The 66,959-nt window shown below is 39.8% G+C and overlaps 1 protein-coding gene across 1 annotated transcript; it reads right to left on the bottom strand.

The window, feature by feature from the left end:
• Positions 1 to 11,246: 11,246 nt before the first annotated feature.
• serpinh2 (serine (or cysteine) peptidase inhibitor, clade H, member 2) lies at positions 11,247 to 51,742 on the bottom strand. The gene is made up of 5 exons (XM_065248624.1): positions 51,371 to 51,742; positions 48,028 to 48,653; positions 30,511 to 30,603; positions 22,927 to 23,159; positions 11,247 to 12,937 (listed from the first exon to the last, which is right to left on the bottom strand). Exons 2-5 carry the CDS (start codon positions 48,644 to 48,646, stop codon positions 12,641 to 12,643), a joined length of 1,242 nt encoding a protein of 413 aa, XP_065104696.1. The 5' UTR covers positions 48,647 to 48,653; positions 51,371 to 51,742; the 3' UTR covers positions 11,247 to 12,640.
• Between the last annotated feature and the right edge of the window lie 15,217 nt (positions 51,743 to 66,959).

Here is a 66,959-nt window from a genome sequence, read left to right as displayed (position 1 = left end):
AGAGGATACCTGATGTGTCTTTTAGTGTCTGATAATATCACTCACACAGTCAACCTTCACTATCCATTCTCACTTTTTGATTATAGGCACACAGAGACACACTCCCCACATCTCTCTCTATCTCTCATCCACACTCCACCGAGATATGCGGCATGACAGAGCTCCTCTCAGAAACTAAAAGGTAAGTCCAACAAATATTTTCATTTGGGACCTAAAACACACCTCATAATACCTTACCAAACAACTTTGCATAGCTTAAAAGATTGTCTACTGCAGTATATTAAATTATAAGCTAATGCACCTTTAATCCACTTAAGAGGTGAAAAAATAGGGTAAGAATAAAAAATGGGAGGGAAAAATATAATTTAAGAATTAACATATCAGTGACAGTTCTCATTTTCCATTACAGACAACCGATAACAGAAATATACATTTATATATAAATAAATAAATAAATATATAGCCGAGTAGGTCTTGGCAGAGAGAGAACAAAATATAATGGATTTGAGTTGAAAAGAATGGGAGAATCAGCAGCGAAGCTAATGGAAGCCTGAGCTGAAATAATGTGCTCTTATTGCACAGCCTCAGGCCCCATGCAGTTCTTCAGCATAGCACGTTGTATGTTCACACAAACGCACATGATATATGAAGACAATCCATTAAAACAGACGATCACGCTCGCACACGTGTGCAGAAACAAGCTCACACGGAGGGTTGGATTTCACACACACTTATAAAAGTCAAAAGGGTTATGAGAGCCCTATGTCATACAACATCTGGGTCCTTCTAAAACTTTCAGAAGTTGCAAATGAATAATGACATTCTTCTGGTGGTTTTTGAGAAGTATAATTACGTAACTCATTTTTTTTAAAACATCATCATCAAGCACAGACGCACATATTGTGTTCATCATTTAGGGGGCACTGTGAGACTCTAAGAAACAGTAGCGGTAGGCAGTGCCGTTCACGTCCTGACATTGCGCATTCATCAAGAACAGGCTCGTCTCTGGGCCAAACATCTGATGTTGTTCATGTGGACAAATGTACAATGCATTTACACTTTCCATCTAAAAGAATCCATTTCTGGCCCCCTTTTACCCGCAAACACAGTAAGTTTGCAAAAATAATACGGTCCTCTAAAAATGTGTGTATCCAGTGCGGAGAACCGAAGCATTTTGAAGTAATCAAATAAAACCCTCAAAGCTTTTAATAAAACATGGACGTGCAGGGACACTCTTTTTGCAAGATTAATGGCGGAGCAGGGATCCTCTTTTTTCCACTCGTTCATTTTATTTTTCAATAATTAATTTGTGGTGGGAAGAAAGTAACAGTTTGTGTTTCTCGGTGCTGTATTGGCGGAAAGAAGCTCTGCTGAGAGGATGAGGGATCAGTCGGGCCAACGCGCTGGCCCTTAATTAGCATCAGTGCTTAGAAGACCTCACGCTTTCAATATCACAGCTACTTATAACATCTCCGGCCCAGTCGCTCATGTAATTGTTGGACAGAGGTTAGATAAGGATACAGCAGTTCGCCCATTTCTGTAACAGTTATTCTGTTTCATTTTATCTGTTTTTCTGAGAGGTTTCCACTCTGGCGAATTTAAATGAATAAAGTGCTCCGTAAAATGGAAGCTGATTAATACGCTCATTGAAACATTAAAAGCCTTATAGCCTTGTAAACCAGGCTTGTAAACAGCTTTATTGGCTTAAGATATTACTTTCTTTTTTGTTTTATTTATTTATTCATTTTTGGGTGCACTCTGTATATTGAATACAGCATTAAATTCATGACACAATCGTCTTGGTTACGACTGTAACCTCCGTTCCCCTGAGGGAGGGAACGAGATGTTGTGTCGATGAAGTGACACTAGGAGTTCGACCTTGGAAGACCAATCGCTCTGATTCTCAATGTAAAGCCGATATAGGACCAGCTGGTCAGCGGGTCGTTCCCTCCTTAAGGGAATGGAGGTTACAGTCGTAACCAAGACATAATCCTTCTGTCACTCACTTGATGTTGTGTCGATGAAGTGACACTAGGCGTTCCCTATGTAACACGCTGCAACGCTAAGCAAGTCATCACCTATACCAAAGAGAATCTAAAAAGCAATGCGTGCCAGGGAACTTTGCATAGGTCAATAACCATCCAGTGCACAGGGGAAGTGTAACCGTACCAAAGGGACAGAAAAAAGGTTTCCACAAAAGCATGGCATAGGATTCCAGCCCGACACTGGGAGGTCTCGGAGAGACATGCGGAGAACACAACCTACCAACGGGAGGTATAATTGTAAAAGCATTTCCAAAAATAATGTAAACAAACTCAGAGCCACAGCTACAGCGTGGAGCTACCATGGCACAGGGCAAAGAGAGGCACCATAAGGCAGTGCCAAAGGGTAAGCTACGTTCGTAATAGAATAAGCCCATACCCCCAGCTAACAGGGCAAATTCTGGGAACGATATGGCAAGGAGATGGCATCAATGATCCTGTGAGCACACATACCAGACCAAATAGAGCAAGAGTTGGGTCATCACTAGGAAGGGCTTGGAGGTTAACTACCTGATCTCAAAAGGGAGTGGTAGGGACCTTGAGCACATGGCCAGACCGGGGTCTCAAGAAAGCCAGAGAGAGCCGGCCCCAGTTCGAGGCACCCATTGGCGGCAGAGAAAGCTTGCAGATCCCCAAACCTCTTGAGCGTGATCAGGAGGGCTGTCTTTTCAGAGAGGGCACTAAGCTCGACTTATACCAAGGCTCAAAAGGCAGGCTTTTGAAGTCCTAAAGGACATCAGAAAGGTCCAAAAGGATGGCTAAGCCTCCTAGCGCCTCTGAGAAATCTCACAACCAGGTCGTGCTTCCCTATTCACCTTATTTTCCACGACAACAAGGGCGGCGCCATTGCGCTCATTTTGTCAACGTACTTCCGGGTGCATATGATGAGCAGCTGAGGCAGTGGCTGAAGGCGACGCGTTAAACTTAAAAAGCTCACTCAAGCGCTTTTATGTTTGTTTCTTACCAATTTTAATGGACGGGGAGCCGACTGAGGAACACCCTAATCCCAAGTAATGGTTCGACTACGATGTTCCGGTAACTTTAAACCACGCCGGGTGTTGAAAAGGTGGTCAGTTTCAGGTAAGCTATCTTAGCTTAATGTGCTCTTTCGCCTAACGTTAGATTTGTGATGTCCGTTCTACGAATAAACTTAAGATCAGTAACGTTAGTTTATAAAATGCAATTATTTTGAATGATTTTCATTGCCCACCTGTATTTTTATATTTAAGATAAGACAGCAATATATTATATAGTACATTACATTCTTACAGTAGCTCACGTGATTCATACAAGTTACGTAGACTTCAGATGCTAGGAGGTCAGTTAATTTCTCATTCAGATATTGATGAAAATGAGCTATTAAACGACATATTATTTAACACTGAAGTTAGAGGTTGTGTGTATAATGTTACTGTCTCTTTTTAATGCATCTCTCTCTCACACACTGTTCTGTTTAAGTATGGATGTCATTTATAAATTAATTCTCATGATGCAAGTTTCTTTTAAATACTAACATAAAAATGTTTATGGTTAAATTATTTTCACAGATGCATTGATGTTTAGTGATGCAATGGACAACTGTGAGGATGATACAATCAACATGTTCCTAAACTGTAATGCAGAAACACAATGGGAGGATCAATCCGTCTCTGAACACAACTACACTTTAAAATCACAACTCAACCTGAAGCAACCCACATTTGATATGGGAAAACAACCTTGCGGTTTCCCGGACAGGGCTTATGCTGGTCCCAGGCTAAAATGCTTATTTGAGCTACAATAATTTAAAAACACCTTGTACTGACATACCTCAACATATATGAGTGCCATTGTTTTGTCACAAGATGTGGTTTGTTTGTAAAAACTAAAATGTCCTAATATAATTAAGGCCTAGTCCTGTAAACCCTGTCTGAGAAACTGCTTCAATGCTTCTGCTTCATGTGTTGAGCTGTCACAAGAGTACATATCTCTGCTGAGAAACAACCATCTTTGTCAGCTTTACACAGGGTTGATATTGCATGCATTACATTCAGTCGCTAAGCACGTCACCAGTACATACAACAACAGCTTCCAGATAAACACTTGGGATCAGCTCCTGATGACTCTGATAAAGCTGTGTCTTAATTCATTGCAGGGTGGTCTTGCTGAAAAGTTAGTTGTTTCTTAGTCCATAGTTATTTTTATAAACCTTTACAATTTGACCTGATTTTACCTGTTGTAAAGTTACATTAAACCTTCATACAGTTTGTTATCAGATGTCATGCAGTGATAGTAAACATTTACAATGTGATCTGTTGTGCATTTATATTAAACCTTTATAATGTGATCAGATATTACCTGCCATGCAGTTATATTAAACCTTTACAATGTGATCAGATGTTGTGCATTTATATTAAACCTTTACAATGTGATCAGATGTTGTGCATTTATATTAAACCTTTACAATGTGATCAGATATTGTGCAGTTATATTAAATCTTTACAATGTGATCAGATGTTACCTGTCATGCAGTTATATAAACCTTTACAGTGTGATCAGATTTTATCTGTAAGGAATTTCTTAAACCATATGTGAGCTTTGTAGATTCCACTTAAAAGGATTTAAGTCTCCTGATTTGAAGGAATAAGTGTTGGCAAGTTTGCAAATGAATTCTATCATGGTACATTACCACATAAAAACGAAATAGATATTGGACTGGCTAAGGTGCACATTTGCTTTAAAAAAGACGAAATCACTGTGTAAATTGGTAAGCATAATTACTTTAATAATGCTGCTCCATCAACTCCTTCTGACACGACGAGGTAATAAAATATGTCCAATAGGTTACTTGCCGCGGCCGCTTCATATCATCTAAACACGAGACGATTGATGGGACATTATAAGACTATCCGAGCGTCGTATCAAGTTTTCTCCGTGCTCCTAATTCAAAACATTTACAGCAGTTGCGATATTTGTCATTTAGCTAAAGTTATAGTGAACTACAAACAATCTTTTAACCACCAAACTAGCTCCCGAATGCACTGTGCCATATTAGCAGCGGAAGTCGGTTGACAAAATGCGGAAGAGCGAAGAATTGAAAAGGGGCGTGGCGGAATAAGGTGAATACATTACCCGTCCAGTAAGACGTGGTTAGCCAAAATGGCAGCCACTTACACCTTTGGGGTAGAGGGAGACAAATGACTGTCCACCCTTTTTAAGAGAAAGGAAAGCACAAATACACTGGACATCTCTGTGGGTCCTCAACATGGGAGGAACACCAGGTCACAAAAAGACATAAGGCAAGCCTCAGACAAAGAATACCACAGTGAACATAGGAATTCTAGGAAGCCCTTGAACCTTATAGAACCAAACCCATATCAACTGAACCACCTGGGGGTGGAACCATCAATCCCCAAACCATGTAACCTGCCATGAAGCAGATCTGCTGCATGTTTAGAGGTCACAAAATGTGAGAAAAACACAATGACCTGAATCTCAGTTGGTTCCAGAAAGAAGAAGGTGACGGGCGAGCTGCAGCATGCGGCAAGAGTGCAAAGCGCATTACGGTTAACATACCCTATCATCGTCATGCTGTTGGGATGAAACCATTGCTGAAGCGATGTCATATGCATCAACTCGAGAACTACAACCGTCACCGAGGATGTCATATGACCCAGGAGGTCTACGAAGATTCAGCAGATTCAACAGCTTGCCTTCAAAAAGTCAAAAGGTAGCCGAGTATGGCATGGGCACACTGCTCCGACAAGCGTGTCATAGGACGACCGAAACCAACTACATCCCAGGAAAAAAATACTCCAAATAGAGAGCTAGCTCTTTTCCCAGTTGACCCCAAACCCCAAGCGGTGAATGTGCTTAGGCACTAAGTCCCAGTGAACACACAACTGTTCTCAAGAATGGCCTAAATAGCTGGTTGTTAAGATAGCTGGGTATACGAATACTGTCCTCCCTCAAAGTGGGAAGGCCATCTTCCATACCATCGTGAGGGCACGAGGTGACCGGGACAAACTGAAGGGGAGGATAAAGTATGTGTCCTTCAGGTCTAATGCCACAGACCAGCCCTGGTATGGAATACATTAAAATGTATTTCTGAAAGAGCATTCTGAAATCCAGGAACAGCCATAACCCCCACTTATAGCCATCACGAAGTATGGGTTGAAAACCCAAACCCCATGCTGACTTTGGACAGGCTATATCGCGCTCTTCCAGAGAAGGGCACCAAACTCCACTCGCAGAACCGGGGCTCTTTCTCCAAAGGGGAGAAAAGAATGCAGTTGAAACGGGCGGTGCCTGGCATGGCCAAGCTGAATGGTCCCAACGAGCCTCTGAGACTGGTTAGGTAGTGAAAATCACTCCATAACCATGCCTAGGGGTCAAGGGAAATGGAGTTCGGGGCACTAAGGGGGGGTCAGAATGTTGGACCATACTCAATAGGCTATGTGACCACCCTCAGCATCACAAGAGCAGAGAAAGTCTCCGCCATGTAACACATAAGTGAGAGCGGAGGTGTGTAGGACAGAATATATTGTGTCTGTACACAGAAAAAAATTTGACCCAGGAGAGGGCCACTCTAACTGTCAACTCGGTGCAAACTGTGGTAGCACACCTAGTTACACCCACCATCCTGGCGGGGGGAGGATAGTAACAGCAGGGCCGACTTCTGGGACCTTCGCCTAAGGTGGGGAGCAGGCAGAGGTGAGCTTTAATTCAATTCAATTTTATTTATATAGCGCTTTCACAATTAGTAATTGCTTCAAAGCAGCTTTACATGAATAGAAGCAGGGGAAACACAGAAAAATCAATAGACAACATAAGTAGCAAAATACAGCGGCTAAGATTAAACTGAACAAGCGAGCTTAGTAATTTTAACGTATAGAAGGGGGTGCTATGTTAAGCCAAAGTCGGCTGACTCCCAGGGGTGGAAAAAATCCTAGGAGAAAAGCCCAATGAGAAAAGTCCTTGGAGAAAAAAAACCCATCGGAAGATATGTATATGTATATGTAAACGGATAAGGAGATTAGATGCGTTCAGCTGGTGGTCGTTTGGCAGGCAGCACGTATGAAGTTTGGCCAGTAGATCAGGCGTGTTGACCTATACGGTAGACGGAACTAGGTCTGTTAGTCTTATTGTCCTTGGGATCGAGGATGAGACAGGGAGAGAGAGAGAGACAAAATCCTATTAGTGTAGGCGAAAATCCTTTTCGCATGTTATTTAAAGGGACACAAGGCAGCATTTTTATGTTAATAAATCATCTTCGTAAGTCGGTATATGGTTAAATGACTCATTACATGACGAATGAAGACTCTCTCGCCCGCCCCTACCGTCTGTAGGAAGAATACCCCACTTGCAAGTTCGCTGTATCCGACCCGGTGTCCTTCAGTCTCGTATAGTCTTAGATATAGAACGCATTTACTCCCAGACACTAGGGGGAGCTAGTAGACAAATAATACTCAGACTTGCCTTGTGTGCCTTTAAGTGTCACACAGTGTTGTTGTTTTATATCTGCTCGGTTCCAGACAGGTTAGTTATTGCGGCATTAGTAAATTACCCAGACAAGTTATGTGAATGCTTTGTTTCATACAAGCTAGCTATAAGTATATTTTCTAGACAATTATGTATGCGGCCGCTGCAGTGCTTCCAGCTGCCTCCAACTGCAAGAGAAACCCAAAAAAATGGCTTATCACAATGGGCAGCATAAACCAAAAATGGCACTGCTGGGCCCCCATAATGAGCCGAAATCAGAAAAAGGCTTTGCCAAACCGCCATAATAGGCAAGAAAACCCAAAAAAGGCATAAATGGACTACTATAATGAGCATCGCATGACCCTGAGTCGTGACCACCCTCGGAGGTGGAGCTAGCCTGACCGGCCGCAATACTGCACTCTGCCGTAGCAAGAAACCCCAGCATGCTCCGGACAAGAGCTTCGGACCAATCCCCTTGGAGATGGTGTGCAAAAGCAGGGAGGGAACTCTGAATGCCCATGGCTGCCCCCCGAGGAGGGTACTGAGGGCCGACAGGATAAAGAAATGAGAATCAATGGTGATCATATCATGCGCATCCGAAAAAACCCGAAGCCGGGCATACCCGAGTCACACACGACTACAAAGTACCAATCAGCCGGCTCAGAGCGCTGAGGTCAGGTGGAGGGTCCAACCAACCCGACGTTCTGAGTGACCCGAGAAAGCACAGCTACCATCTGGGCGATCTCTTGGACAGCACCACCACACTCGAGGGGGGGGGGCAAGCGAGTTATTAGCCACTAAATAGAAAAAACTCACCCTGCGATGCTGCAATTGATAACTTCACTCTTATATAAGTTCCCAAAAATTACCAACATACAGCTATGGGGTGTTAATGCCCCAAGAAACTTCACAGATTGCAACAGTCACACTGGGCAATGAGAAACCGGTAGGAAAGAAAACTCAGATTCAGATTGCAACATTAAAAAGCCCATTGCCCTCGAAGCTCACCACAGCATTTACATGCGCCGAAGCAGCAGGGGGAGCAGGTGAGGGAGCGGTCAAGGAGGTCTCACTCTGTAGACACATAGGAAGACTGCGACACTGCAGTAAGCATGTCCCAACAAAACACGCTCTCTGTGAACGCAGTCCGAGCGTGGGAAAAACCCGAGCATCAGATGCGACACTTACGGCTGTGAGAGTGAAAGGTATCAACCGCACACAGTAGAGTTTACACGAACAGCATTGTGTATGCAGGAAATTCACTCTTTTAGTGTCTGCTGAAACGCCCAGGGGGCTCTTCAAGCACTTATCTATGCACTGGACCAGAAAGAAGAGACCGTTGATCGCGTCTTTACACCAACAGCCACAAAGCAGGAGAATCTTCAGGCGATATATGAGACGCACTCATCAGGATCGGCTCTGAAGAACAAAAACTGAATGAATCGCCTACCGGAGTCCGTTTTATACCTGGATCTCCAGGCGGAGTCATGGTATGTAAATTCCATTCACCAATTTTCATTGGCCCTTTACATTGAGAATCAGAGCGTTTGGTCTCCCAAGGTCCACCCCTAGTGTCACTTCATCGACACAAAGTCAAATGAGTGACAGAAGGGGAACCAAAGTTTTTCTATTAAACAATACATTACAAAACAGAAAACGCTGTCATCTTAACCAGTCATGCACAGCTTTTCCATCAGCAATAATAAGTCAACATGTAAAGTCCCGTGGTTCACAATCAACATGTAATTTTCTTGATTTATGGAAAAGTGCTACAATATTTAACTGGCATGGTGGAGCGGTGTGGCCATGGCCTCCATTGATTGTGACAAGCATTAAAAGATTAAAAGGTTCATCATCTGTCTACGTTGTTGACAGCAGTCTCGAGTCATTAGCAGCATTAGCATTAAGCATGCCCCATCAATAACAGCCCGTGTGAGTGATCTTGCTCCCCGAGAGAGTGATCCCGGGGCGGGAGCAGCGCTGCCAGCTTAGCCTCTGCTTGTCTGGAGTCCCTGATCTGCTTCAGTAAGTTTGTCTGAGTGGATGAGTCAGCTAGAGAGAGAGAGAGAGAAAGAGAGGGGACCTTCCTGTGTCATAGCCAAGGCTGGATGATGCCTAAAGGACATCAAAAACATCAGTGCATATAAAAATGTCTGTTTTAGATATATGAGCATGTTAACATGTTGACAATGCTTGTAATGGTAAGAGTCATTTTACTTTACAGTTCAAGAGTGTGTGTGATGTGTCTGTACCAGTATCTCAACATCAGCATTTGTCTACTTGGCACTTGTCACAGTGGTTGTTTTCCAGTACAGTAACAGGAGAGAATGAGTTGTGTCAGTGTGTCGGTATGAGTGTAGCTGACACCCAACATGCTGGCTCCAGAGTATTCGCCTGACGATCCCATCGCAGTGCACGTCCATCACTCTGAGTGTTGCTGTCAGTCAGTGTCTCTGCTATGAATGGATTGCAGACATAGAAACACATGTACTAGTCTTTTCACTAGCATTTTATACTGGCCCATCATACATAACCAGATGGGCATCTGTAGGCCCAAATGCAATTTTTGCACTGATTGCAAGGGGAAATCTGCAAAATAAGGAAAAATGTGTCCTGACACTGTGTCCTAACTGGGCGCTCGGAAAAAACTGTTTTAAGTGAGCCCCATTCTCTCTTGGGTCAATGATAAGGCTATACTATAGAGTGCCACGAAATCACAGAACCTGGTGCGGTACTGGATATTTTGGATATTTCATAGATGTGCAGGGCATGTACTGTATAAAACTTTCTGAATAAATGACATTCAAATCCGTCTATAGAACTCTGTGGATGCAGTTTCTGTACAGTAAAATGAATCTGTTAATGTATTACTCCACTTTTATAAAAAAAACATCCAGATAATTTACTCACCCCCATGTCATCCAAGATGTTTATTGCTTTCTTTCTTTTAAAGGAAAACACTCCATATAGTGAACCTCAACAGTTTCAATGCATCTTCAAAGGGTTCTAAATGATCCCAACCGAGGCAAAAGGGTCTTGTCTAGTGAAACAATCGTCATTTTGACAAAAATAAATAAAAAATGTTTTTTTAAACCACAACTTCTTGTCTTGCACTAGCAGTGTGACGCACCAGCGCGGCCTTACGTATTACGTAATCACGTCAAAAGGTCATGTAATACAAATGTGAAACGCACACTTGCGTACCATTTTAAACTGACATTAATTAGTAGGGATGTGCCCGAATACGTTATTCGGAAGAGCATGGATAATAGCTTCAAAACGAATAACGAATTCATCCGAATAACAGAAATTATTCGGCCAGACATAATCACGTGTTAACTGGAACAGCTCTAAATTATAAACCCCTTAAAGCACGAATAATGTGTGAAGTAAATGAGTGCAATCTATAAAATGACATAAATGACATTTTCGGCGCAACCCTTATTTAGAAACGCTGTTTTGGAATTAGTTTAAAATCTTAAAAACTGCTAATATCAAACTTCTTTAAACCCAGCTGTTAAAAATTACCCTTTTATTTTTTTTTTTTTCGTTTTATTTAATTACACAAGACCAAAAAACCTTGATAAAATGCTGCACTCTGATAATAAAATATTCGTTAATAACTTCGTGTCTCTGGTGACTCCGGTAGATGATCTTTTAATTACTTCTAATCGAAACAAGCTTTATGGTCAATCTAGGTGAATATTAAATAAATATGCAAATAGATAAAAATATGAAAATGTAACATTTAAAAGCTAAATTTAAACTGAAGATTACTACGACATGGATTGCAATTAACATAAAAATAAAGTAAGCAAATACAACTGAAACATTTGAATTAAATCTTTCTAATTACCTTTTTGTTTCAAATCATGTTGCTTGTTTTGAACTAAGTCAAAACTGAATTTTAATAGAGCATACTGTTATTAAAAAGTTTAAACGAATATCTGATTATTTATTTATTATAAGATGAAGATTAATGAGAGAGTTTTTTTTTTAACAATTTGTTATGTTCGCGCAAACGCTGTATGGACATAGATAAAAATGAGCTCCGCAAGTTTGTTGTAATGCTTATTATGCTTTTGTTTTTGAACTATTCTGTGTATAGTGTGCGCACTTGCGTGTCTCTGCGTTGCATTTCGGATCTGTCAGTCAGCGCGAGTTTGTCGATCTTAATAACTTTTTAACATAAATCAGTTCCCGAACTTTATCTCCCTTAATAACTCTTTAAACATCAAGCAAGTCATGCATTTTATTTTCAATTCCCTGCATGTTTTTAAACCGAAACCAAGATGTCAGACATGTGGATGTATGAGTAGTAGTAGGGTATATTTCATTCTCAGAAAACTTGCAAATAACAATCATTTTAGATGTTTAATTACTATATTTGAATTAATGTAGGCTACTTATTTTTTTCTGAAAACATCCCACTCATTTAGAAAGAATGGGTCTCATAGAACTGTTCTGACAGGGACAATAAAGGTTTAAAGGTGATGTAGCCTACAGTTTTGTCAACGTGCTTTCAAGTTTGTTATTTTAATGCTACAATACAATGATGCATAGCACATAGGCACAAGCTGTATGAGGCTTTAAAAATGAGATGTTTGCTTTCCATGCGTACTTTCCAAATGCCTTTCAGGAAAATTTTCTTCTAAAAATATAAACATACAAAAATACAAACAGACCCTCTGCTTTCAAACAAACAAAACAGGAAAAAAGTTTAATCCTGTCTTCATCCTTTGTTTGTAAAAATACAACATTTTGAGAAAATAGCTGAAATAATTGCATTTTTGTGAAGGAATTTTGTTCAGAGATCAGATTCAGAATGACTATCAAAACATAAGAAGTGTAAAATTAATAAAAATTAAAATTTACTATGTTTTGCTTAAAGAGTCTAGTGGATAATCGCAGTATTACAGATTACCATAAAAACTCATCAGAAACACGTTTTTTTCAGGCAAATGTTTTCTATTAATTGACGAGATAACTCGTCAATGGCGGGGAATTAGTTAATATCACCCATCCTATATTTCATATCTGTTAAAAGAAAATGCTACATGTCAACATATACAGCATACAATAGGTTATTAAAAGACATTTGCAGTAAACAACTACTTTATTGTTTAGTCATTTTGGCTCTACAGCTCGTCGTGAATTGCAGCGCCCTCAGTGTGGTCCAGAGCACCGATCATGAGCAATGCCCCAGTACTGTTGTCTCTTACTAATATTATGAAGGAATGATCAGCATAGAAGAGTTTTGGCTTTTCCACATGCTCGTCCTCATGCACGCCATCCTTGCTGCCGGACTCATGATCCAGTTCAAGTGATGTCCACTGCAGCACAGCTGCCAAATGGAGCTTCCCCTTTCCCAGGCTTGAGAAATCAGCCGATGTCTCGTTCCACACACCTTCCAGACCGAGAGAGCCTAGCTGTTTCTGTATAGAATGAGACAGGTTAAAATAAATAAATAAATATAAATAAAACATATAAAACAGATAAAACAACAAATGCAGAAGCCAAGTCAGCACCAGACCAAAAAGTCCTCCTCCACTCCATTCTAAAACCACCCAAGATGTTGAAAATCAATTATGCAAACTAAATAAAAGCGCAGCTCAAACATGAGCCAACAGGGAACTGGAAAAATTAAACATTAATGCCCATTTATAATTCCTAAAGGAAAAAATAAACAAGGAATCCTTTCCAGACAGTACAAATGAAGGCAAAACATAAAGAATGTCACCGTAAATCAATAATATTTCAAAATTCCAGTGCTCGTCCTTCTTCATTGTCTACCTTTTATTTTAAAGCCATGACAGATGCCCTTGTTGGCGGCGCGGGCGGTACAATGCAGGCGACAGCAGCTGAAGACGACGGCCGAGGGAGAGTCGCTTATGAATAATTTAAAAAAGATCTCTCTGACCTCGGCCCGCTTTTGTTTTCCTTTCAGATATGAATTTGGCAGAAAGACGCTCACTGACAGGTAGTTTATATTCCCCCTGGATGAGATTCTGGATAAACGACAGTTACCCACATGGAGAGAGAGAGAGAGAGAGAGAGAGAGAGAGAGAGAGTGATGGCAAAATAAGAGAGAGGAGATAATAAGTGAACTGTTGTTGGAAGATAGAGAGACGCCCAGCGTGTTTGTGAAAGCCGAGACCGAATGGCAAGTGCTCGAACTGTGAAAGATTAAGCACTCTTACCTAAATGACTTTTGTAATTAAAAAAGAATGGTTGCACGCTCTGTCTTGCTGCAAAAATAATGCAAGCTCACAGGGAGCGGGCACAGCGATTTAAATCAGAGGAGGTTGTTAGAGGAGAAAAAGAGATTTGGAGGAAGAGTTTGATAATGAGGTATGAGCTGGAGGAGGCTGTCACCTACACCTAACACTGTTCGACCCTCTGCTGCGGTTCTCTCTCGCTCTCGACACACCTGCACTAATGCACTTATATTGTCCTCATCCATTATTCGCCTTCTCCTCCCTCCTTCCTCCATCACTTCATCACTGCCTCATCCTGTCTGCTGCTCAGCCACCTTTGTGGCATCCTCATCCCTCATCTGACCATCCGCCGCTTGTTTAATTCCCTTTCCTTGCTCCCTCTGATCTGCTCTCTCCATTACTTCCTGTCTTTTTCTCACTCCGATCTAAATGTCCAGGCTTGTACCCAAGCTTGTAGTTGTGTGATAAAGAGAAAGCCTCAAGAGACATAGGCAGACTCTCACTCTCTTTTATGTAGCGTATGTCCTTGCTACACAGGCTGATGCAGCATTTGCCACATTTACTTTCCATTAATTAACACCCCGTGTTTTCACAAAAAGCCTCTCCAGCTTTCCTTTGATGTTTTCCGGCGCTTTAGACGTTCTCCTCGTGCAGCTCCAGAGCCGCGTAGCCTTGACCCGAAGCAGCTTGTTGCTCACAGCAGTGACATGGCGCCGTGTGTTACTACGACAACGCTGCTGTCTCCGGCAATTACAGTCACTTGCTGGCATCTCCCAGCCAGCATTGTGACGGGCTCTATAAATAGCGCGGCTCTCTCTGTGTCTCTCGCTCTCTTTCTCCTTGGTATGGCGACACCCCTCGAGATTGAAGGGTGTGCTGAGGTCACTTCATTTTTAAAAACAATCAGCGTTTAAATATTCAATGCCGTGTGGCACGGCGCAAGGGCTCACCTGAAACCCCCCGGGGCTGATGGTCCTGCTGATTCAGTCGCTCCAGGACACCGAGCGAGAAATGCACACATTCGCTCCAGATCTCATCTAAAAGTTCCAGGATGCTATGCAGCTATTAGCTTTGAGTCATTTGAAGCTAGTGAAGCTTGGCCTCGCTCCTACAAAATCCAACATAGCTCATGGGACCCCAGAGGAGTAGCAGGTAAACCCTCCCCAGACGCAGCGAGCCCCAAATGAATTAATGGCACGTTCACGAAGAGGAGACGTGCTCAGCAGGCAGCAGAATTGAATGATGTGTGTACAGATGAGTACAGTCATTTCAGCACTGGAAGTAGATGAAAGAAGTCTAATAAATATCATGTAATAATGTGGTGCGCAGATTTCCAACTAATGCAGTCAATGTGATGGGCAGATGAGAGAAGTGGAGTGGAGAGAGGGTTGTTTAAACAGGGTTCGGCTCAAATGCAACTCATTGGGCGGAAATGGAGTGTCAATAATTTATAGTCTCTCCATCTCTTTCTAAAACTTAAAGCTTTTACCTAAAAGTTTCCAAAACTGGCACATTCTTACCATTTTTTATCCATTTTCTGTTATCAGCAAACTCTGCGCCTCAGATTCACATTACACTTCAGCATTATACGGTACGATGATTCAAGCGCCTACATCAATAAACACAACTACAAAAACATACAGCTCATGAATAACGCACGAGAAACAACGGCCCTGGAGTTGGTTGCTCCGTTTTTGATACAACAGGAAGACACGGTGGCTCGTGAGAATGTGAAGATGGCCCACCAGCTACATGCACAGCTTTCCCAGACATTGTGTGGCAGCCACTTCGCATTGCAGAAAAACGTCTTGGGCATTATTCAGTGGCAGAGTTCTTTATCACTGTCTAATGTCTAATTTACATTCTCTGTCTCCTTTACTTTTTCCTCCACTCACGCTCAATATACTTCTTTTTGTTTATCCTTCAGATCAAATTTCGTCACAAAGGACTTCGCTTATCAGCTTCTAAAAAATTCACAGGATCTTAGTGAGAAACACAGGCCTGCTGGTTCATAAATTATGCTGAGAGTACTGTTCGAGCTGTATCAAGGAGAGCATTAATGCATGTGAAAATGCACGCATTAAATTGCAAGAGCTGTAATAAAAATCCTGACATAAGTGATGTGAGTGCTTCGAAATGAAATCTTGCTCTGCTAAAGATGTTGTGCATCATCCAACACACAATCTCGTTGAAAAATTTCCCATCATCTAGTTTATCTTTCGTTTCACACAGAGCAGCTATCTTCAAAATTGTCAGACCAAGGATCCCCTGGAGGACAAGAGAGATTCAGGAAATCTTAGTTAAATACTGCTTATAACGAAGACTTGCATTTTAAACCTGGCAGATTGGGGAGAACCGGAGCGAAAATAACACGGGACTCAAGGATTTAAAACTATGACAGCATGTTCAGCACGCAACCCTTAACGGAGCTGCCAAATATTGCTGTTTCCCGCGGGTAGGTCTGGAAAGCTTTTTTCGAGCATGAAAGGTAAATTACCGAAGCTGTATTTTTTTCTAATGACAAGTTGTGTTTCTCTTTTCACATGTTACAGTACTGATCAATCTACAGGTTATTTAGTGCTGTAACATCCTAAAGTTTTTTTTGTTTAAAAGTAAATCGGGTTTAAATGTCAGTAGGGATGCACCGATACCGATACTGGTATCGGCCTCGATACCACATTTTCTAAAGTACTCATACTCGTTAAAAGTCCCCCGATACTGGGGATCGATACCATGGTCTGAGAAATGTCTACAGAATGTTTGAGCGGCGTGTAAGGGGTCAATGCCTCTTGTGTTGTCCAAAGAGAGTTTACAACAAACTGAAAAAAATTGTTGAGTTGCACTGTGACAATTTTTTGTATAATTATTTATTCTGTAATATGTTGCATACAACATGCTTTTCATTTAAAAAAAATGTTCTTATTCCAAACGAGTCCCTGTTTTTTTTTGTTTGTTAAATTATATGACTAAAGCTGTTACTTGTAAATTTTAAGCATGTTTTTTATTAAGTACTTGGTATCGGTATCGGCAAGTACTGAAATGCAAGTACTCGTACTCGTATTCCAAAAAAGTGGTATCGGTGCATCCCTAAATGTCAGGAGTTCCTGTCAGGACGAAAGTTATTTTTGTTCCACTGCTAATACTGTTGCAATTATATTACAGAAATTATATTATGTTAATTTAATTGGTAACACTTTACTTGAAGAGGTGTGCATAAGACTGACATAATCATCTTCATAATCATGACATGACACGTTTCATGAACATAAAGGAGATTTTATGCACGTTTATGACAACTGTCATTAAGTGTAATGTGCAGATGCAAAACCCTCTTAATGTGTCTGACAAGTTTTCTTGCAAATTTGCATTTTTTTATTCAGACTCTTAACGGCCAACCAACCAGTAATTTTGAATGGCTTGAGGCCAGGATTAAGGGGATTTTAAGCAAAAGTATTTGATGAATGGGTAATACATGTCTAGAGGATTCGGTTAATATCATCATCACATTTTTGATGGGGGCGTTTAGCAGCGTTTGCATCTAATCTCTTAATTTCTTTATTTATTTACTATAAAGTGCTGGGATTTTTATAAAAAGGTCTATGTTGCTTGTGTCATAAAACTTAAAGTGACAGTTTACTAACTTAAAAACAACCATTACAAATAATAAAATAAGTATGTCAATATTTCTGTATGACTGTAAATAAGTATTTTAACATACAGTACTGTAGCATGGTATAGTTCACAAAAATTATTGTCTAAATACAACCGTCTTTTCCCAAATCTTGATACGCAAACTAAAACCACTTTATGACTCCTTCAATGAGTGCATGTTTGTTAGCTTGACGTCTTCTATCTCTTTGGCACACACAGACAACTGTGCAATCCAATTACAGCCACACTGGCATTCATAGACCTTGGCACAATAGGAGGTTTCGGCATGTGTGTGTGTATTTTCTGTGTATCCCTAAATCAGACTCTTTAAGGTCAGCATGTTTGGCTGTGTGTGTTTGCCAGACATCAGGCAGACGGTGACCCCTCAACCCCTCATGCTTGTTATAGAGTCCAGACTCAATCCCTCTTAAGCCCCTATTGCCTGGCACTAACCATTCCTGAGCATCCGCCTGCTGCTTCACCAACAGGGCAGATATTTTTATCTGACTTACTCGCTCCCCTGCCCTTTCCATCCCTTTCTCCACCACTCAACCCTATTCCACCTTCCCTCATGACCACTCACCTCTCCAGCTGCACGTCAGTCCAATTTGGGTCACCCTGCCCCATGCCAGGCCCCTATAGTCATTGTACGGCTACATTAGCGTGTAAGCGAGAACTGGCAGGCAACTCACACAGGATGGAAATCAAGATAATGGCAGCTCCTCCCGAGACCAAAGACGTCCACATGAGAGCGTGACAGAAGGGCTAGAGCGAACCGAGCTGGAGTGACAGTGTGTCTGGCAGCCATGTTGGAGACTGAAGCTCTCGGTCGAGATGACAGATAAAAGGTTGAAATGCTATTAAAGCCCTGAGATGGAGGCTGTGTTTGCTCAGCTCGAGCCAATCTGTTGGGGAGGCAAGAAGCGGAACTCAACGCAGCTTTTCTGTCACTGTCCGTATAGAAGAGGAAGAATTAAGTGTCTGTGACCTACGGTGATTTTCCTCAGATACTACAAGACAGAGGCATGTTGTGTGTGTGTGTGGTATGATGAAAAGCCAGTGGAGGGCATGAAAGAGCAGAGACAGACAGCAAGACCAAAAAGACGTGGAGGGGGACAGCAGGAGATCTTGTCAGAGCGGTAATACAGCTTTATTCACATTATGCAGTCAAGGCAGGACTTTCAGGCTCTTTCTGTACACCGGGGCACCACTTATGTGAACACTGCATTCCTGTGTGCATGTCTAGTCCAAAACGGGCCATGTCTGGGCTGTCTGTGGCTTTCTTATAAAGCAAGCTTGTGGATCCCTTGTGGGCATCCTTACCGCTCATGTTAATGTCAAAGTCTTGTTCTTCTGAGCAGGACACGGCCAGCAGGAGTCTGTAGATCCTTAAATTTCTTTACAAGACTTGAACAAAATGCTGTCCCACATGATAGCAACCGGTCAAGCGCATTCAGTATTTTAGGCACCTTGGAAATCATTGTTCCCAAGGCTTGACCTGTATAGGTAATTTTTGTTTTACTCTACTACACATTTTTTTACCTCTGCTGTCCCATAATTTTAAAACGTTCTGACTTGAAACTGAAACATTTAACTTTTTCTTTGTATTTTGGACCCATTTTCCCATGCAGAATTACCAGGGGTGCCCAAACTTGATCCTGAAGGGCTGATGTCCTGCAAAGTTTAACTCCAACCTTAATCAAACACATACTAGGAGCATACTAGAAACTTCCAGGCAGGTCTGCAGAGACAAGTTGAAGCTAAACTCTTTAGGACACCGGCCCTCCAGGGCCGAGTTTTGGCACCCCTTATCACTTAAGGCGCTTTCCATTGAATATTACCCCACTGTTTGGGTTGGGTCAGCTTACTTTTGGGGCTTTTCCAATGGGTGCAGTACGTAGTACCCTTCGGGTAGGGGTTCCAAGCTGATACCAAAACGTGACGCGAAAACACTGTAGATCACTGATTGGTCTGAGAGAATCATCACACCCAGCGTTATCACTATAATGTTAAAGATTAACTTTACCTTCGTGCTAGTTGTGCTGTCTCGGATAAACCTGTTGTTATCTGTGTTTTGGTGTAAGTTCCCAAACTCCCTTATAGCGATGAAAAACATCCACAGGTTGAGAATCAGGAACATCATACCAGTTTTTTCTAGGCTTGCAGTTTGTGGCGGCACATTCGCGACGCACACATCCGCATTTATGCTTAAATGCAACTTAAATGAGGTTCAGTGGAGCGCGTTGACGGACGCCACGGGTGTTTGTACAGAAACTGTCATGTGAGACAGAGGTAGTGATAAACATGATGTGCAAACATTTATTTGTTGTGGTCAATTTTTATTTTGTGGCGGACTGAGAAATAAATGAATGAATGGGGATGTACAACGACGCTCAAACTTGTATGATGTCACAGCAGTAGGTAGCGCAAATGTAACAACACGCCTATAAACCCTCCCACTCCTCCGAAATGTTACTAAACTTGATGGAAAAGCTAACCAAGCCAAAGTGAGGTGAGATGACCCGACCTAAACCGTGGGGTACTAAGCAATGGAAAAGCGCCATTTAGTGATTTAAGAGTGTCCCTGTAAACCTCTTGATCCAGGGTTGTGTAAACTTATTTGGCATATTTCTTACCAAAATGCAAATAAAGTGTAATTAACATATAACTACCTACTTATCAGTATTATTACCAATAGTTCAATGAAGAAGTGGGTTGTTTAAATAAGCACAATTGTGGACAAAACTACTTCTGTACACATGACACAGGAAAAAAAAACGCATGGGAAATATCCCCCCTATCTATTATGGACACACTCAGTCTCTTGCACAATTCAGCCATGATATTGTGATGCATTGCATGTTTTCCCTGAACAGTTTTTTTTCCAATGGTTTTCTAAAAGTCCCATACAAAAATGATGACTATGAGTGAAATTCGCAAGACAGAAGGAAAGGTTGCTGGCATATATGAATAAGGTACAAAAAGAACGAAATCAAGTATGAGTGCAAGGGAAAAAGGCAAACCGAAGATGAGCTGACTCCAAGCAGTCTGAAATGAGCGAGAATGAAAGGGCAGACAGAGAGATTGAGGTGCTGGATGAAGTGATGAATAAAGAAAGAGAAAGTAGGAGGAACTGGTGGACTCTGAGCAGGAGATAGATTAGCTGAGGTCAGACATACAGAGAGGGAGGACAGAGAGCTAGCCGGAGAGAGAAAAGAAAAACGAGAAGAACGGTCAAGTAGACAGGACAGAGTCGAGGCAGGAAAAAGACTGATGAGAAGGAAGATGTGGAAATCCAGAAGATGTCACAAAATCATTCATCAAGGTCCAAAACACTTCACCTTTGCAATGTATGTGGAGAACACACCACACAGGCGCACAGGCATATACATTAATCTACTACTTGTTCAACACAAGTAACCAAAAACACAGCAATTCAAACGTGCTGCGCCATGAGGCAATTGTTTCCTTTTCTGAACCCAACAGCCCAAACAAGTCTAGTAACTGTCATTCTGTCATCCAAATCCAGATCTGCTTAACAGTGCAGACAGAGCCATCTGTGCTTTTCTAAAACTTTGTTACTCTCTGCTATCTGACTCCAAGATCTTCTGGCAATCTTCTAACTAAGAATGACTACTTAGTGAGGGTAGGCATTTAGCGATACACAGTGCTTACCCTCTCACCAATGTGGATTACTTCTGGGTGCACTATTTTTGGCCTTTAAAGTTCCCCAATTTAAGGACATTTACTAAAATAACTGCAAATGGGCTCGTCTGAAAGATGATGGACATATGTGTCTCTGATTGTTTGAGGGCGAGTAAATCATGGGGTCTTTTGATATTTGGCTGAGTATCCCCTTAATCCCTGGAGTATGGATTATTTTTATGATAGATGGATGTGCTTTTGGAGCTTTAAAATCTTGGCCCCTATTCAATGGCATTACAATGCTTGGAAGACCCCTAGATACTATTTCATACAGATGATTATCAGTCATGTGACCTTTTACGTCATCCGCACTTTTTTTCAGCTTACTGCCGCCATCTTGAGTACCTACAGAGTACCAGTAGGCTACTCATAAGCATTGGCTAGCTTGCTACGATTTACGGATTTCTTATCTTTTACTGTCTATGATTCTTAAGGATACAGGAAATGGCTACGAAAGACAACATTTAGCACCTCGACTGTCATGAAAAGAAACGCTAAATATCTTGGTTAGGGTGTGATGCCTACTCGATCCATGATGCGTTCTTCCAGCTGCTGTCTGCTGTTACCGAACTACCACTATTTTTACAACATTAAGGCGGCACGACACAACATGAAACTTTGCTCAAAGTATCACCTGGATCTTAACACATAAACACGAACATTGAGAACAACGAATTATCCGTGCATTTATATGAAACTATGCTTTAGGAGCTATCCATCTATACTCTTCTCCCTCCTTACGTCGCTTTCCGAGATCGATACATCTTGACTGGCAAGATGGAAGCAAGCGGACACCAAAACCTTCTTTTTAGTAAACTATGTGTACATTAACAATGCTCCAGTTCATGTGTAGAGACACGGGGATACTTCGAGCAAAGTATCATGTTGTGTCGAGCCTCCTTAGTGTTGTAAAAATAGCGATTTTGATGCTCACAACATATTGAAGGCATAGCTTCTAGTTTGACCACTTTAGGTACTTTAGCTGACGTCAGCTGATATTCATGAATAATTCGTCAGTGTTCAGCTGAAGGAAGGAAGTCAAATATATCTGGGATGTAATGTAAACTTGTGTATTAAATCTTTGTTTGTTTCCACATAGATGTTTATGATGTTTCTACGTCATGTGACTTTTTGGGAAGAGTTGTGCTACTGCTTTTTAAAGCAATCAGATTTAGGATTATCCCTGGATGGATGATGAAACGAGAAGAAAAACGTAACGATCCACTTCCCAGAACATCATAGCAACCGCACAGCAAAAACCCTTAGTTTCCAAACTTTCCTTTTATTATGAAGTACTATAAAGAACTGGAAATGTTCTGCAGTAGCATATACCACAGTATTTAACACAACTGTTTGTTTTAAGCGTCTGTGGGAGGATTCAAGCTGAAAGTACCAAAATCCCTTTACTGTATAATTTAAACCTTGGTAACGGAGCAAGAAAGAAACATGCTTAATCTGCTGATGCGCAGAAAGAGAGCTGTAAAGAAGGTAATGAAAGCAACACTTACGGTGAACAACTGACGAATGTTTTCGAGAACAAAGAGCATAGCTCAATGTCTTAAGACACATAAAACTGCATTACATAAACTGATGGCAATTTCAGAGCAAATACAATTTCCATTAAAAGGAAAATAGCTCTCCCTCCGAGTGAGAATAATCTATGACCTATGGTTCGTTCTCATTATGCTAATGCCATATCTAGATATCTTCCATTAGCTTTCTAAATGACTCTTATCTACATTGTGTGTTTGGAATATTCATCTGTAATGTCTATGAGTATTTTTGAATGTGTACCACAAACTCGTAATGACTGTGTGGGAAGTTTCATGTAGAATAATTTAGACTATTACCTCTAGATGGACCATGCTACTTAGCTTGGTTTTAGGAAGGGACAGTGCCATGCTTGTGGATTTAAGTTTTTCCAGCCACTTCTCCACCTGTTCCAATGTCAGAAGGCGGTCCAGTCGTGCTAAACTCTCCACGTGGAAGGGCAAAAGCAGCACTATGCTGGCCTGCCCCTCAGACAGATCCAGCTCCAACACTTGTACCATGTTCTCCATGTCTTCAAAGTGTCTGTAAATGCCTGTGGGTGGTGTTAATAGAGAGATTTGACAGTTTTGAGATCCGTTCAACACCCTAGTAAGCTTTCAACCTAGACAGCATTGTAAGGCATCGTGTTTCTGATATAAAGGCTTTCTGAGATAACTTATTTTGGCAAAATTCCAAAGGCAGCATTACAGATAACCTTCTTGGATATGGCAATCCCATCATGCATTGACATAATAGTCATTTATTTCAATATACACTATTAAATTCTATTATACACATTATATAATATATAACAATGCCTGTGAAATCCAAGCTAAAGTGTCATAATCTAATCAAAGTTTGCTTTCAATCATTGATTCCTGACCTTACTCAGTCAATATTGAAGGGCACCTATTCACCTAATAAAAAAAGTTTGGACCTAAAAGTGGGTTGCACACAGCCACCCTCCAATAAAAAATCCACCTATTCCATATGTTTGATCTATATTAAACCAAAGCAGTCTCATTAGACATGCTGTTTTGATTGTCTTGTTAATGTGACATCACACTGATAAAGCCCCCCGCGTGACCACTGACTGACAGTCCTGCATTAAAAATGGTTTCTGCCCTCAGCAAGTTGTATTGTGTCTGCCATCTCAATGGTTAGATACTACTGTCTCAGACTGTATTCACAGAAATCTATTTTAACTAAAAGCGCTGACTGTGTCTGTTGTGTGTGAGAAGTGAGTAGCTCATTTGCATTTAAAGGTACACACACAAAACAGCACGTTTTTGCTCCCATTCAAATAGGGGCCTATTGGACATGGTATAATAAATTATATTTGGGGTATTTTGATCTGAAATTTCACAAACACATCCTAGGCACAAATGAGACTTATATTACATCTTGTAAAAATGCATAATAGGTGCCCTTTAAAAATATCAAGGTTATATTTTCACAGAATATTCTTTATATTAAAATAATTGTATGTAAAATCAAAAAAAAAAAAAAAAAAAAACGCTGGGTTAATTTCATCCCAGCATTGGGCCAAAAAAGGTCAAACCCAATAGTTGGGTTAAACTAACCCAGAAAATGGGTTAAAACAACCAAACATTATAAATTAATAACTATAGGCTGTGCTTGTCCCTGCATTTTTAGAGTGTAGAAAACAGTAAATCACAGAAAAATTTGTTAAGCTGGGTTTTCACAGGCAATGTCTTGATATGCAGTATTGTTCAAAAGTCTTAGGCCACCACCACCAGACTTTTTAATAGTTTTAATATCCATCCATATTTATTTTTTCAATCTATTTTATTAAGATACAAACAGAAAATATGTACAAAAAGATACAAAATTATATTTTCAAGACTAAATGTCTTCTTCAGGCATCATCTGTGTTTAGTGTGACCTCTTTTGGCACTAAACACATCTTTAGCGTTTTTGAGCAGAATGAAGTAAAAAGACAAATTTCTTTAAAATTAGAAATTAAGATTTAATTTTATTTAGGTTTAAGAGATCCTGCAGTTTCCTGCTATTGCTCAAGTGGAAGGGGAGTTTACATCAGTTTACTTTTTTATACAGTTTTAATACTATACACACATTTCCTGTATTTTTTAATGTATTCTATTAAAGAGACTGACCGTGTGTCTCAATTCGTTCCCTAGCTCCCGAGGTCGTGAATCAGTATATCGTGTACACAGGCACTGGTAAGGACCCTAGCTCACTTCACATTGGGACAATGTTCACTTATTTTTCTGTCACGTGGCTGCTTAAGCGCGTTGTGATTATTCACAGCTGTTACTCATCAACAACCGGCAAAACCAACATCTCTCTGACTTAATTTTAAAAAACAGTACATTGTGGAAAATGCTGTCATTATTCTCTTACATATCTGTGCATAAAATTGGAGGCATATAATTACATTTTAAATGTAATAAATATATTTACAATTTTAAATAAATATTATTATTTTAAATATTGAGTAGATTGTGGTCCCTTACTGTGTAGCAATGTGTGTTTATATTTACAACTAAAACAAACGTTTGTCTTTATAAAAGTTCTGTTACATTTCATAAAGTTTATTGAGTTGGATCACGTGATGTTCGGGTGGCGAGCGTCAGAAAAGGTCACGTGATTTCCGGTTAGGGAACATAGGGAACATCGATGCTCACTGGTTTTTGAGTTGCATTGTGGAAATTTTTAGGGAACGAACGTTCCAGTGCACTGAACGGATTTTGCGATTGAGACAGCCCTTAAAATGGCCGACTCCCTGATCAGTGCCCTGACTACTGAACAAGGGAGCTGATTGAGACACAGGGTGAGAAACAATTATATATGATCACTATAACATTGCAAAACCAACAAATCTAATTCTGGCATGGAGGCCTAAGACTTTTGCACAGTACTGTAGTTTAATATAATAGTATTTGGCAGGATTTAAAAGTATGGAAGCATACAAAAAAAAACTAGCAGTCATTACATAAGACACCACCACATGCTTGTCATCATGTGGTGATCATGTGTATACAGAAACACTGTCCTCTGTCTGTACCATGTTCTTTTTTGTAGAGTTTTGGGGGCTCTGAATGCTTTGGATAGTTCACTCAAAAATGTACTCTCCTCAGTTTGTAATAATTCCTTTGTTCTGCTGAAAGCAAAGGAAGATATTTGTATTCCTGCAGAAACAACATTGACTGATATAGCAGGGGAAAAAATATGATGGTGCTCCAAAACTGGTTACAAACATTGCTCAGAATATTTTCCATTGTTCGGCTGAACACAAAGAAATTTATACTGGTTTAGAACAACTCAAGATGAGTAAATGATGACAAAATTAACATTTTTTGCTAAACTATCCCTTTAATGCAATAAGGCAAAATGTCAGACAAAGCTTGTTTTGTAAGCAGAATAAATCTGGGGTCGTCTTTAACCCGCTGGCAAGCACTGACTGTTGGACGGATATTTACTGTTTTCTCAGTGGTAGCATGCAATGTTTATACAAGCAGTTTATGTTCTGCTACTACTACTGAAGATAACCCTTGAGGTATCTACAACTGACTTTAAATGATAACACAAGCCTTTCCAGTTAATATGGCAGGCTGTTGGAGACTCAAAGATACTAGTGTAAATTTGTACATTTATCTTTGTAACTGTAAATTCAGTGCTGAAAGTTTACAAAAAGTACTAGCTAAAGTTGTTACTTTGTGAGCTTCCACCCGAGAGGAGGGGAAAGTTTAAATGTTGTGTAAAAGTGCACCCATTTCATTGCTAAAAACCAAGGTTATTTTGTGTATTTGGTATAATGCAATGTGCTGGTTTGGTAACACATTATTTTCCACATACCATACATTTTTGTAGCTCCAGATATACTGCTGTCCTCAAGTGCACTGATTTTGTACAAAACTCATCGATCTGAAAAGCGCTTTGTCCCTGATTGGCCAGCTAATCTGTACATTGTAATTGGCCTGAATACCTCTGACGTCAGCCGTATATGTGACGCTCCTTACCATGTTTGAAAGATTCGGTCACAATGCAATGCTGACAGGGGTTAACCTGTGAGTCCAAGCAGAAGGAACTATGATAATGTCGGTCTTGTCTACGTCAACAAGACCAGGAAGATAACTGTTGCCTACAATCCGTGTGTTTGTTGTAGTACAAGAAAAGAGATTTACGTTGGAAACGATAACTCGCATAATTCAGGGCTCTAGAGTGCGACCTAATTTCTCAATGGTGAGACTTAAATAAATATCAGGTCGCACTGGTGCAACCAGGAGTTAGAGGGAAAAAGCCATGGTCCATCTACGTGTGTGTATGTTTAAAAATGCGTGTGCGCTCCAGTCAGAGAGAGAGAGAGAGAGAAAGAGAGAGAGAGAGGTGAGTCCGTCAGATAAACAGAGTGGATGTAGCCGCGGATGATAAGAAAAGAGGAAAAGAACGATTAATAATTTTTTCGTTAAGAATGTTAAGTTAATGCCTGATCCGTCCGAAGATCATAACCAATGCTCTGACATCAACCTCCCGTCACATCAGGTCCGAACTCGAAGACGGAATTAGGTAGCCTAATGAGCCTCTTACAATCGAGTCAGAGCCAGAGCAGAATTCTTTTGAAGAAAATTATTTGAACGTAACCCCGAACAGCAATGTCGCGTGCGCCCAATTTATAGAAAAATGCCAGGAGTCAGGACCGCTGTTTTCTTCATAATCTTACCCGCAAATCTAATCCTATAAACTTTTCGGTGTTTGCTGTATCGCTATTACCGCCCTGCCAGACTGTCTTAAATAGAGAAATAAGTTCATTCCTTGATTTGCGTTGTTGATTAATTTATAAATAATTCCCCCAAAGGTTTAGTTTATGCGCAAAAAGCATTAAAATGAAAGCATCTTTTGTGAAAAAATAATAAAATAAAAAAGCCTACATGAAATGTGTTTAACTTAAATATTAGCAAATTAACAAAACGAATTCAAAAGTAGCATATAGCCTATATGAGTTTATTTTTTGTGTGACGCGCTCCAAATCCGATGCAGCACAAAAAACTTTTTTATGCAATCTCATCACGCGTTTCATGCCATCACCGGCGCGGGTTTAGGCAGGGCAGCGAGAAAAATACATTAAACTTTAAACATTTAACATTCTACTTGAGTTTTTTTGGACATCCCTTTGGAATCACTGCAATCATATCATCAATTTAAAAGGTATAAATATAAGTGCAGCGCTTATGAGTGTTCAAACACTGCTGACCGCTCAGCTGTCAATCTGCCGACCCTCACAAAATTTCACATTAAATATTAAAGGAATAGTCTACTCATTTTCAATATTAAAATATGTTATTACCTTAACTAAGAACTGTTGATACATCCCTCTATCATCTGTGTGCGTGCACGTAAGCGCTGGAGCACGCTGCGACGCTTCGATAGCATTTAGCTTAGCCCCATTCATTCAATTGTACCATTTAGAGATAAAGTTAGAAGTGACCAAACACATCAACGTTTTTCCTATTTAAGACGAGTAGTTATACGAGCAAGTTTGGTGGTACAAAATAAAACGTAGCGCTTTTCTAAGCGGATTTAAAAGAGGAACTATATTTTATGGCGTAACAGCACTTTTGGGAGTACTTCGACTCGCCTGAAAGATCCGCTCCCCTTCTCACTCTCATAATGGGAGAGGGAGGGTGTTACTGCGCCGAGTCGAACTACTCCCAAAAGTGCTTTTCCGCCATACAATATAGTTCCTCTTTTAAATCCGCTTAGAAAAGCGCTACGTTTTATTTTGTACCACCAAACTTGCTCGTATAACTACTCGTCTTAAATAGGAAAAACGTTGATGTGTTTGGTCACTTCTAACTTTATCTCTAAATGGTACAATTGAATGAATGGGGCTAAGCTAAATGCTATCGAAGCGTCGCAGCGCGCTCCAGCGCTTACGTGCACGCACACAGATGATAGAGGGATGTATCAACAGTTCTTAGTTAAGGTAATAACATATTTTAATATTGAAAATGAGTAGACTATTCCTTTAATATATTTGTCCAGTCATGGTCCTGTGTTTATTTCTGTCAATGTTCTGCATGAAGATCTTTAAAGGTTTATACTTACTTCACGATTTGCGGTGCGGCCGGTCACAGTCTTTATGTAAAACGGGCGGGTATGAAATAAATTGATGCTGATGTCGGATAACGGGTCAAGTGTTATTTTAATCGCGCGGATGCGGGTTATCAAACAGGACTGTGCATGACTCGTATAAGGAAAATTATAAAATAGCCTACATGTTTATATTCTGTATTAAACCACCATGGGCGCTAAACTTGCGGTGTTAAAGGGACAGTTCACCCAAAAATGACAATTCTGTCATCATTAACTCTCCCTCATTTTGTTACAAACCTGTATAAATTTCTTTGTTCTGATAAACACGAAGCAAGATATTTTGAGGAATGTTAATAACCAAACCAAGCATAAGCCCCATTCACTTCTAGGAAAAAATAATACTATAATACTAATACAAACATTCCTCAAAATATTTTCATTCATGTTCACCAGAACAAAGACATTTATACAGGTTTGTAACAACATGAGAGTGAGTAAATTATGACAGAATTTTCATTTTTGGGTGAACTATAAATCCGATGCGGTCAAAAATTTGGGTGCACCTAACTTTTGTGCTGGTGCACCTAAGAAAAAATGTTAGGCGCACCAGTGCAACCAGTGCAAAAAGTTAGTCTAGAGCCCTGTAATTGTTTACTTTGGGGTTTGTACCTTTTGCATATCATTAATGTACTAATACACACTTACACAACATAGGAAATGTGAAAAGTTGCTTTTTAAAAAAACGTAAATGAGAATCCTACTTAGTGTGGTTTAGCTAATTACAGCAACATGCTAACTGTAAACTTAATTAAAGGGCAATACCATGCAAATATCTACCTTATTATAAAAGGTTAAGTTTTACATAAAGTTTTTAACCGTACTTAAAACTCAGATGTCAATATTTGGTGGTTAACAAGATTTTAATAAAGTAGTAGTAATTGTTGAAATTAAAATTAACAAAGATTAATAAATTCTGTATAAGGGCAGTTCATTAATTAAAGCAACACTATGTAGTTTTTTTTTTACCTTTAAATAATGTCTCTAAAATTATTTCAGTGATAATACAACTTTTAAATGGACAAATTGTACTGTTGCTGCAACCTGAACAGCCTCCTAGCTGCTACAAGCACACTCTGAAAGTGGCGGTGGAGGGTAGGAAACACAGCCCCGCCCCTCCCCCTTCCTGCAGAAGAGTGTCTGATACCAGGCACTGTTGCGCTTTTCAACCACATGGGGGAGCTGTAAGTCATTTTTACATGGAAACTACATAGTGTTGCTTTAACTACATTAGTTAACATAAACTAATAATGTAATGTAATAATGTAATAACTTTATTGTAAAGTGTTACTATAAACATTTTATTTAAACATTTCCTTTTGTTGGGTATTATTTTTTATTGCTTCTGGTTTGTGCCTTTTAATTTACAGAAATCATATCTCCCAAAAACTTGTGTCCTTTCTTGTCACATCCACGCATTGCTTGTTGCCCTCATCTAAAAACTTGATAAAACTGATATTTTTTCTGAAGTCTAAAATCTATTATCAGGGGTTTAGGAAGACAAACAGTTCAATATATTTGCAATAAATGCATTCTCTGATAAACTATATTTTAAGTTTTGACTGCAAAAAGTTCTTACAGTACAAGAGACACAAATTATACTGTGTGTTGTATGAAGTTGCTGCACCTATAGTGTTTCAAATTGTGATTTGAAAGATGCTGTCTTGAAGGCATATGCATTCATAGTAGCTCACTAGGTTTTGAAAGAGAGCCATTATATATGAACTGTGATAAATTTATATTATACTGTACACAAATAAAAGAATTACCTGATCTGTGCATCAAGGGAACCTTGGTGTATTTGGTACCCAAGAAGTTGCGCAGGTCTTGGTTATCTAGTTCAAAGCCTCTATCCCAAAATCCTACAAAAAAAGAGAAAAAAATCTGAAATGTACCTCAACACAGAATGAACAATAACATGATCATCAACAATCATCTCAATAGAAATATGTAATAAAAAAAACTTTTGAATGACACAAAATTCCATTATCTTGGTCCATCTAATGAGGTCACACTACACTGTAATACAGACTCCTGTATGGATCTGACAGTGAGGTCTTGATGAGTCAAATCATAAGGAAGATTGTCACAGAAAAAAGAAAGAATATAAAAGAAAGAAAAGGCAAGAGGAGGGGTGCAGAGGAGGCAGAAGCATAGGACGTATTATTACAGCCCATTACACCCATTAAATTCAGTGACAAAGATGAGATTCGATAAAGAGACTATTAGCGGTATTACAGTCACATGTTCTTTTCCACTGTGTTTTCACCTTATTGGATTAGTCAAGGGAAAGATAAAGAATGAAATAAGAAAAAACAGTATCAAGCTAAATCAAATACTAAGGATGATTGTGAGAATACTGTAGCTCCTCAAGTAGAGAAAAAAGTAAGACAGTCAGTGACCCTACAATTCCATTTGAACTTAAAAATTGTCACCTGACCTGAAAAAACAAAATGCATAATATATTCGTAGATATTTAGAAAACAAATCTGTTTCTGTGAAAAACATAGACAGTTATTGTCTTTTTGAAATGCGCTTTCCGTCGCGGAATGTCTGGTTTTGCTTTGGTCTGTGTGATCCCGCCCACTGCCAATTTACTCAATAGTGTATTTTGACAGCTCAGTTGCCAGTTATTACAGTTACTTAAATAAGACCGCAATGGCCCATAAATGCAACATCCAGAGGCGCAACCTCTAAAAGTCACAGTTTCAGTAATAAAAAGCCACATTAGCGGATTTGCAAACAAAAAAACATTGACAGCATAAAATATATCAGATAAATTTACAGGCGTGGTTCCTCAGACAGGGTTTAGATTAATTCAGGACTATAGGCCTTAATTATATTAGAAATTTAAGTCGTTTTTACAAACATACCTTACCAAAAAACATAACTGGTGTGAATCTTGAGACAAAAGAATGGTACTGGTATATTTTAAGATATATTAGTGCAAGCTGTTTAAAGTTATCTCAAAAAAGCATTTTAGTCTAGGACTAGCTTAAGCCCTGTCCAGGAAACAGTTACAGTTGCGCTCCTGTAGGTGTCTGGCAACCCATGTGAGTGTTGAGTCTGAGGAGGAGGAGTACAGGGAAATATCTGTCTCCAATATTTTGAATTTAGACCGTACCAAGATCAAACTCTAGATCAGGGGTCTTCAACCTTTTTGTGAGCAAGTGCTTTTTGATGTTTATCTACTCAAAACGTTTTTGATTTACTTGTTGATTCTATTTTATTTTACTTGTTGATATGTTATATCATTGTTTAAAATTTTAACATACATAAATGAAGCCAAGCTAATATAAAAATATGTAATAAATAAATACTCTGTGCGGGGGACCTGGAGCCCGCGGGCACCATGTTGGAGACCACTGCTCTAGATCAGGGGTCTCCAACACGTCGCTCGCGAGCTACTGGTAGCTCGTGTCTTAATTGCAGGTAGCTCGCTGGTGGGTTTATTTATTTATTTATTTATTTTCTGTGGTTATGGCGCATTTGGATGTCTGGTTAGTGTTACAAGCGCCTGTGGTACTAAAACTGGGTGCGTGTTGGACGTCGCGTTGTAGACCGGCGTATCATATGACATCAGTAATTTAACATGTATGATCCAAAAACAAACGGATCCGTGCCGCGGCAACCAGCCGATGCGCGCAACGCTGTGAAGCCCGCGCCATGGCAACCGGCCGATCCGCGCGACGCTTTGAAGCCGAACACACCTCGAGTCAAGGCACTATGGTTAAAAAGGATGCCGTGATTTTCGGATTCACTTTTGGTAAAACGAAAATACAGTCGTCGTCACAAGTTCAATGGGTAATTATCTCATTTTTAAACATCAAATGTCAAAAAAAAAAAAAAAAAAAGACTCATACGAGCATTACATCTTGACTGAGAACAGGTGAGAGGACGGCATGACACAGCTAACGTTAATCGCTAAATGATAGCAAAAGACTTAAAGCTGCTTAATATTATGAAGCTTGTGCTTTGACTGGACGTGTTTAAAAGCATGCTGATGATGCGCATCCACGACAGGAGTTAAACTTTCTGTCCAGTAACTTAGTTTAAGTTTTGCATTTTGTGCAGATGCACGTTATATAATACATTTTTGTTGTATCAAGGCTTAATATTATGCAGAGTGCGTCATACAGTATATAAAGCGCATCAGTTTGTGTTTATTAACCCTTTAGTTTCACTTCATCACGCAGCTTTTCCTGTTGGTTTCTGTTAAAAAACATCTATTTCATTAATAATCTAGTATGTGTTCATTTTTCTGTCATAGTTTCTTCAAAATGAAGTTTTATTTGAGTGTTTTTAATAAAAATATTTTAATTTCCACAATGACGCCCTTTCCATTGCCCACCCTCAATCCAGTCATCGTTTTTCAGACCTATGGATTAATCGAAATGAAAAAATGACATACATGCACTTCCCTAATATGAATCCAAAAGCAGTAAATACTCTATGTATGTTTGGATCATCTTTCTAAATCTGATCATTAATAAATGATTTGTTTTATTCAAAATTTGGGTTTTTTGGGAATAATCCTACCCATACATAAGAGGTGATAAAAAGTATAAATAAACAACATGAAAGTTTTTTTGTTGTTGTTCTTTAAAAGGATCTGTTCTTTCATTTGATGATGGTGTGTTTATGTTTAAAGAAAAGCATTTTCTGGGAGGTATTAAAATTTTGTGAAAAATATAAAAATAAAAAAATGCTGGCACTGACTGGCAACTTCTTAAAAAAAAAAAGGGGAAAAGAGTTCAAATCACAGTGAGTTAATAGATCGTTATCTATTAACTAAATTTAGGTATTACGTGACACAAGTAGCTCTCGACCACTTTTATTTTTTAGAAAGTAGCTCTCCATTGAAAAAAGGTTGGAGACCCCTGCTCTAGATATACATACAGCTTATTTAAAGGGAAACTCTACTTTAAAAAAAAATATGCTCATTTTCCAGCCCCCCTAAAGTTAACATTTGATTTTTATCGTTTTGGAATCCATTCAGTTGATCTCTGGGTCTGGCGGTACCACTTTTAGCATAGCTTAGCATAATCCATTGAATCTTATTAAACCATTAGCATTGCGCTCAAAAATGACCAAAGAGTTTCGATATTTTTTCTATTTAATACTTGACTCTTCTGTAGTTACATCGTGTACTAAGACTGATGGAAAATAAAAAGTTGGGATTTTCTAGGCAGATATATTTTTTGGCGTAATAATCAAGGACTTTGCTGCCGTACCATGGGTGCAGCAGGTGCAATGATATTACGCAGTGCCCGAAAATAGTCCCCTTGGTAACTTTCAATAGACTGTAAATTAACTATTGTCAGAGAAATGTAAGAGAATCTTTCAAACATGGTTAGGAGCGTCACATAGGGGTCTTCTCGGATCCAAAGAAATGTACCCGACCCGAAATGACCCGAATCACTTTATACCCGAACCCGACATGAATAAATATTTTTTTTAAAGAAAGACCCGACCCGAGACAATTCCGAGAAAATTAGACCCGAGTCCGACCCGAAACAGTGGCAGCCCCGTACGCAGCTGTCAGAAAGAAACCCCAGCTGGTCTTGCAACCAATTTGGCGAGCTGTTCCATTTGTTTTACTTTATCTGACGATGACACCAAGGTAACCGCTAAAATGTACATTTAAAAATGACTGACATGTCTGTCTCAATGAAAATGATCCTACCGCCAGCCACACAATGTCGCAAGCGCTCTTGGCAAACAGAGGTGAGGTTTGAAAAGGACATTGACACACACACACACACACACACACACACACACACACACACGAGAGTTCGAGTCTTCGGGTCCGTTTGGCATAAACACATTCATTTAAAATAATCCGAGACCCGATGCCACTATTATTATAGATGGATTTCAGTCATGTGACCTTTTACGTCATGCCGCCATCTTGAGGACCTACCGAGTACCAGTAGGTTATTGACAAGCATTGGCTACCTTGCTACAATTTACGGATTTCTTATCTTTTACTGTCTATGATTCTTACGGATACAGTAAAGGGCTACGAAAGACAACATGTCACATCTCGACTGTCATGAAAATAAACGCTACTTTAAAAAAATATATCTTGGTTAGGGTGTGATGCCTTCTCGATCCCTGATGCGTTCTTCCAGCCGCTGTCCGCTGCTACCGAACTACCACTATTTTACAACGTAAGAAGGCGCGACACAACATGAAACTTTGCTCGAAGTATCACCTGGATCTCTACACATGTACGCAAGCATTGAGAACATTGTGTGTGTACACGGAGTTTACTAAAAACAAAGGTTTTGTACAACTGACTTTGGCTGTAATGATGTCCGCTCGTCATCTCTGCCAGACGAAAATAATCGATTTCCGAATGTGAATGAATGAATCTCATATGAGGCTCCTTTTTCAACTAGAAGGTCAATATTGTTTTTCACTTGTGACAAAACAACGAATTATCCGTGCATTTTTATGGAACTATGCTTTAGGAGATATCAATCTTTACTCTCCTCCCTCCTTACGTCGCAATTGGAGATCGATACATCTTGACTGGGAAGAAGGCGGCGAGCGGACACCAAATCATCCAAAGTCAGTTGTTCAAAACCTTCTTTTTAGTTAACTCTGTGTTCACAAACAATGTTCTCAATGCTCGAGTTCACATGTAGAGACACAGGCGATACTTCGAGCAAAATAGCATGTTGTGTTGAGCCTTCTTAGTGTTGTTAAAATAGCGATTTTGATGCTCACAGCATATTGAAGGCATAGCTTCTAGTTCTTTTGCGACCACTTCAGGTCCTCAAAATGGCGGAAGACACGTGAGTGACGTCAGCTGATATCCATGTATACCCTCTCGGGTCTCGGATCTAAGTGGACCCGTAAAGACCTCTAACGTCACATTTCTGGCTGACGTCAGAGGTATTCAGGCCAAAAACATTGTACATATTAGCTTTCCAATCAGGGACACAGCGCTTTCAAATCAATGAGTTTTGTAATAAAAATCAATGCATTTGAGGAAGGCAGGGGATCTGGAACTACAAAAATGTACGTTAAGTGGAAAATAACCTTTATTTTTTTTGTTTTTTAAACATAAACCACGCGAACACATTGTATTATACTAAATACACAAAATAACATTGTTTTTAGCAATGAAAAAGTTTTGCCTTTCGTTTTCCTTACGCTTCCTCTATGTTGTGAAACTGTATTTGTCTACTCTTAAAACAGTGCCAAATAATCATGAACTGATTATAATCACAAATATTTACTTCATAATTTATCCTGAGCTATGCAGCTATGCTCTCCTCACCTTGAATTGCAAACTGCTTAAAGTCACATTTCTTATTCCCCATTGTAGGGTAACCATTATCATCAGACCAGGCCACTTTTAACCTGGAAAGATCAAATGTCCAGGGGTGCCAAAGTTGTTTTTGCGTAACCCAATAGTAGTGGCTGTGTATATTTCATAACTGTTAGCAAGACCTTTTGGTGTTAGTTCTGTACATTCCCATTAATCACCTTACAGAGCCCCTGTTTTGCTTTGGCATAAAGAGGAATGTACCACCCAAGACGTAATTTTCACTTTTAAACACTCCCGTTTTTCACCAGAACCACAGCTTCAAAGTTCAGCGCTACATTCTAACATTCTTCTCCTAATGAAGTTCACAATTGAAAACATATTCTTTATGTCATAATTATGAAAAAAAATGAAGAAATTAACCAAACCAAAAGACAGAAACTTGGAATGAATTCTTCTTTAAAGAAAAACGTCTATTTTCATAAACCTGAGACGAGTTCCTCACCAGACATTTATTATAAGAAACACCTGATCCTGCATAGGGAAAGCAAACCTCTGCTTTCGGCCCAGTGCCAAGCTTCGCATGCGCCTCAACGGTATGCTAGCGTTTCTCTTTGAGCTTGTGAATGCAAGCCAAGAACCAGAGCAGTTGGATTTCAATAATTATACAGGGGGATGAAATTTGATCAGTGTAAAGTTCAAAACACATGGCATGCTATCTGTCACTTTTATGGGGTGGCAAAGCTCTTGGAACCGTGCACATAAAAAGGGGAATTCTGCCATGCGAGTTTCAGAAATGCCACACAAGGATTCTTGTCACTGCGGTCTTGGCTGGCAATCAAAAGAAAGAAAACATCCTGGGAGATTCTGTGACTGAAAGAGAGAAACAGAATGACCCAACAAGCATACACAAGAGAAGGACACTCATACCTCCTTCATTAATTACAGAGCCTAAAAACAATGAGGCTATTGTGTGGTTCTGCATCTCAAATCCTCTCTCATGCCCGTTTTCAGTAATAACCGAGACAAACAATAAAGCTTAAATGCACTGAATTAAACCACTTTCATCTTCTCTTACTGAACCCTTTGGTGCTCCGAGGCAAGCTGAGCTGCTGTTGGTGGCGAGGAGGGGGGGGGGTAAAAGTGTGTGCTTGTTTTGGGGTTTGTTTCTCTTTTAGGTCTGTTGTACACAACACAGGCTGAGCTGCCATGACACACACTAAATGGGCCACAAATTCTCTCTTTCTTTCTCTCTCGCTTGCTATTTAAATGGAAACTATTGCGAAAAACAATGTTATTTTCTGTATTTACAATATAATAGTAAAACATTATGTTTGCATGGTAAAAAAACATTATTTTCCACATACCATACATTTTTGTAGGTCCAGATTTTACTCTCTTTCTGAAACGCATGGATTTTGTACAAAACTCATTAATTTGAAAAGCGCTGTGTACTTCTGAAGTCAGCCGGAAATGTGACGCTCCTTACCATGTTTGAAAGATTCAGTCACAATGCAATGCTATAAGTAAGCAATAAGGTACGAGAGGCTGTGCTGTATCGTGAATAAGTAACGGCTGAAGGCCGTTGTTAGGCACGACGCCTCAAGTATTTTATTGCTTTTATAAAACAGTTACCACACAATATTAAAGTTAAAAAAAATATTAGTGCAACTTTCATGAAGTTAAATCAATAAAAAGCATTCCTTCCGCTAGAAAAAATAGTCCCTGACCATGAACAAAATTGTGTTCCAATGTGTAATATGCATGAAAGCTCAAATAAAAACAACAAACCAATACGTGTAGTTGCCAAAAACTCCAGCCCTAACCCGGCCCTGGCCCGTAGTGTTCAAGCCCCACCCGACCCCAGCCCGACAATGCCTGCAATTTTTTCAGCCCGAACCCGATCTGACCCGAGACCAATATCAATCACTTTTAAGCTCTCTCTGACGCACGCGCTCTTTGATGCATGCTCTCTCTCTCGGATGCGCGCTCTCAGATGCGTGCTGTCTCTGCTACACAAGCAAACACACAGACACACACACAATGAGTAGAGACGCTAAATAAGCCCGAGCCCGACCCGAGCCCGGTCAGTAAAAAAAAAAAACGGCCCGAGCCCGGTGTAGCAGCCGATCCTGTTCCCCTCGGAATGTCTGTTCCCCTTGTCGCTTTTTGTACACCCAGCAGTTTTTTCTGTATATTTATTTTATAGTTTTAACTGTTGTAAGCTGTATAACGTTGTACAAACTCTGTAAATATGCTATACCATACTAAAAATTTAAATAAATAAAAAAACACACAGAAATTTTAGGTACCTGCGCTGTCGGCAGAAACGCTTTATTGACTGGAAGGGGGATTCCGAGGGGAACAGGATTGGCTGCTACACCGGCCCAAATGGGCTTAGACTGTCGGGCTCTAGGCCCAGTTACACCTCAGGAAGTTGCTCAAATCCCTATTGCGCCACTTACCAGTGTTGGTCAAGTTACTTGGAAATAGTAATTAGTTACTGATTACTGATTACTTCCCTAAGAAAGTAATCCCGTTACTTTACTGATTACTTATTTTCAAAAGTAATTAGTTACTTTACTAGTTACTTTACTAATTACTTTTCAAAAACATGATGCACGACCTGAATATGCTACAGTATGCAACAGGGCCCAGTTGCATAAAGCACCTTAAGTGTAATTTTCCCTTAAATTCACCCTTATGTTTCATTTCAACTTAAGGGTGTTGCAAAAAAACCTTAAGCTTTTTCTGTTGCATCTCCATGGCAACAATAGTATTTTATAAACCTGGGTCGCTGTCGTGAAACATTTAACGATTACCCTTACCTAAGAGAACCATTTAAGGGATTCTACTGTATGCAACACCCTTAAATTATTCTCTTACTGTAGGTAAGGGGAATTTACCCCTTAAGTGTCATACTTAAGGGAAAAACTTAAGGTGCTTATTCTATATGCATATTCCATCATCTGAAATTGAATCAAATGAAACATTATCTGTTTTAACCTCTCGACGCGCACTAATTCGTGGGCGTGATGGCGTCGTTTTTTTCTAAGCCTGCAAACAATATCTATATAGCATACTGTCTACAAAGATTACTAATATTAATATCAACATTACTATACATCGTTTAAAAGGTCTACGGGTTTAGCATCATTGTATGGTGATTGTCTCTGTTTTGAGATACATGCTCTAGCATCAGAAATGTATTTTGTTACAGAAGTCCAGATGACTAGATGCAAAATATAAACGGGACTTCTTACCTTATAACGACCGCGAGTCGAATCCGGTCTGTTTCAGTTGTGTGAATAACCCATGAAATCAGTCTAATAAAATTCATCAAATGGCAATTTTTGTCCACAAATGCGTATAATCCATGAAATATAGTAGTCTGTTGTTTACATCAGATTTCGCGTGAACGTGAGATGGAGCCGCAGCGGTCACTTCAGCTTGTCCAATAATCCATGAAATACAGATATATAGTCTGTTGTTTTACATCAGATTTCGCGTGAACGTGTATGAGATGGAGCCGCAGCGGTCATGTCAGCTGGGGGTTCAGGGATTTTTTCAGTAAGTTTCACATTGCTGTGCCGGCTTGCTAGGTGTTTGCTTAGATCTGAGGTGGAATTTTTCGCTGTGGATAAAAGTTTTATTCCCACGCAGAGTGTACAGCGGACGCTGATGTTTTTGTCACCTTTAACTGGGTTAAACTCAAAGTAATGTCGGTACTTCCAAGCATTAAACGCTGCATAGTCTTGTTCTCTTCCGCGCTCCATGTTGTCTTCTCACGTTCAACAATACACTGACTGACGGCGCGGCGCTCATACGTCATTGTCACTCGACTCGCGTCACGACACGAGAGAGTCTCACGAAACAAAATCAAGATTAAAAAATAACGCAGTAACGCAGTCTGCTAACGGGGAAGTAACAGTAATCTAATTACTCGTTTTGCAATTGTAATCCCTTACTTTACTCGTTACTTGAAAAAAGTAATCGGATTACAGTAACGCGTTACTTCTAACGCGTTACTGCCCATCATTGCCACTTACATAGTTTAACATTAAATAACATCATATTTGTCCCAAATCATTAACGATTTACATTGGCTGCTAACGTTTATTTTGCCTTTTGAAGTTCTGACGAAGCTCGCACTATTTAATGTGCACTTCTGGTTTACGATACCTCCGAGTTGTCCTAGACGCGACTCGGCGCGACGCTGAGCTGCGCGGCCGATGTGCACCCCCCCTCCCCCCCACCCCCACTGTACAAACCAAAGGAAATTGTGAATCGGACCATAGGTGCTCTTTAAAGGGGTTGTGACATTAGGAATCCAATTTTCCTTGATCTTTTGACATATGGTCTTGGTATCATTAATGCATCCTGCAAGTTTCATCCAGCAAGTACCTTAAATTCCCCTTCTTTTCAATTTAAAAGCATTTATGTAATCGGCTAGATAAGTGAAGTACATGAATAGAATAGATTAATTTTCATATGACCTGCCCTGAGGAAAGACACATCACATCATCATTTTGTTGGCTCCGCCCACTTGCCTTCAGTCAGAGAAGCGACTCTTAAGGAATACTTGCTTACAATCATGATTGTGTGGGACACGGAGCAAGGCCAAACAATCTTAAAGGGTAAACACACAAACCAGACTGAAACACAGGGTGGAAATGGTCATAAATTACTTCTGCAAAAAAAGTCTTTGACTGTTCCCTCAAAGGTTTTCCCTGTTCGGTCAATCCACTGTGTCTACTAAAGTCTATTTTATCTTTTACCTCTATAGCTCTGTCTCACAATTTACTCCCTGCAATCAGCTCTCTTCTTCACTTGTATTGAGGTATAGATTGTCAATACACCAGAAGACTATAGAAAATGCTTTCAGACAGACATACAGTATCATGCACCTTTCTTATATTTAAAACATACAGAAACGTAACCTATAGAAATACATGTAAAACACACATACTGGTATGCACATATACAGATATAAAATTCTGTCACATAATTGTGCATGTATGCATATTACATATACTACTAGCCAAAGTAGTATTAAACACCAAATACATGACACATTTTTCTTGGGATAACTTATTTTTTATAAGCAAGGACACATTAGATTGTACAAGTAAGTATAAGGGGTGCTCCAATTACAATTTTTGCAGCCGATACCCAGTACCGATTTCTTGTTGCACAGATGTTGCCTTTGTTATATTATTAAATCAGGTATATTATTGTTTTTTAGAGAATCAATCAAATAAATCAGCAAAACAAAGAACAATTTAATATGCCTATAAAAGGACAATAAAACACTGTACAGTCTTCAGTGTATGAATTAAATATAGATGCATTCTTACAAAGTAAAACAATTCTTCAGTCATGAACAGAGTGTGATTTTTTCTTTAATATTATTAGCTTACTGTAGCTTTAAAGGAAAGCCCCACTGTTTTTCAATATTTTACTATGTTCTTCCCTCAACTATTTAATACATTAATACATACCTCTCTTTTCTCAATGCTTCCCCATAATCATTGTACAGCATGTCGTGAATGTTAGCATGTAGCCTAGCCCCATTCATTCCTTTGGATCCAAACAGGGATTATTTTAGAAGCCACCAAATACTTTCATGTTTTCTCTATTTAAAGACTGTTACATGAGAAGTTACATGAGTAAGTATGGTGGCACAAAATATAACATGGTGAGTGATGATGTTACTGCGCCTCAGGTTGAAGCGCTGCAAACTAAGTGCTTAATGCTTTCTTTCACTATGCGCTGTGCAACGATTAAGGGGAAGCATTGAGAAAAAAGATGTATTAATTTGTTTACGTTGAGGGAAGAACATAGTAAAATATAAAAAGACGGTAAAAAGACGCAAACTGCTCTGTCGTGCTAAATGACGGGCTGTGTCTGTGTGCGTGCGTCATGTGTGCACACCGTGGACAAGAGCAGCTGCAAGATCAAATAAAAGTTTAAACTGTCAAAACTTTAAAATGCATGCAAATGATAAACTTTTGTCAATTTCCGCGATAGATAAGGGTGTCACAATTTAAATTTTAAATCGAAATCAATCGAATTTAAGTCACAACCTTGAACTTCGAATTAAAAAATGGAATTGATGATACTGCCACGCCCCCATGTCACGTCCGGTCGGTTTGTCAAGCTTTTAGAGTAAACACACATGTGGTTGAATGTGTTCGAACAGCCACAGAAGACCGCCTTCTCTCCGCCCATTTATCTAATCTGCTGACTGAACACAATGTTTAACGTCTTTTCTGACTTCTGGCGCAAACATACAGTGTACAGCACTATTTTAACCTTTCATTGATAAAACTAAAGCGGCTGATCTCCACAGTTTCATTTTGCAAGCGTGTGAAAGTTGAGTGAATAAAGTAAATAGAAAGTTCGGTTCATGAAATCGGCAAATTTAGGGAGTACCGATCAAGCATGCAGCACGAGCCCTGAAAAGTGAAGCCAAAACGTCTCGATCACCCCCAAGTGACTGGTCCCAGTATAGGTCATAAACCCTGCCTCCCCCATGTTATTCAGTGGGACTTGAGACCAACTAAACAATTTACACTTCAGTTATCTTTTTTCCAAAGCTGGTTTCTGTCATATACTGTAGTATTTATCATTCTTATTTAAATACAAGTGTTTGTTTTTAAAATAAGTTTTTAGTTTTTAGCAGCTTCACTTTTCACCAGTGGAAGAGTGAAGGGGCGTCGTCCATTATTTTTTACAGTCTATGGTACCGATCTAGTCATTTAATGCAATGATTGGCTGATACCTCTGCGCCCGATCGATCGGAGGATCCCTAGTGAGTATATTACATAGCTTGACATTCAATAATCGACATGCACTTCTGTTGTTTAGGAAACGGCAACTTTTTGCTTATCTTTCCTCAAAAGCACAGGACACTGCTCTTAGTTCGGCACCAATGGGGCCGGCATATGTTTTCAATAGTCTCCAATGGAAGCGTGGTACTTTTCAAAAAAGCCACCAGCTGGCGCTCGGCAGTTTTTCCCGCTCAGCGCCAAGAGTTCAAAAATATCAAACTTTGTAGGAAACGCCCAGCTCGTCAATGTCAGTCCTCACACGGCCATCCAATCACAGTGGAGGAGGGGCGGGATAAACATCACAAAAACCAATCGGCGCATTGTTCAACGACTGATAAACAAAGCAGAAGTATTATAGCCACCAAAGCGCTCAGCTGAAACGTTTCAGCTGTGTTAAAAAGCTTTGGTGTGCACACCCCCTAAGAGTAAAAGTCCACCAACATCCAATCAGAGAGGTGAAGAAAGCTTCGGACAGCGGTAATATAACACAGGCAACTAAATGAATTACTATAGAACCCTGAAGCGGTGCGACAACTGACTGCCTTTAAATTATAAATCCAAACTATGAATTCAATTTTCATAATCTCATTCACAGGACCCAATCTATTGTCTGATCTAATTTGTATATTTCATCGACTGAATTAATGAACCTCCACAGACTCGGGCTCCTTGACAGAGAAGGGGAAAAAACCTGTAATTAAGTCAAAACATAAAACAAAGGAATTAATTAGATTGCTTATCAACCGAAAATCAATCCAAACTTTATTTCCTGTTGCGTTTGGTAGTGGAGGGAAGCTCCCCTCCTACCGCTCCATTCCCATCGCTCTGTGTTTAAAATAGGATCAAAGCACCTGCCAGTATTACTCAGACAAAGAAATCGATGAGTAGAACAAGGCTTCAGCATGTGGGTGAGACAATGCACAAAGAGAGAGAGAGCGAGCGATAGACTGATCTTTGGTGAAGTAGACATGCATAGCACGAACGTGTTTAAAACTCATTTTAAGCACCTAGATTTAATGCCTGTCCTTGAAAGTGACAGGAAACTTAAGTATTGTTGTCAGATTTGACTAAACTGTATCGTAGAGCTTCTATGCTGGATGCAGTGAATATAATATTGTTGGTATACCTCAATACTAATATGACAAGAAATCAATCCTTTCTACACCATCACTTTCAGTGATTATGCCTGCACATGGGATCAGGGGAAAAAGCTAAATGATCAGACCCATGACTTTGTGGTTTCTGTACATGCTCTGACATGATCTTAATATGGGAAACATGAGATCAATTCTAGCGTGCAACATTTCCCAAACTTTCTGTCAATGCCTTAATGCAGCCTACTTTCTAAATGACAAGATAAAAACAAAGTTGGCAAATGCTGACTCAGCTTTTTCTTAACATAAACACGCCGTAGCAAACAGTCTAAAAAGCAAAAAGGCTGGGCTCTGTGCCGACAAGACACACAGACTGGATACCCAGACAGTCATTACTAAATTATTTAAGATGACACATCACCCACGATGGGAAGATAAATAAGTTCTGCCTGATAAACTAAAGATCATTTCTTTTCAACTCTGTAGGCTGGTTGGGAAGAAGCCAATGTGAACTGATTTCTGAAAGAGTCAATCATTTGAAGCAATGCTTTTTTAATGATCCATTTGGACCAATTCGGAGAGCCTTTGTAAATCACACAGCTATGGGGAAGAACTGTGTTTACGACTAACACTGTAATGAAACAATAGTTACTTTTAACCAACACATAAAAAAATCAATCAGCTAAAATGAATCGGACCTCCCAATGGTAGCACACAAAAACTGGTATTTATTCATTCATTATTATACTATAATAGACAACTAAGGAAAATCCAAATTAGAAAATTACTTAAGACCAATACAAAGAAAGGATTTTTAGGAAAAGTATGAACATGAAAAGTATGAGCATGTACAGCACTCAACACTTAGTTGGGGCTCTTTTTGCCTGAATTACTGCAGCAATGTTGAGTGGCATGTAGTCGTTCAGTCTGTGGCACTGCTCAGGTGTTATGAGAGCCCAGGTTGCACTGATAGTGGCCTTCAGCTCTTCTGCATTGTTGGGTCTGGCATATCGCATTTTCCTCTTCACAATACCCCATAGATTTTCTATGGGGTTAAGGTCAAGCGAGTTTGCTGGCCAATTAAGAACAGGGATACCATGGTCCTTAAACCAGGTACTGGTAGCTTTGGCACTGTCTGCAGGTGCAAAGTCCTGTTGGGAAATAAAATCTGCATCTCCATAAAGTTGGTCAGCAGCAGGAAGCATGAGGTGCTTTAAAACTTCTTGGTATACGGCTGCATTGAACTTGGACCTCAGAAAACACAGTGGACCAACACCAGCAGATGACATGGCACCCAAACCATCACTGACTGTGGAAACTTTAAGCCAAAGCTATACTAGGGATGTCCGCTTATGATGTCATTTTCGTCATCAGGACAGTCCGCATACAACAGTGCATGCATGTGAAAGGGTTGAGACAGGACACAACACTACAAACAATTACACAAAGGCAATAGACAGCATTTGCACATACACATCGTCTTTTATTTTGACTTCATCCAAGAACAGAAAGCTGTGGAGCATTTTTGTCACTATAATGTTGTATTCCTGTTCTTTGTTTTCTTGTTGTTTGTTCTAAACTTTGTTTGCAGTGGTGGATCCGCAATTTTTCTTCATCTATCCAATTTGTTTTATATACTGTAAATTTCACGAATCAGTGCTGCCCTGACGGCCTGGTACAGTAATAATTTAAATAAGAAATCATTTGTATTGCGTACATAGCCGCAGTGAGTATACTTGGAAAGCTGCACGGACTTGTGCATGCGGGGGCCGGACGCGGACAAAAGATATACCCCTCGCTTTACACTGGACCTCAAGCAACGTGGATTGTGTGCCTCTCCTCTCTTCCTCCAGACTCTGGGACCCTGATTTCCAAAGGAAATGCAAAATTTACTTTTATCAGAGAACATAACTTTGGACCACTCAGCAGCAGTCCAGAAGCGAGACGCTTCTGACCCTGTCTGTTGTTCAAGGGTGGCTTGACACAAGGAATGCGACAGCTGAAACGTCTGTGCGTATCGTTCTTAAAGCACCGACTCCAGCTGCAGTCCACTATTTGTGAATCTTCCCCTCATTTTTGAATAGGTTTTGTTTCACAATCCTCTCCAGGGTGCGATTATCCCTATTGCTTGTACAATTTTTTCTACCACATCTTTTCCTTCCCTTCACCTTTCTATTAATGTGCTTGGACACAGAGCTCTGTGAACAGCCAGCCTCTTTTGCAATGACCTTTTGTGTCTTGTCCTCCTTGTGCAAGGTGTCAATGGTCGTCTTTTGGACAACTGTCAAGTCAGCAGTCTTCCCCATGATTGTGTAGCCTACAGAACTAGACTGAGAGACCAATTAAAAAGCCTTTGCAGGTGTTAATTAGCTGAATCGAGGGTGGCACCAGGTGTCTTCAAGATTAAACCTTTTCACAATATTCAAATTTTCTGAGATACTGAATTTGGGATTTTCCTTAGTTGTCAGTTATAATCATCAAAATTAAAAGAAATAAACATTTGAGATATATCAGTCTGTGTGTAATGAATGAATATAATATACAAGTTTCACTTTTTGAATGAAATTAGTGAAATAAATCAACTTTTTGATAATATTCTTATTATATGACCAGCACCTGTATATAACGCTTGCAAATGCAGCACAAACACATCACTATATTCATGTACACATACAGCACCCCCCACAAAGTGCAGAACCTTATCATCTAAGCCAATTTTCACCTTCAGCATCAGTCGTGCAACTGCCTACAGTTCATTTATCAAGCAGAAGCACAATCTGCAGCAGTTAATTCACCAGCACGCTAGAGACCGGAAGCCCAGCGGTGCTATGACCATTCTGTCTGATCCGGTTTGCCTCAAATATCAGCTCTTTCCTCTTTTAGATGAGATGGTATGTATGTGTTAAACTGTTTTAACTCTCTGACGACCTTGGAATAAATGGGTACAGTAGAAAGGGAATGGTCCAACTGCTCAAACGCTACAACCTTTTCCTAAACTTATCCGAGTAACCTTGAGTGAATTATTTGAATTTTTGGTTAGAAAATCTATTGCTTTCCATTGGCCATTTTCTTACCATGTCTAAAGTTTTGAAGTATATGATTAAATCAGCGGGGGTAAACTGTGACTCAGGATTGCGTCTAGTCTATGGAGCTGTGCTGTCTGGATACTATCCAATAATACAAAGACCTGTAAAATAGATTAGACATAACTATCCCCATCATGTAAGTGCAGTAGACAAGCCAGACCTTCAGTTTATCTACATATAATTCCTGTTGCTATCACATTATCACTTGAACAAAATATTTTGTGAATGTTTTTATATGTCATTCCTCTTTATATATAATTTGTATTAAAGGTGCAATGTGGGACTTGGATGTCTCCTGACAGAAATGCAATATAATATAACTATATTAACAGTGGTGTGTAAAGAATTTAAAAGAAGCCGTTTCTAAACTAGAACCCACTGCAAGATTCATGGTCATTTCATACATGGTACGCATTGCAACCGGCACAAGGCTGTTGCGAAGAGCCATGTCTGTGGAAACGGCAGAATGTTTGGGTGCACGAGGACCGTATGAGGTCCGTCTACGCTCGACATGTAAAACTGTCTGCATTTTGCATGTCTCCTATTTAAACTAGACACACATGACTGCTGCATACCACCTGAAAGGATTTTAAAAATATATATTTAATATTAAATCATAATACTGGCTGGGTTGGACACTTTTGTGGGCCGTGTTCGGCCCGCGGGCCATATGTTTAACACCCTTAGAATGAGCCGTTTTATCTACATACACCGCGGGTGTCCAAACATGGAAGTTTCGTCCCTTCGGTGTCTCATATGACGTCATGTTTGCCTGTCCAGCTACCGCAGCTTCTCATTGCGTTTCAAAATTGAGGTTGGCTGCAATTCGCAATCTCAATGCTAATTACACCTTAAAATGATTCAAATAATTTTGTAGCTTTTAATGTAAATTGCTTAATGTAGGATGCAACTGCTCATTTTCTTCCCAATAACATAAATGTGTTATAAAACATCCTTCCATGCATCCAGATTTTCTATTGCCTTAATCTTTTACCTTTAAAGTGCAGTGCATTAGCCAACATCATGGCTCCAGCTTTGGTGTACAGTTTCTGGTTAAGAGCCGCTGTTTCCTCTCCACCCATTCCACCTTTTGCCCAGGAACTTAGTGTCTCCATGACATCGTGTTTCTTTCCATCCTCCAGTGCCACATGTTGCACTCCAAACAGGGACTGAAGGTTGTCCAGAAAGCTCTTCTCTAGTTTAGGGGCTTGTTTGGTAAACAGTGCAGAAGAACTGTGCAGGGTGAAGCTGGTTCCATTAGCTTTACTCACAGACTTGAAAGCATCGGTCAGAGCCTCTCTGACTGCATTCTCATCTTTGGTGATCTTCAGGAGATTGTAAAATCGACCTGCCGTGGAACCTTTAGCACCACCACCTAGGGCCAGCAGGGAGTTGGCTAAAAGAAGAGGAGAGATAAGAGTATTGGTCTGGGAACCGTCTGCGCGAAGTGACCGGTAGAGTTGCAGCCCGAGGGTCCAGGTGGGGTGATGGAGGCTGGAGATTTCTGACTGAGGTTTGCCTGGTGCTTTAGGTTCTTGTGAAGAAGAGGACCAGACGCTATGTACAGCCAGCAGCAGTAGAAAGATGGTAAGACCAGGTGTAATCGGCTGCATTGCAGGACTAAAGGAAAGGCAGTTGAGAGAATAATATTAGAATCCACATGAATTTCATGAATCCTAATATTTAAAGTTAATATTGCAAATATACACCTTAAAAAATTATCTTTGCTTAATGGCACTATAAAGAATTGATACACATGCTTATTTGATAGCGCTGTAAATGTAACAAACAAATAAATAAAAATATTGTTTTCGCAGTTATTTTGCATAAATCTCGGCTGCCCATACTGTATAGCTGTTTTTCTACAATTCAAAACTGAACAGCACTGAAAATAAATTTGAATATTTCAGTCAATATGAAATCCGATTATAGATTGACTATAGATACACATTTTTGATATTGTTGTGCATGCTTTTCACCTATACATGTTATTTCACAAAAAATGAATCTTCTATTCAAATGTAATGCCTTGTGTGCCACTGCCACCTCCAAACTCCTTCTCAGCCAGCGTTTTTTTTGTTTTGTTTTTGTTTTTAAGTTGCCAGCCAGCACCAGCATTTTTTATGATTTTCACAAAAGTTTAATGCCTTCCAGAAAATGTTCTTCTTTAAATATATAAACATACAATATATCAAATAAAATGACAGACCCTCTGGTTTAAAAATAAAAAATAAAGTTTCATCCTACCTTTATTATATTCTCTTTTTATGAACTCTCAAATATGGGTAAGTATCTTCAAAAATACCAAATTTTGAGCAAAAAGCTGAGATAATTGCATTTTTGTGAAGGATTTTTGATAGAGATCAGTTTCAGAGCGATGATCAAAACATACACAGAGTTTTTACTTTTTGCCCTAAGGGAATACTTCTGGGTATTATAAGATGGGTAAGAGCACCACCTGGTGAATAATAGCAAAATACAGATTGCCAAAAAACTCGTCATCGGCAGGGAAACAGGTAAAACATTCCTTCTCAGCTATATCAGGCCCTACTACTTTTATAAACCCCTCCCCTACGAATACTGTTCCCTTTTCATTATCCAATCATATATCAATAAAAGGCGCATCCATGACATATAATAATTACATACAAGATTACAGCGTGTAAAAAGCTATTTTTGGTCTATTATAAAAAGCACCTACGTCCTTGTTTAGTTCGTAATTACAGTTTTTGGACTGGGAGGATTTTTCATTGCTATGACTTGCAACACGTGACCGCTGCAAGCTCATACAGAAGCACTTCTAGTATGTTATTGTTACCTGACGCACTGTTTTCAGCAATATTTAGCCTTAAAAATGTAATTTAATGTAATTGTGTATTTTACAGATGCCAACAATATTCTTTCACATGGATTCAATTTGATGATGTTACGATTGCTACAGAAATGCATAATCCCCAGATCAAGGATGTGAACAGTTTAGAGTTGAAGGTCACGTGTTTGTCAACACAAAATAATGGTATTTCCATTATGCGTGAACGCAGTAAATGGCCCACCCTAAAGCCTTGTTAATACTCGATGCGTCCGCATGAGCTAGTTGGCGTGCATGGCAAAAATTATGTCAACACGGACTGGGTTGAGACCTCATTTCGTGGAGGTGAGCACTGTGGTCGCAGCTCCACATCTGAAAATGACTAACAAAACGTCTGTAGCAGGCATGTATTTTGACATGACATGTAATGCACATAGGTTCACATGACGCACGAAACACATTTTGACATGACGATTCACAAACATGACAATGTTTTGACGAATTTCACATTCGTGCCTCCTCGGAAAAGGGTTATTCCAGCGAAATACTTCTATCCTTTTCTTTGTGCTGGTTTTAAAGTCGATTGATCGAGAGTCGCCCCCTGTCGTTTATAAAGAATAGTGCAACAGCAGGCTTGTCAACTACTATAACTGCCTTGTCCGCAGTAGCGGCTGAACTAAAAAATTAAATAAATGATAACATGACTAACAGTGAAATAGCTCAACTTAATGATTTTATTTTGTATTCATTTGCACTGTATATTTAACTTTTTGGTAACGTGTTAAAGTAGCTTTCCTCTCTGGTCAACGTTAAGGGGTCCCCAACGCCTCCTATTGACCAGTCGCCACGGCTTTTCCGTTGGTTGAGACCGAGACGCGTGCGCGATCGGCCGAGGCTCGCGGTGCAGAGCAAAGCGTGAGTATAAACAAAACTTAATGTTTACTGAACTGCTTTTGTTAAGTTCCAGGCAACTCTGACTAAATACTTGTATTGTTAATTAAGACGAACGGGAAAAATAAAAAATTTCAGTTGTTTTCCAAAATATAGTTACAGGTGTGTTGGTGTTACAAGTATGGTCACCGTCATAAAGAAATAAAATAGTAACAATATTTTTTAAAGCTTCTTGGTGTTTAAATGAGACCACGTTATGTGTTATGATTTTAAGTAACGTTAGTAGGCTTATACATTTAACTGTAGATGTGGTTTGCTGGCACACGCGGTTACTCTAGTAAAATCGGATGTTCTGATAATCCTGACGCCTAAATTAATACATCCATGCACTGTTGACAGTAACAATGGTGATCATACTCCCAAACTTACTTAAATCAACGTTAATGTCTTATAAAAAATACAATAACTCCATACTGCGGTAATTCCAGTTCATATGGATGATAAAATACTTTTGAGGATATAATATACTGTCGGAACCGTAAATAATGTGTTATGCAAATGCTGAGCGCCGCTGTTCCTTCTGCTCGGAAAACTGATGAATGAGGCCAAAACAATGTAAAAGTTTGTTTGGTTGTACCGTAAAAGAATGAAATTATCCCTTAGTCCTCCGGCTTCCTCTGTGGGTTTGGAGCTGAAAACAACTGACAGGGCAGGTTCAGACGTGGCAGAGAAGGGTCTTTTCACTATTTCTTCACTTCTTTAAAGAAATCCGAATTCCATCCGGGCATTCCCCTCTTTCCAGAAATCTCTCACGTTCCATACGCTGATGGAGGGAAGTAAACAACGCGTCCTTATGTTGTGTATTTGTGCGCGCGAGAGAGCTTTGCTTGCAAGCACTGTTTTTGCTGCTTTAATTTAGTTGCTGAATGTGAAAGACGCCTGTACTTGTCAGTTAAACTTTTTTAGTTTTTTTCCATGCAACTGGTGGGTCTTTCTCTCTAGCTGTACCTCGAGGAAAGGCTGCGGTTATTTTAACCACCGAACGGGGGCGCCCGCGATCTTTAAAGTGGCGGCCAGTTATACATTTAAAGATCTTACAATAGCGTGTCCACCAGATTTAAAACTCGTATTTTTTTGCATTTTCACATGCTTTGAATTTGTAATTCCAGCCGCATCATTCTTAAAAATCCTCAAAGAAGATCTTGTTTGAAAATGGTTAAGGTAACGTTCAAGATTAGGCAGGTTTAACTGCAAATCCATCAGTGAGCAGATAACACAGGCAGACAGAATCAATTGATGCTCAGATAGTCTTAGGGTGAAAAAGGAGGATCAGGCCTGAAAACAGATTCAGATAATGCCAAACACACTGCAATGCCAAACAGTCGGCTGAAACATGTCAGCACATAGACTCTGCCAATTACTCCTCTCCTTCTCTAATCCATATCGCACTGGCAGTGATAGTCATCTACATAACACACAGAGGACACACACTGGAGTTTATAAAGCCCGTACGCAAGTACACACACAATCAGGCCTTTCAATATTTCTGCGCTACGTCGCACGTTGTGATGGGTAATTAGACATACATGCTGTACATATGCTTGTGATTGTAAAGCTGTCAGAGGCCTCACGCATCACATCCAGTGCATTCACCCCCGGCAAACATACTGACAACACGCTGAGTGGAGAAATCTCTCTCTTTTTCACTCTGTCTCTCACACGCGCACAGACGGACACGCGCGCACCTTTAGTAATGATGACTAATGTTAACTGGTCATGGCTGCTTGCTTTTTGTGGAGGATAGGGCTTATTGGTGTAACTAGATATGTCTTAACCATCTCTCTGGGAGCTGCCTGAAGGACTCTCACAGAACATCACAGTCACTGAAGCCTGTAATTAGTTGCCCTTTCATACTGGCCTAGGATCACCCCTCCTTCCCAAATCAAAACTGTTATACGAAGAACTGCTAGACCGCTCTCAGATCAGTCCGTGACAGTCAGCCGAGCCTATAACGAGAGGCTTCACAGATACCCCAGCCCAGGTGATCCATCTGCCCAGCTCTGCTTCACACTTAAACGAGTCCCGCGGGATGTCATGTGGAAGATTTGCATCTTCTAAGGGTCTCACCTTTCACCGGTGCAACACCTTTACCCTCCCTGTGCTCCTCCTAAATCCAGCCTTTGACCTCCAAGGTGTACCTTTACATAGACTGCTGCCCTAAATGTTTTCATCTATCCCCAGCTCTATAGCTATGCATGGCCCTCTAGATAGATGTTCAACAAAATGCCATTGCAGGATTTTATTTAAATAGTTCACTTTCCCAGGTCACCCTTAAACACAGATTTGCTACACTGTCAACCCATGTATTGTCTTTACTTAAACAACAATATAACATAACGTAATATTTTGTGTTTTGGACATACTTGAAATACACTAGTCAACATTCGAAGTGGATCAAAACCTTTAATAAAAGTTTACAAAAAACCAATCCCTAATACCCATTCTTGTCTTAGGACAACTTTGATAAACTTTTTTGATCCACTTGAAATGTTGACTAGTATATTTTGGTTCATTTAAATTTAAACTAAAATGTTCAAGTGAAATGAATTTAAAATTATCAGTACATCATGTGAGAAATACCCATAATCCTTTGCGCCTGAATTTTTTGATAATTTATGCTTAATCACAGAATAAGAACTGATAAGAACTACTTGTTTTTTTAATAATAATTACTTACAAATATTTGTTAATAAAATGTCATAGAGGTTTAAGCTCTTATGGGGCGGTTTCCCAAGTAGGGATTAACTTAAGCCAGGGCTAGACCTGAGTTTAATTGCGAAATAAAACTAGTTTTAACAAACATATCTTACTAAAAACACTACTTATGTGTATTTTGAGGCAAAACAAAGGGCATTTATGTATTTTAAGATTTGTCAGTGCAAGTTGTTTTGAGTTTGGACAGCTTTAGTCTAGGACTAGTCTAATCCCTGTCCGGGAATCCGCCCCCATATGTTTAGTGTTGTTTTATAAATTATAATCTTGTGAAGTCACCGATATAGATCAGTGTTTACTTTTATGAACCCTGTTCAGCACATTTTATTATGGTTCTCATCATTGTACAGACCATGCAGAAAATCCAGTTTTGTGTGTGTTTCTCTGTGGAATCAAGTTTATTCAATGACTGACTTATTTTACAATTTATAACACCAAAGTAATAGGGGATGAGTGGTGCACAAACTAATGTTGGGTTAATTGTAACACGGCTACTTTACAAATTTACACAGGGGCGAGCAATCTGTGCTTGTGGCTTTTTCTTTAACTGTCAGAAGATGATCTTCTGTGAATTTGTTTAAAGTTTTGATGTGTTTTGTTTAAGATCTTGAACAAAGAGTTGTTTTGGAGGCATGAAAGTAAATTTCTTCATCTTAAGTTTTTTACTATTTCTGAGTTGGGTGTGTAAGTCACCAAATCCAACCATATATTATTTTAATCACTGTCTTGTTACATAAAACAGTTGTTCTCAAACTTTTTCGGTGTGTGGCCTCCCTTGTATACAGTGCATCCCTATATGGTCCCTCCAAAGAAAATGAATTACAAAAACATTCCAAAAGTTAATATTTGAATTAAACAAAAAATTTTTTATTGTACCATGTAGTGCTAGCCTGGTTATCCAGACCTACATCAAGATGTAAGGTCTGGCAACTCTTCACACAAACGGCTCAATGCAAGGGGGGGGGGGGATATAAGGTTGTCCCTCAAAATGCCTCTGCACGCAATAGGATAGCGCTATGACCAACCAGAGCAACGAAGAAGGTGACGTAGTTACCGTAACCAGTCGGCAAAACTCCAAACACATCTTTCTTGCTTAAAAAGGACTTCAGTAGGGTTATTTGCTCTTCTCTCAAAGAAAAACATAAGTCTAAGTCCTCCAGAGTCGCGGCCAAAGCCGCTTCAAAAGAAAGCTGTTCGCCAGCAGCAGCAGCCATTCTTTGTTTTCAAGTAGGAACCGTTGCAGCTCTGTCGTCATCATGTTAAGCCCGCCCCACAGACGCTACACACGATGTGATTGGCCTGACCAAATTTTGGTTTTTGGAGCTGTTAAGTGTATTGTGAGTGCCTAGACTAAACCCTGGCAGCAAATATATTTTGCGGCCGCTAGGGTGCGTCTAGATTTCTAGGCTAATGTAGTGCGGTTAGTAGAATCATTTTGCTGTGATTTAATTACACAGAATTTATGATAAATTATTTTATAAAATCTAATAAAACCAAGGTCCCCCTGGCACGGCCCCCAGTTTGAGAACCACTGACCTAAAACATAACACCATTTTTAAACATGTCAACAACTGTAACTGATAGCATTAACAATGTAAATACTATTAATCAAAATGATAACTGTTAATACAATACCAGGGGAAATAACTGACAATTATGATTTATTGTCGTAAATGTGCGGCCCTTTAAAAAAATATATTTATATGCATTGATGCATAATACAAGGATGGTTAGATGAAGGATCATGGATGGGTGTATTTGTGAATATATATATCTATATTATAGGCAGATTTATAAACAAAATCCACCTTTAGTATATAGACTGTATAACGCACGTGGGGTGACGCGATAGACGGCTGGTCCGAACTTTACTTCCGGTTTCTGCTTATTTAATGGTCTGACTTGCTGAAACAACTCTTAAACAAATACCTCGTCGAAAATAACAATTTTTTTGGTTTCCTAGGTGATCTACGTGTTGTTTATTTTGCTTGTTATATAAATAAACTACTTTAAAAGGACTTTGTTGTTATTTATGTTTAGCAGAGTTTACCGGTAGTTACGTGTTGACCACGAAAGCCGCTTGTTTATGTTGTTACTGCTTAAACCATCTATAGGCTGAATTTTATAGAATTATTTGTTTTTAAACAAAGTTTTCTAGCAGGTGTTACAACAACCCTACCTATGGGGTAAGTTGTGACGGTTGCACTCCTATCACTTTCGGTGTAATTGTACTGTACAATAACGGTAGGTCCTACAAAAAACTAAATTTCTGTTCATTTGTAGCGGAATGTGTGTGTTGAATTGATTGTGTAAAAACATGATTAATCAAACTTAAAAAAATTGAATGATAGAGACAAAGCTTTAAAGCGTTACTTTGTGCCCCGCTGTCCCCTATAAATGAATTAAAAATATAAAATCTTTGAACTCCGTTAACTGAGTGGACATTTTAGACAGAGCATTGATATTACAAATTATTTCATAAGTTAAATCAACTTAAAATTAAGTTTACTGAGCTTGCTAAATTAAATTAGAATTACTATAAATTTTAGTGTTATATTTATATAAACTGTTTTAGTTACCTTAATATTTTAGGGCAACAACTTTCCTCCAATTTAACGAAATTCAAATTGTCCAGGTTTACAGTATACATTTGCAGTAGGTCTCTGGATATTAAAGGGATAGTTCGGCCAAAAATGATATTAAACCCATGATTTACTCACCCCCAAGCTGTCTGAGTTGCATATGTCCATCGTTTTTCAGACAAACACATTTTCGGATATTTTACAAAATGTTTTAGATCTTTCAGTTGATTAAATGTAATGTTACGGGGTCCACGACCTTCAAGTCCAAAAAAAGTGCATCCATCCTTCACAAATTAAATCCAAACGGCTCCAGGATGATACACAAAGGTCTTCTGAGGGTAATCCGCGCGGTGTTTTTGTAGAAATATCCATATTTAAAACTTTATTAACGAAAATAACTACCTTCCGGTAGTGCCGCCATCTAGACGACTCTGTATTCAGGAGAGAGTATTAGCGTAGTGTACGCACTTTTCTTAGTGACGTATGACAAATTCGGAGGGCGGGGGCACAGAGCAGCAGCAGAGTAGCCTCCGTAGGCTGCGTAAGCTCTCATCCTGAATGCGGACGCGACTAAGATGGCGGCGCTACCGGAAGGTAGTTATTTTAGTTAATAAAGTTTTAAATATGGATATTTTTACAAAAACACCGCGCGGATTACCCTCAGAAGACCTTTGTTTATCATCCTGGAGCCGTTTGGATATATTTTGTGAATGGACGCACTTTTTTTGGACATGAAAGTCGTGGACCCCTGTAACATTACATTTAATCAACTGAAAGATCTGAAACATTTTCTAAAATATCTGAAAATGTGTTTGTCTGAAAACAATGGACATATGCAACTCGGACAGCTTGGGGGTGAGTAAATCATGGGTTTAATATAATTTTTGGCCGAACTATCCCTTTAAATGTTTGGCTTAAGGGCATGACTGCACTATATTGATAAATTATTTATATGCAGTCCAATGTTTATTTAGTCTACAGTAGTTTTTTTTGTGTAGTTTTATTATTTTTTAAATCTTAAAATCCTTTTAGATAGTGCACCTGCACCCGTTGGTGTGTGGTTGCCAGTAACTTACTGTAGATTTAAATTTATGTTATTTACTGGTAACAGTTTGTTCAAAGTTAAATGAACATTAAACATTAACAAGTCTTTGCCTTTACATAATACTTTTTACAGTGTAAAGTATGAAGTATAAAAGCACTATATTAGTACAGAGTAAACTAAATGTAAACACTGTGGCTTTTCAAACATTTCTCTGTTTGAGCGCAGTCCATAATGTCAACTTCTCTCAACAATTGGCTGAACAATGGTAGACAATGGGCTTAAACATAAACCTCTTTAGAAAACTATTATTTTTTACAATTACATCACTAGTGGCACAGAAATTACACACATCACTTCTAATCTACACTATTTTTGCTACCGATTCAGATGAAAGCCCAGTGGTGGGCTATTACTGTTCTAAATGGCCTTGTACATTTTACCTGGCAGATTATAGAAATGGGAACTGAGCTTTGTTTAGGGACTAATAAGAAGAGAGGGGAAACCACCCACAATATCCTTGCGTCATGGCATGAAGTTTTTCATGGTTAAACACCACTCACATATTTTCAGAGATTGTAAAAATCAAGTTTACTCTTTACCTTATTGATTGCCCCACACAAGATCCTTGCTTAGCCTTTATTTCTTTATCAATACAGTATATGTTGGATGTTTCTAGAGCCAGAGAAAATCTACAAGTAGAATGACATTTACAATCACACTTGATTGCCTATCCTTATGAACACTTGTAAAACACACCCAGACCAAAATTCACAGTTCATCGTCCTTTCCAGAATCTTCCAGACACCTTTAACGCAAAATATTGGTGTCCATCCAGTCTCATAACCCACAATACACTCTGCCAGCGCCAGTAGACGAGAAGCAGGGCGAGTGACATTTACAGTACAATAGGCCCCTGATTTACTTTCCGTATGAGAGTGTAGATGGTAAAGCTCACACGCACACACATCTACTGCAGGGTCTTTTGGACCCATTTCAGGACAAACAGTGGGGTGCCGCTCCCATGCACAGAGAAGATACAATCAGTTCATCATCATCCATAACCTGCAGGTCCCTCCGGTGCAGTTAGTTTCCCTTATATACTGGTTTGAGACCAGCCATTCCTACCTACATTTAAAATCCCATCATAATAAAAAAGTTGGAAAACTGCTCTGAGATCAGTGATAAAAGAGAGGCTCTGTCAACGCTCTGTTTTACTCGTCTGGATCTGAGTGCTGAGTGATGGGTCTGTGGCGTGTTTCCCAGTTTTTTTAATCCAAGATGACTCCACGGGTCTGACCCACAGCAGCAAGCAAGCCTTAAAGGAATATATACACACATTTCCTGTGTCTCTCACTCCCTTTCACTTATCTCATTCATATCACCCAAGGGTGTATAGTCTACAGGAGCTGAGGTCTAAATAGTTATAAGAGAAAAAGCACACATACACACAGAGTTAGGGGGAAGCAATTGTTCGCAATTGTCAGAAATCACAGCACCATCTGTTCTCTGTCTCTGATGTTTCTAGGCAAAGGCTCCAGGAGTTTCCTGCGAGACGAGGCGAACCGGGCGGCTGACCCCCAGGGCGAGAAAAAGGGCGATCCCGAGTCAAGAGAGAGAGGGTCTCGGGTTAGAGGGCAGATGAAAGAGATGGCATACTGGAGTGTTTTTCTCTAACACCGTCTGGTTACGGCACAGCTAGGTAGAGGTATGCACGCGTACACCAGAACAATAAGCCGGGAAGTCTCTCGACAGTCTGAGCTAACTCAGACATGATCACATACACATGCTGCTTTAAACAGGCACACCTTCCCAGACAGATGGACAGGCGTGCACAGACTTTCTTCGGTTCTCACACTTTCTTGAACACACACGGTGATTTGCTCGAACAGATACACTGTTTCTCTCTCTCTCTCTCTCTCTCTCTCCGCTCTATCAACAGAACGGAGGTTAACTGGAGCAGTTAATTGCTCAGAGTGAGTCAGCGATGAGTGGAGTGTTTGAAAGTGGCACACGCTCCTGTGCTGACAGCTGTCTTTATATAAACCGAACACTGCTCAACCCAGAGCGGCTTTCCGTCCAAAAAATCCCGACCGGCGCGGTTCTGCAATACGCCTTAGATCAGCGGGGAACGGAACAGACGCTGTAGTGCAGCAAACTGTACACCCCATACCCCCCAATCCCAGCTTCACATTGTCCTGCTGTGTCTCCATCTCTCCTTCTCTCTTGGATTCCCTCTCTTTTCTCCTCCTCCCTGCTCGGCTGCTGCCAGAAGCCCAGCTGGCACTGTCATGTCTGATAGCCTGGAACAGACTGGGCGTGTGGATGTGGGGGTGTGGGGGGTGGCGGTGCGGGAATCAGCTACAGCACAATGTATAATGCATTACAGGGATACAGGAGTGCGCGTCTGTGTTTTTCCATGATGCGATAGGAGTACGTTCCCTTTGGCTCAAAGGGGTGAATAAGTACGACCATCATCATTCTGAAATGAGAGAAAGAGAAATAAAGGGGAGAGGGACACATAATGCGCCATTTAGTCTGGCCGTAGCACAAAGGAAGTGCTTTTAATTTTTTCGAGAGTGCGACATAATGCAGCCCATCACAAACACATGAATACACACCTTATTCATATGTGCGCTCTTCGCGAGCGTGTGCTCTGCGACCAGGTTGGAGAGGAATTGTGCTGTTTTAGACTGTAGTGAGGTGACTGATGGCTCATGCCCCGCGGGCGAGGAGAGACAGTCATTTCTGGGCCCCGCACATTTCAGCCATCACTCAGGGATTAAAATGGAGAGATGAGAGAAAAAGTGCTCGATGCTTTCACCCCTTCACACAGCCCTAAAAATACCAGGCCCGCGGCTGGGAAATGAGAAGAGGGGGAGAGAGACAAAAGAAAGACAGTGAGAGAGAAAGAGATATGAGCCTTCAAGGGTCTGGAGGAAATCAACAGGTGATGTCATTTATCCAAATAATGACTTCAGCTACCGTGGAGACGGGTTGTAAGTGTGTTTTGGGGGCATTAGGCAAAAGCTCATAAAACAAGAAAGAAAAAGAGCGAGAGGAAAAAAATGGTCTCCTTTTCCATCATCTCCCCATCCAGCTGTGCTGAGTAATCAGACGCAGCTAATAATGCGCCAGAGTCTTGTTCCACATCCACTACAATTAAACCCCAACATTATACCATTAACAATGGCAAGGGGTCAAATCACTGTGTACATTACCCTTGGTCATGGGGGCGTCGGATTGCTCACTTAATACGGTGGAACTTAAGCGAGAACCCACGGCTTGGATTCCCATGAAAGATGGTGTGGCAGCAGGGGTTAGTCATATAAAGTTCGAGCCTCAGGGCAGGTTAGCTGCAGAGATACTTAGTCTACGTAGTCTAATTAGTAAAGGACACTGACAGTGCTGGGTGTTAAAAAGCTCATTGTGGTAAAGTAATCTTAAGGCTATCAACAGCTCATCTTTCTTAAATTCCCCTTAGGGATCTGTAAAAGGCATCCGTTCATTTGTCTGACTGGCAGCTGAACTGGTAGAGCACAGTGGTAGTCAAGTGTTCAATTTCCAGAGAATGCATGCGCTCGTAAAATGTATAGGTTGACTTGCTTCGAAATGAAATCTGCAAAGGAAGACATGAGCACTGATATTAGATATGAACAGGTGAAAGGGGCTCAAAGATCGCTGATCCCAAATAGTAACACTTGGAAGTCATAAACACATTGAACTGACACTAAGGAAGACATAAAAAAATTATTTTACTATCACATAAAGTAAGAAATTTGTACTTTATATACAGTACACTACTCAAAATTATAAATACAACACTTGCCCACATTTTTTAACCTATAGATATTTAAGACTTTTATCTATGGACACCTATTTATCTCAAATATTGTTCACAAATCTGTGTAAGAGCTTCTCCTTTGCCGAGATAATCCACCCACCTCACAGGTGTGGCATATCAAGATGCTGATTAGACAGCATGATTATTGTAAGGTGTGCCTTAGACAGGCCACAATAAAAGGCCACTCTGAAATGTGCAGTTTTACTGTATTGTGGGGGTCCAGGGGGTCTGTATCTGGTGTGACAACCATTTGCCTCACGCAGTGCAACACATCTGCTTCGCATAGAGTTGATCACAATAAAAGGCTATTCTAAAATGTTTTATTGTATTGGGGAATCCAAAAAAACAGTGAGTATCTGGTATATCCACCATTTGCCTCATGCAGTGCAGCTGATGAAAAATAGGGGCAAATTCTGTTACTAACAAAATTGAAAAATCTCCACGTACTCCTAGACTATTTTCATAATATAGTTTGGAATGGAGTACTAATTACATAATTTAAATAAGAAATGCATTTAACTCTTTCCCCACCAGCGGTTTTAAAAAAAGTTGCCAGGCAGCGTCAGCTTTTTTCATGATTCATGATTTTCACAAAAGTTTAATGCCTTACAGAAAATGTGTCTGATTCAATAATAATTGCGTACGTTTTTCGTATTTACACGCACACTTGAACTTTAACACCTAATTCACAACACGTGCGTACGCACGTGAGTTTGTTCTTATACTTGTTTTTACTTTAGTGAATTTGGAGTGTTCTACAAGAGCGGCCGCGTGCACAAGGTTGGTAATTTGCATTAAACACGCCCAAACCATCTCCATATAAAGGCTTTCCGCAGTGCAGCGCTGGTCCATAGAAATGTTTAGAGCAGTTTGTCATAGAAGCAAAAGAGCTCGAAACGAAATCCATGATCATATTTATTATCGGTTAAGTTCCATTTTGCTTTACATTTTTTTATTTGGGAGGTTTTGCTATCGCTGGAGGAAACCAGTGCTATCCACCGACCGGAGTAACGTTAAATAAGTATTGGATGCGTTAACAAATATGATATTTAATTAATATGACAGAGACGCGCATCTGCATCTAAAATATAACAGACAGGAGATAAAGTGATTGACGTTTGGACTTCTCATTACATTTACTTGACGTTTACATTAGGCATTAAGCAGACGCTTTCATATAGAGATTTAAAAAGTGAGGAAGGAAAGCGTTAAGATTTGTCATTATGTGGATCTTCTTTATATGTGGGGAAAAAATAAGTAGGCTATGATAACGTATAAAATAAGGTATATAATAATAATATAGATCATGTATAATAATATATAATACAGAAAATATTATAATATAAAATATAATCATGTAAATTGTATATATCAACATTATTATAAACGTTATAATTATAGCCTAGTATTTGATTATAGCGTACGTGATTATTTTGTACGAGTGGTTTTCGGTTTTGATGAATTTTTGCGTAGATTTAGAAGACATTTTGATACAAAAGTTTTTGTTGAATCATGTTTTTTTGTGAAAAGATCCATACACACGTCATGAACAAATTTGTACGTATGTATGCTTAGTGAATGAGACCCAATGTTCTTCTTAAAATATAAATTATTTTAAATTATTTATAAAATAAATATATTAGTTCTCTTTTATCACCTCTCAAATATGGGTAGGTTTCTTCAAAAACACCAAATTTTGAGCAACCTGATATAATTAAATTTTTTTGAAGGACTTTTGATAGAGATCAGATGCAGAGCGATCCTTAAAACTTACACGGACATACAGCTGTTTGCCCTATGGCCATACTTCCGGGTTTTATTTGTTTAGTGTCCACCTGGTGGATAATAGGGGTATTGCGGAAAGCCGGAAATACTCGTCAATTAAGAAAAACGCTTCCGTGCCAATGAAGAGTTAAATCGTCAATGGTGGGGAAAGAGTTTAATAACTCCATTTAACTTCAAAATACTCCATACTAGTATTTTAAAACTGCCATGCTCTTGTTGTTTCTATGTCTTTGTTTCTATTTGAACAATTGTGAAAAGTGCTATATAATAAAAACAATTGAATTGAATTAAAAAATTTGCCATCAACAATAATGCTGAAAGTCAATTGAAAAACTGCTTGATGTGGTGATAAAATACCAAATGTAGTATTGACCAAATACTAAAAAGTTCAGAGGAAGTTTGAACATTCGGTCCTGTTAGTCATCTTACAGACATATAAAATGTTATGATTCTTTTAGCATCTATTCCTCATCTCCTCGTATATTGTCATTTATCTAATTTCTTGACATTCTGGAGGATGGGGTTGGATCAGAGTTCAAGTCAGTAAGTTCTTGTCATCGCACTTATGTGAATATATGTTATATCCAAGATTTTAGATGCTATCTCATAACCACAATGAAAAAATCACCAGGGTCGCTCATCAATATAGAATGACTTCATGAGGCAACCATAACCCACATTAGAGACCGTATGCAGCACACCGGTATGCCAACCATAGGAAACCCACTCAGCACAACAAACAAAGGCATATTCAGACGTCTTCCTCTTTCCTCATTATATCCATTCCTGTGCAACAGTCCGTGTTCATTTAGTTGCATTACAGCAGGCTGAATGGCTTTAGAAAGCATCTTGGTCTGGGTCTGTAGGAAAGGCAAAACGCGGAAATGATTTACAGGGCTCTGGTTAGGCTAATTAGAAGTCTGATTAAAGATTTTAATTAGAGGAAACCAGCCCTCTCCAATTTGGAGAGGGCTGCACAGGCAGGGATGAAGAGTGGATGAAGATGAGAGAGAAAAGGGAAAGAGGAGGTCATGGGGATTGGGAAAAGAGGAATGGCAGGAGAGGGATGAGAGTGAAAAAGCGGCATTACAGATGTTGGTATATGATGAAGAACGGAGGAGAAAAAGAAAGAATGGAGACATGGGTGGAGGTAAGGAGGAATTAGATGGATCTGAAGATGGAATGGAATGAATTTGAACGGAAAAGGCGAAATGGAGATCGGAAGAATGGAGGATAGATGGAGAGATAATAAGGGGCTGTTGGAAGCAAAGAGGGTAATTTTAGCCCAACTGCAAGAGAATGGACCTTTGTTCCACAAATATAAAATAAAACGTACTTTTGAGAGAGAGAGAGAGAGCAAAGGACTGAACATAAGCAGCTATCTCTCCTCTCCACTCTTTCTTTATTGTAATCATAAGTATCAATGGGTCTGTTCCAAAACCTAGTACTCCGGACTCTGGAGAAAGCATTTTAAGGTGCATTCCTGTTGTGAAGGCTGTTCCAAAAAATCTCAGGAAATCTCATTACGCTGCCCCCTAAGTTACCCTGTTCTGACCAAATTCTAATGCAGCATGCCATGTATCTTTCCCCACGAAGACAATCCCAGAAGCACTATAATGAGTTCAGTGAAAAAATCAATCCAAGATGGCGGGCGAAGCGAGAGAAATGTTGATGCTAAATATATAATCAATAAGCCACCTGTATTGAAATAATTTGCGAGACAGGCATCCCGTGCTCTTTGCACAAGAGCAATGTTTGCATGCCACACAGAGTTCCTGCCTATGTAGCATGCTAATGTGTGCGGGCTGCCTATTAGGAGGCGGCGAGGTAGCTCGCTAGATATTGAAACAGACTTCCCGTCTCTATCTTTTTCCCATTGTTTCCCTTATAATTCAGTTTTATCTCCCTCCCCATGTGACCTGCACTCGTCCACTCCTGGCCTCTCCTATCATTTGTAGATGTCTCTCATCTCTCAGGCACTCTCTCCCTCTCCTCTCATCTTTTTCTCTTTCACCTCAATTTTCAGCTACCGCATGATTAATTAGCAACTGCGTTTACTATCGCTGCAATTATTCTTAGAGGAGACGTACGAGAGCACGAGAGATGAAAGATGGAGAGTTTTGTTCCGGGAGGAACAAACTGTATCGTATGATCTCGATTAAGTGAATAAGTGCTGCCATTACGACAAACTCTATTCCCAAGCGCATTTACACAAATGACCTTAAAAGCTTTTTTTAAAAAGACGAAGACAAAAAACACTAAAGACGACTCAGTAGTGCATAGAAAAATACGTCTATACATTCAGTCGTCTATGCATAAAACGGCACACCGCATTAGAAAAATAAGTGTTTAAGTGACACGATGAATGAGGACGTCATTATGTGCCTTAAAATCGATCCCATAATGCACTTCCACGAAAGTAAATGCTCCATTTATGACAATCAATCTATGATTTACAAAATTAAATCCAGGGAGTAAATTAAACATGCAGGGGTAATTGAAAAGCAGAATGGCGGCGATGCTAATTTAGAGGTAAAACAGTACGGAGAACAAGAGATGACGGCCGACAAGAGGAAGGTAGGAGAACAATGACGGTGTGATTACAGAGAAAGGCCCTGTGATTGAAGGATGAGTTTCGCACCCACACACCGCAGGCGCATCTGTCCGTTAATGTCGTTTGCCTGAAATTTCCATATGGCTTACCTGGAATACCATTATTGAAGAAAAACATTTACTCTAAACCTTAATGAGAACGGCAAATACGAAAGAGTAACAGAAATACAACAATGAATAACGCACACACACAGCCACATGAATGACACATTTGCCAACCTGCCAGGTGATCATAATGACTGTAAATGCATTGAGGCTGCATTGTGTGTTATTCTAGTGGGGTTTGGTCATTTGCATTAGAATAGATCCCTTGTGTTAATTGTTTACCCCGGGCTAATTACGCTGTGCATGTAATAACTAACAACGGGGGAAACTTTGCACACGTACGCACACTACCATTATGCTTATTCACCAATATGTATACAGAATTACAAACATAAATCTTTTCAATATTCAAACGCACCGGCGGAAAAATAAGGGGAGGGAGATTTGCTCTAATAAGACTTCCGTGAGGGCGCCTATGAGAACATGTGGAAATGAGTTGTGTGTACAACGTGTGCTCAGTTCAGGCAGTGAATTCTGGAGTCGTCGTATCTGATGTATTTTAATGAGAACGCCATTCCTCAGGTGAAGCTGTGTGCGTGAGGGCGGTGACTGATAGACTGATAGAATCTCAATGAGGTGAGACATTAAGAAGTGTCGTTATCGCTTTGATCAAGATGGAGGCGAACATTGCGGGAGTCACAGATCGTGCACGTTTGCGTGTGTGTGTGTGTGTGTTCAGTTAGACTGGCAACAGCCATTACTCTGTATGACATATTGGAGTTCTTGTATCGAGAACACATGAGCACTCTAGTCTTAATGAACACAGACATCAATGCAGACGGCATTAAACTGATAATTTGCTCAGGTGAGAGCAGCGACACATTTATTGTTTGGACCACGAACTGGGTATAGATAAACAAGTTGGAATGCAAAGTTCATGAGAAGGGAAACACCGATATAGGGTTTAAATTAATAATTGCTAATAAGTTATGTGTTACAGAAATCGTTCTCATTTTCTCTTCTTTTATTTCCCCCGAGTTAACTCCATATGCTTTTCCAGTCTGTTAAAGTCAAGGGTTATAAAGGTCGTGACCTTGCCAAGCATCATGGGGAGGTGAGGGTGATATGGGGTAGATGCAGTAAGTAGGCTGACCAAGTAACTGCCTGTGTGTTATGTGAGTGGATCCCATCTGTCTCCTTCAAATGACACATCAGATATATCCCAGTATAGGAGTGTCACTTCCTGGACTAAAATGAAAAGTGGGAGTGCTTGCTCTTTCACCCCAATCAGCTCCAGAATGGGGTGCTATCATTATCAGCGACCCTCCCACTAGGGATGATGGACAGCCCGACGCTGCCACTCCCAGCCTTCTTTGTGTCTGATGGACAGGTAAAGTAGGTGGTAGACGGGATCATGACCCTTCCACCTGAGTCTCTCCCAGACTTAATGACAATGCAGTTAATCAAACCAAAACACCCAAAGACAATGCTCATTTACCATTTTTAAAACCTTACCATACTGTCTAACCATCTGGACTAATAC

The sequence above is a fragment of the Paramisgurnus dabryanus genome, chromosome 2, assembly GCF_030506205.2.
Source record: "Paramisgurnus dabryanus chromosome 2, PD_genome_1.1, whole genome shotgun sequence".
NCBI lineage: Eukaryota > Metazoa > Chordata > Actinopteri > Cypriniformes > Cobitidae > Paramisgurnus > Paramisgurnus dabryanus.
Note: the sequence above shows the minus strand (reverse complement) of the source record. Positions and strands in the feature narration are given on the sequence as shown.

Excerpts from the sequence above, each read along its gene's own strand:
- serpinh2 (XM_065248624.1), bottom strand. The coding sequence starts at position 48,646 with ATGCAGCCGATTACACCTGGTCTTACCATCTTTCTACTGCTGCTGGCT. Across the intron at positions 23,160-30,510 it reads TCCCTTGATGCACAGATCAG|GCATTTACAGACACTTTGAA; the intron begins GTAATTCTTTTA and ends CACCACCCACAG. Across the intron at positions 12,938-22,926 it reads GTAGCATGGTCCATCTAGAG|AAACAGCTAGGCTCTCTCGG; the intron begins GTAATAGTCTAA and ends CATTCTATACAG.